The sequence below is a fragment of the Microcaecilia unicolor genome, chromosome 2 (assembly GCF_901765095.1).
Source record: "Microcaecilia unicolor chromosome 2, aMicUni1.1, whole genome shotgun sequence".
In the NCBI taxonomy this organism is placed as follows: Eukaryota; Metazoa; Chordata; class Amphibia; order Gymnophiona; family Siphonopidae; genus Microcaecilia; species Microcaecilia unicolor.
In genome coordinates, this window is record NC_044032.1 from 633,597,340 (window position 1) to 633,669,428 (window position 72,089).

A 72,089-nucleotide genomic window follows, 5' to 3' on the forward strand; every position below is an offset into this window, starting at 1 on the left:
TTAGGCCCAGGGGGAGGGCCTGCCTACACAGCTGGGGGGGGGTCTTCCAGGGGGTGTCTTGACACGGACAGGGATGGGGGAGGGGAAAGAGGGGACATTGGTAAGGGGGCATGAGGGGGCTCAGGGGCTTTAAAAAGGAAAAAAAAAACGTTATGTGGTCCAGCCGGCCCAGTATTCAGAGCCAGCACCCGCATAGCTAAGAGGCCATATTTAGGACAGCTCTTGAACTGTCCTAAATGAAGCCACTTAGCTATGCGGGTGCTGGCACTGAATATTGCTGGCACCCATATAACCTGGAGCCAGGAAGTAGGTGAAAGCAGTGGTGTAGCTACGGGGGAGGGCCACGGGGGCCTGGGTTCTCACAAATTTCATCCGGGCCTCTGGTTTGGCTGGCGGGGGACCCCAACCCCCACCAGCCGAAGCCTTCTTCAGCGTCGGTTTCCGGCGCAGCAGCGTTCGCTGCCCTGGTCTTCCTTCTTCTTGCTCCTCCTGTGCACGCTGACGCTCCTTTACGTGAAACTACTGAGCGGGGGGGGGGGGGGGGGGCGACGAGGCGGTGAGGGGAAGTGGCAAGGAGGTGAGGGGGAGCGATGAGGAGGCGAGGTGGTGGGGGGGGGGGCGAGGCGAGGCATGATGGTGGTGGGGGGGCCCCAACCACAGGCTCTGGCCCCCTTCTACCGTGAGGTCTGGCTACACCCCTGGGTGAAAGCCTGGATCTTCTCTCAAGCCTTTAATACCTATGGGACTAGATTCTATAAAAGGTGCCAAAAAATTGGCACTGAAAACTTTAAGCACCCCCCCAAAAAAATTCCCCTGTCCACACCCCCTTGAAATGGCATGCTATAGGAGTTCCGCGCACAGCGTTATAGAATATGATGTGTGCGCAACTCCCAATTAAGGCCAATTATGCCAATAATTGGTTTGTCAGCTGCCAATTACTGGTGCTGATTTGCTCATTAATTAATTAAGTTGCGCGCACAAATTTGCAATACATGCTGATTTTCATGCGCAACTTTAGTTGCCATATATAGTATCTGGGGGATGGTGACTGACTATACACTCATTCTGTACCTGGACTAGCTTAGTAACATAATAGATGACAGCAGATAAAGACCTGTACGGTCCATCCATTCTGCCCAACAAGATAAACTCATACCCAACCTTGATTTGTCCTTGCCATTTTCAGCTTCTTTCCACCTTGGCAGCAGGCATGCACTAAAAACTGAGCATGCGCAGGTGCCGGTGTCGTGGAGAGTAGCGTTTTTGTTACCATCAGGGGGAAATCTTCAGCTGGCGGAGCTTGGGATTCCCACCAGTTACCACTAAACATGTGCTACTGTTGGGTGGGCCTGAGGCATAAATGAGTGGGCCCTGGCCCACCCAAGCCCACCTTTGGCTATGCCACTGATTTGATTATACAGTTGTTCTGCCACCTTAAACTTTGTGTAGAAGGCAATCCTTCATTCATGGAAATGTTTGCTGAAGGCTAACGTTTACACACCGATGACATGCATAAATAGTAACATAGTAACATAGTAGATGATGGCAGAAAAAGACCTGCACGGTCCATCCAGTCTGCCCAACAAGGCAAACTCATATGTGTATACCTTACCTTGATTTGTACCTGCCTTTTTCAGGGCACAGACCGTACAAGTCTGCCCAGCAGTACTTCCCGCCTCCCATCACCGGCTCTGGCACAGACCGTATAAGTCTGCCCTCCGGTATCCTCGGCTCCCAACCACCAACCCCTCTTCCCCCCACCTGCTCCACCACCCAATTTCGGCTAGGCTTCTGAGGATCCATTCCTTCTGCACAGGATTCCTTTATGCATATCCCACGCTTGTACGAATTCCGTTACCGTTTTCATCTCCACCACCACCTCCCGCGGTAGGGCATTCTAAGCATCCACCACCCTCTCCGTGAAAAAATACTTCCTGACATCTTTTCTGAGGCTGCCCCCCTTCAACCTCATTTCGTGTCCTCTCGTTCTACCGCCTTCCCATCTCCGGAAAAGATTTGTTTGCTGAAATGCTAGAATATACCTGCCTATTTATGCACATAAGACTAGATTTTATATCTTGCATAGTTTTTTTGGTGCTTTTAACCTGCTGCATTGGTATTTCCATATGGTTTGTCTGTTTTGCCATATTTGATAGATATTACACACTCCTTTTCTTAAGCACATTTCTCGTAGGCAGAGTTGTCTACTGATTCGCTTATTTAAAAGCAAAGATGTGCTGACATGATTTGATACGGGCAGCAGTTCCTGGCAGACACATTCCCCCCCCCCCCCCCCCCATTGATGTAGCAATAAAAAAGAGACACAATTTATTTTTACCTCTAGCCTGACACTTTGCATCAGGTTGTTTTGCGATGGGTGATATAGGATAGTCCAGCACAGCCTGACACCTGCTTCACATCATCGATGGGAAAGGACATTTCAATTTCTCATTCTTTCACTTCTCCTCGCCTTTTCTTTCTGCTCTGAAGAAGTGGGTCAGGTACTTATTTGTTTCAAACCAAATAAGGACCTTCTTAGTCTGATATGTCAAATTATTTAATGCAGCAGGTGTCAACGTGTGATCCTCCTTCCCCCTCCGCCGAGTCAGGGTAGGCTCAAGAGAAGAGATAGACTCAGAAAAATCATTCTAAAAACTGTTTGAGACAATGCAAAAACAGGTCCTTTCAAATCACAATTGTCAGTACCTTGACCTCCATCTTAATTCTGAGGCAAAGCAATTTTCAAATGAATTTACCTAAGTAAATCTGTGTTTTAACTGCCTTTTACACGGTGGAAATGTTAGCAGGACTGCTGAGGGGGTGGGGGAAGTGGGCTGAGAGGGTAAGAATTCCTGGGCCTGGCCTCCAAGGGGGGCCTGGCACCGCCATGTTGGCAAGATTTCTGGCGGCACTGGCAGGCAGGCAGAAGAAGGCTCAGGCAGGCTGCCGCCGCATTGACCTCTTGCGAGTTGCCAGGTGGGCTGGTTTCCCACCCAATTGGGCTGGTTTTTAAGCCAGGATGCGGGAAATTATCGAAGGTTGCGGGCTGCGGGAAATTGGGCTTCTTTTTCACTGCAGCTGTGCAGGGTGTGGGCTCTTTTTTCGGGGCTTCTATTGGTCCAATTTGGTCCAATAGAAGCTTTTCCGGGGCTTCTATTGGTCCAATTTGGTCCAATAGAAGCTTTTCCGGGGCGGGGTTGACATCGGGGGCGGGGTTTATGACACCAGAGGTGTCATTGGGGGCGGGGAAATGACATCAGAGGTGACGTCAGGGGGCGGGGTCGGTGACGTTGGAGGCGGGGTCGATGACGTTGGAGGCGGGGTTTGACATTGGGCGGGTTTTGGGCTGGTTTAAGGCTGATTTTGGGTGGGGAAAATTTTTCCCATCTGGCAACCAGTGTGTGATGGCTGGGACCCGGGTTAGGCGCATTAATGCATTAAGTCTTCTCTGCCATCCCAGGTCCTTCTTTCCTGCCTCCTCCTGATTTCATGTACTTCCTGTTTCCGCCACAGGAGGGGACATGGCAGGAAAGGAAGGATCTGCGGAAGCAGAGGAGTTAAGGCGTTAACATTCTAACCCTTACACGGTCCTGACTGGAGGAGGAGAGAAGACAGACGAGACGATCGTTGACCGAAGGAGCTATGCAGACAATGAGGATTAAGCAGCATTGCACCAAAGCAGCCAGGATTAGAATTGAGGTGTCAGTGGGGGCTGAGTTGAGCGCACACAGTATTAGGAGCCAAGCCAACGCCAAAGCTCCTCACAGTAGACAGCACATTTCCTTTCCCTCTTGGGCAACAACAAAGCAGAGGGGCGCAGCTGCCAGTGCCATCATCGAATTTGCCCCCCAGAGCAAGACAAGACTACAAGTTACTGTCTTCATTCATTGAACAGAGGCTAGTAAGTAGCAGATCTAGTCTCTGAATTTAAAGGCAACTGCAAGCAACTACTTTTGACTGATGCTGTAGGGAGGGGGGGGGGGGGTGCAGGGGTGGAGATGTTCTCTACTAGGAATGTGCATTGTTTTAAATGACATGCAGAGGCGACCGGTATAAAAGGTTTGAGGAGGCTAATGGGCTTATTTTTGAAAGAAAAGGGCGCCAATCTTTCGACACAAATCGGGAGATGGGTGTCCTTCTCCCAGGGTCGCCCAAATCGGCGATTTTGGGCACCCTCAACTGCTTTCCGTCGCGGGGATGACCAAAGTTCCTGGGGGCATGTCAGAAGCATAGCAAAGGCGAGACTGGGGCGTGCTTAAAACATGAGCGTTCTCGGCCGATAATGGAAAAAAAGAACGGCGTCCCTGACGAACACTTGGCCGACTTTACTTGGTCCTTTTTTTTTTTACGACCAAACCACAAAAATGTGCCCTAAATGACCAGATGACCACCGGAGGGAATCAGGAATGACCTCCCCCTACTCCCCCAGTGGTCACTAAGCCCCTCCCACCCTAAAAAAACCTTTAAAAATATTTTTCCAGCCTCTATGCCAGCCTCAAATGTCATACCCAGCTCCATGACAGCAGTATGCAGGTCCCTGGAGCAGTTTTAGTGGGTACTGCAGTGCACTTCAGGCAGGAGGACCCAGGCCCATCCCCCCCACCTGTTAAACTTATGGTGGTAAATGTGAGCCCTCCAAAACCTACCACAAGCCCACTGTACCCACATCTAGGTGCCCCCCTTCATCCCTAAGGGCTATAAAAGTGGTGTACAGTTGTGGATAGTGGATTTGAGGGGGGGGGGATTGGGGCTCAGCACACAAGGTAATGGAGCTATTCTCCTGGGAGCTTTTTCTGAAGTCCACTGCAGTGCCGCCTAGGGTGCCCGGTTAGTGTCCTGGCATGTGAGGGGGACCAGTGCACTACGAATGCTGACTCCTCCCATGACCAAAGGGCTTGCATTTGGTCGTTTCTGAGATGGACAGCCTCGGTTTCAATTATCGCCGAAAATCGGGGACGAACATCTCTAGGGACGACCATCTCTAAGGTTGACCTAAATGTGGAGATTTGGGCATCCCCGACCATATTATCGAAATGAAAGATGGCCACCCATCTTGTTTCGATAATACGCCCTCAGGAAAACTCAGGTCACCCCATTCGATTATGCCCCTCCACGTCTCCCCAGCCCAAATCATAGCCTTCCTCAATAGAATGTACATAAGTATTGCTGTACTGGGACAGACCGAAGGTCCATCAAGCCCAGCATCCTGTTTCCAACAGTATCCGCTCCTTATATGTTTGCTACTATTGACTCTGCTGGTCACCCCTTCTGCCATAGACTTCCTATTTTGAGGGAGTGAGATTGGCAGAGGCCATAGCAATGTGCTGAGGAAGCAGCTCCACACCTCTTTTCTTTACTTTCTTACTGCTGCTGTAATAGAAATCAGTCAGCAGCAGTGGAGTTGCGGAAGGACGTGACTTGGGCTGGAGAGGCTTAGTGGTGGAGGTAGGGGGCAAGCTGACGGAAGGGAGTATTAGGGGTACATGTGAACAGGTTATGGTGGCTTGAGATGGGTTGGACACAGAGGGCAGTGTGACAGAGGGGGATACTGGACACGGGAGAAAGAGGGTGGAGCTGCTGGATGGAAGAAGGAGGGAAAAATGATTGAGCTGCTGGATGAAAATAGGGGAGAGGATACAGTTAGTAAAAGATTGGGGAATACGGGGAAAGGGACTCCAGGCTCCAACTCCAGGCTCCGCTCATTCTGCCTCGCCTCACCCTATGCTTGGAACAACCTTCCTGAGCCCTTACTCCAAGCCCCCTCCCTGCCCGTCTTCAAGTCTTTGCTTAAAGCCCACCTCTTCAATGCTGCGTTCGGCACCTAACTCTTACCGTTCAGTGAATCCAGACTGCCCCAATTTGACTGCCCCTATCGGACTGACCGTTCACTTGTCTATTAGATTGTAAGCTCTTTGAGCAGGGACTGTTTTTCTTTGTTAAATTGTACAGTGCTGCGTAACCCTAGTAGTGCTCTAGAAATGTTAAGTAGTAGTAGTAGTAATGGGAGAGCCGGCGTGAGGGAAAGAGATGAAACGCTGTAAGATTTACTAAACAGAGGAAAATTAAAGTCTAATAAGAATGAATGAATCTGGACAAAGAAGCAGAAAAATAGATGGAAGAAAGCTGAAAACCAGTGTTCGAGATGGATGTAGCACAGAAAGTGAACAAGACAGGAGGAGAGAGAAAAATGACAAATGAACAGTGTTTGGGACAAACCTCATGTGGATACCTTTATAAAAAGTGGCAATATTGAGGACTTAAGTACCGTGAAATTTGTGACAGTGATAATATGAACCGAGAGCTTGCCTTATTGCTGACTTTGCCTGTGACTCTGAATGCAGTTTTCACTCTGTTTGGTTGCTGATTTTGCACTTTGTGTAGACGTGGAGTTTTTTTCTGACGTGATGGTTCTCTTGTGCATTTAGCGTTTTGCTATTCTGTGTGAGCTTGAGCCTTGATTCTGAGGTCTTTTTCTCTACTTCTTTTGAGTGCTGGTGTCAGAGTCCCTGCGTGAGTAGGTTGATTTGTACTTTTGATCAAATGAACAGGAAACCCAGGCAAGAGAGTTAAGAGAAAACAGAAGAAAACAGAAACTAAAGACTGGGATCAACAAATATAGAAAGCAGAATTTTATTTTTAATTTAGGATAAGGTAGAGGGGTAGTGTGTTAATCCAGTCTAAAGGTTAATAATTAAAAATAAAAATAAGGAGATATTTTTTTATTGGCGGGTCTACCATTAGGCCACCTAAGGCAGGGGCCACAGGTGACACTCTTCTGAGGTGGTATCAGCCCCCGCCCTTCCTTCCCCAACCCCCTTCCTCAAACTTACTGTTTCTTTTCTTCTTTTTTAAAATGAGGCAGCGGCAGCAGCGAATCCCATAGGCTGCCCTGCTGCCTGTCCCCGCCCCTTCTCTGTACTGCGGCCCGCCTCTCTGAAGTAGCTTTCTGTTTCCTCAGAGGTGGGCTGCAGTAGAGAAGGGGCCTGGACTGGCGGCAGGGCAGCCCATGGGATTCCTACTGCTACCTCCGCTTTTTGAAAAACAAGAAAAGAAAAGGTAAATTTGGGGAAGGGGGTTGGGGAAGGAAGAGGGGAGATGTCAGATCATGGCGGGGGCAGCGGAAGAAGCACAGGGGCGGTGGAGGAGGAGCCAGGGCATCAGCCCATTTCTCGCCTCACTCTCTCATTACCTCTCGCCTTGACTACTGCAACCTACTCCTCACTGGTCTCCTACTTTGCCATCTAGCCCCCCTTCAGTCTGTTCAGAACTCTGCTACACGTCTTATCTTGTTTGTGCAGCGCTGCGTACGCCTTGTAGCGCTATAGAAATGCTAAATAGTAGTAGTAGTAGTAATCTTCCGCCTGGACCGAGATACTCATATCACCCCTCTTCTCAAATCACTTCACTGGCTTCCGATCAGGTACCGCATACAGTTCAAGCTTCTCCTACTAACCTACAAATGCACTCGATCTGCAGCCCCTCCTTACCTCTCTACCCTCATCTCCCCTTACGTCCCTACCCGTAACCTCCGCTCTCAAGACAAATCCCTCCTCTCAGTACCCTTCTCCACCGCCACCAACCCCAGGCTCCGCCCTTTCTGCCTCGCCTCACCCCATGCGTGGAACAAACTCCCTGAGCCCATACGCCAGGCCCCCTCTCTGCCCATCTTCAAATCATTGCTCAAAGCCCACCTCTTCAATGTCGCCTTCGGCACCTAACCACTACACCTCTACTCAGGAAATCTAGACTGCCCCAACTTGACATTTCGTCCTTTAGATTGTAAGCTCCTTTGAGTAGGGACTGTCCTTTTTGTTAAACTGTACAGCGCTGCATAACCCTAGTAGCACTCTAGAAATGTTAAGTAGTAGTAGTAGGCAGCAGATTGTCTTGGGCCCTTGGAGTAACATAAGACAATTTTGACCCCTGAGGAAAAGGGTTTTGGACCGGTAAAAAATGTCTTACGCTAGTCCAATGAAACAGTATCTCATTATGTTCTTTTTTTCTTTTTATTTATTAACAAAGCTACCTTATTACTATGTAAACCCCCTGGTGGCGGAGCAAAGTATTACAATGATGGTACCAAATATGTCACAGTGTTTCCCCCAAATGACTCAACGCCAACCAGGGAGTTTAACAATAAAAAGAAAATATTTTTTTATTATTTGAATTATATTTAAATGTTAATGAAATTATACCAACTTGCAAATTTAACATATGCATTTCAATTACAGGTTTGCAACACAAATCAGTTTAGTCTCTGGCAACACTGAGAACATTTTCAGATGAGTATATAAATATTAGTTGCATAAATCATTTAAGCACATTTAATTTTACAAAACACTAGATTCTTTAAAGTTTCTTTTCTCCTATCTTTCAGATTTCCGGAGACTTTCAAGGATCTCAACAGGTAAGTTTTCCTCTACTCTTTTTTTTCCTTCTTTTAGTTATCTCTCACTTATTGTTCAGGTTTCCTTTACTATTTTCTCTTATGTGCACTTTTTTAAATAGTTTCAGTCACGTAAGCTGCTCTCTTTGTTTTCTCTCTCTGGCTCTCTTGAACGGTGGGTGCCTTTTCTTCCAGGTGATGATCTCCAGCATCAACTTTCTTCCCGTCTTTTCCCAGTAACATGTTCTCCCAGTGGCTTAGCTATGTGAGTCCAGGGGGGGCCTGGGCCCCCATAGATTTGGCCCTGGACCCCCCTGCCAATGACCCTCTCGACCCCCCTCCCGCCGTCTCGCCGTCGCCTGCCTTTGCTGGCGGGGGACCCCAACCCCCACCAGCCGAGGTCCTCTTCTTCCCGCAATGTGCAGGACGTCAGAAACAGAAGGAAGCCTTGCGCGGGAAGAAGAGGACCTTGGCTGGCGGGGGTTGAGCTCCCCCACCAGCAAAGGTAGGCGACGGCAGATTGGCGGCAGGAGGGGGAGTCGAGAGGGTCGGCGGCGGGGGGGGGGGGCAAAGTTGGTGGTGGCGGCGGCGGGGTTGGCAATGGCAGGGGGGGGGGGTCGGTGGTGCCGGGGGGCTAAAATGTGCCCCCTCACCTTGGGCTCTGGACCCCCTCCCGCCAAAGTCTGGCTACGCCCCTGGTTCTCACCAATCCAGCTCCCTCTCAACTGCCAGCCTGAGCTATTTGTCATTCTCCTGAGAGTTCCATCAGCATGCCGAATACTCAGCGCATGCACACAGACTACTCAGTTTCACTGCACTGCTCACTGCATCTACACCAGATCTAGAAGGAGCCAGGTAACCTTTTAAAATTTAACCCATAGGGTTACAACTATATGGTATACAGGTACTTTATCCGTTATCAGGAAAGAATGTGCACTCTTTCCCGATAGTACATGTATGTAAACACCATCATTCCCATAACCAGCAATATTCCCATAATAAAAAAATAAAAGAAAAAAATCTGAAAAAGGAAGATCCCATAAATGACCCAGGAAACGCCACACAATGACCTTTTTTGGGGGCTGCACATCCCTAATAGTTACAGGCCCATGCAAGCAGGAATGGATCAACTTGTTATGAAAATCTGAATCCAGCTGGCAGCCCTAAGGAAGAAGAGTCAACAGAGAATGACTTATTTGAGGGGCAGGCTTCATTTCCAGAACTCCATGTTACAAGAAACAGTCCTGGGCTTATATGCTTGGCTCGTAGCTTGCTACAGATCTGCCAAGTTACCCATCCCAGGAGGGAGACCTTTTGACCAGGCCTAGAATTTTCCCAACCTCATCCTGGTGCATCATGGGACCTTTAGCACTGATTGCAAGGGATAGAATCATGGACTACAAATACTACACTACTTTGGGATGTAAGTTTAAAACCAGAACTGGCCAAAAAGGTCTCCCTCCTGGACAGGGCCGTGCCTAGGGTCTCTGGCGCCCCACTGCAGACCATCGCGCGCGCCCCCCCAGACTTTTAAATTTACCTCCCTCCGACGTCTGCGCAGCATCACTGAAAGCGCTGCCTGTCTGACGCCTCTCCAGCAGCCCAGCCTTCCCTTCGCTCGTTGGTTCCCTCTGTGTCCCGCTTTCTTCTGATGTCATTTCCTTGAGGGCGGGACACAGAGGGAACGAACGAGCAAAGGGAAGGCTGGGCTGGTGGAGAGATGTCAGACAGGCAGCGCTTTCACTGACGCTACGCAGATGTCAGAGGAGGCGGAGTGAAGTAAATTTAAAGCGACGGCGAATCGGGGATGGAGGGGAGCGTAGGAGTAAGGTTTGTTTTTAAATACAACGCGACGGCGCGACGCCCTTGAAGGCAGGCGCCCCCCTGCAGCGCTTACCTCGCTTACCGTGTTGGCACGGCCCTGCTCCTGGAATAGGTAACTTGGGCACGTTGCTACATTTAAGATTTGTATCCTTGCAGTAGGGTAAATCCAGGACTGGATTAGCCTGTTCTGAATGACAAGGAAAAAATCAGCAAACATAACAACAGAGGCTATTAGAGGTAGAGTAGATGGACTTATTTTATGTTTCCACAGTCCGTGGCACTGCTGTTGTTTTGCTGACTGTTGAGTCCAGTTCGGATGAGCAGCTGTAGAACTGGAGAGCTGCAGAGTGGTCTGGAGAGCAGGCACAGCTGGGCTCTTTTGACAGAGGAAGAGAAGGAGAAACATATACAGAGCTGCCAAGTTATCCAGTGCCAAGAGAGAGATTTTAGGTCTGTCCTATGTTTCTTTCAACTCTGTCTGATGCTTTACAGGACCTACAGCACTGACTTCAGGGACAACAATACCACACTGCTTGCAGGGCCGCCAAGGTACCCAATTCCAGGAGGTAGATGTTAGGCCAGACCTGGATTTTTTTTGACAAATCTATTCTGGTGCATTTTGGGAGCAACAACTCTGATTTCAATAGGTAGAATCAAGGACTACATATACCACATGTAAGCTCAAAACCAAGACTGACCATAACATTTCCCTTCCGGAACTGGATGACTTTGCAGCTGTGCTTTGGGATGCAATTGGTAAGGTTTCTGCAGTGGTTCCCAAACCTGGTCCTGGAGGCACACCAGTCAGTCAGGTTTTCAGTCTACCCACAATGAATATTCATGAGATGTACATGCAGTGGAGTAGAGAATGACACGGGGACAAAGAACCACAGTAACCACGGGGATGGGGACAGATCCCACGGGGACGGGGCGGGGATGGGGACAGAGCCTACAGGGATGGGGACAAACTTTCTCCCCGTGTCATTTTCTACTTTGAAGCCTGTTAATGAACTGGACTGTTATTTATGTTTGAGTGATGCCTACAAAGATATTTGGATTTTTTGGAAAAACAAGCAAACATGCTGGCCACAACTAGCAAAATTTGCATGGGGGATCCTGTACATTCCTGCTACCAGCACATCTTCTAAGAAGACATCTTCTATTGCAGGAAGGACTGTGGAAGACAGGAGAGCTAGACTGAATCCTGAGATTGTTGATGACTTTTTATTCATCCACAAATTAAAAAATCATAACAGTGCTTCACAGGGCTTATTTCTCCCCTCTAGGGCATACACAACAAGTTGTATTTTGTACCCCTGGACAATTTAACAGGGTGGATTAGGGTTCCTTGGGGTAGTAGAAATCAGCTATTGTTGTGGTTGGAAGGGTAGAGGGTGGTGGTGGTGGTGGTGGTGGGAGGGTTTATTATAGTTGCTCATTGTTATTATTATTTTCTATTTGTAATTTATACACTGGTAGGTGTGGTAGCCGTGTTAGTCCACTCTTAAAGGTTATCAATAGAAATAAAACAAAATAAAACATGGAAAAGAAAATAAGATGATACCTTTTTTATTGGACATAACTTAATACATTTCTTGATTAGCTTTCGAAGCTAACACTTTACAAGACCAGAACACTGCACCAGTGATTTCACAGTAAGAATACTGAAAGGTAATTTTAAAACAATACAGGAACGTAAGACCTTTGAAGTAAGAATGATTGAATATTTTGACACCCAACAGACAGGACTTAATAAGGATCTAGGGTTTTCTAGCCCATTATAAACCATAAAGTTGTATTTCTCTGTTTATTTCTCTGTTTAATAACCTCCTCTCACCTACCAACACCCATCCTGTTAGAATATCAATGAAATGCTTTGATGTCCCCATGCATACCCCCACCCTCCTACTCTGTCAGACAGTCAAAGTAATGCTTTGATGTTTCTCTCATATATACTATCTGCTACCATATTTGCTTATTTCCGATCTGAGGGAAGAAGGGCAACCTTCGAAAGCTAATCAAGAAATGTATTAAGTTATGTCCAATAAAAAAGGTATCATCTTATTTTCTTTTCCATGTTTTATTTTGTTTGATTTCTATTGATAATTTATACACAACAGTTCCACAGCATATTGTTCCTTTTTATACTTTAATAAAAAGATTTAAATATAAAATCATAAGTGTTCAAGGCTTCTGAGGATGAGGACAGAGCCCAAGGGGACGGAGACAGGGTCTGTGGGGACGGGGGCGGGGACGGAGACAAACTTTGTCCCCATGTCATTCTCTACATTGGAGGCAGTGCATGCAAATCTCTTTCATGAATATTTATGGTGGGTATCCTGAAAACCTGACTGGCTTGGGTCAGGACCAGGTTTGGGTACCATTGGGTTACTGGATGGGTCTATGCCAGGAGTTCTAAACCCAGTCCTGGGGCCAGCGGTTTTCAAGATATCTGCAATGAATATGTATGAGATAAATGTGCATACACTGCCACTATTGTATGGAACTCCATCTCATACATTTTCATCGTGGGCATCCTGAAAACCTGACTAGCTAGGAGTGTCCCAGGGACTGGTTTGAGAATCTCTGCTTCAGGTCATAGAAGACAGGTTGTGCCCAGTGGTGTAGCCACAGGTGGACCAGGTTGGGCCGGGGCCCACCCACTTAGGGCTCAGGCCCACCCAACAGTAGCACATGTTTAGCAGTAGCTGATGGGGATTCCAAGCTCTACCAGCTGAAGACTTCCCCCTGATGGTCATGAAAATGGTCTGCTCCACGATACCGGCACCTGCGAATGCTCAGTTTTCAGCGCATGCCTGCTGCAGACTGCCAAGGTGGAGAGAAGCATTTTCCCACCAGTTTCGATATTTTTTGGGGGGGAGGGGGAGAACACTTGGTGCCCACCCATTTCTTGCCTAGGCCCACCCAAAAATCTGCTGTCTGGCTACGCCCCTGGTTTTGCCAGTCCTGGTTTTACGTCCATTATATTCACTAGAAGCAAAACAAGAACTAGCTTAGTCTATCCTCCGTGGCCTGGACCCATCTGACATCTGTACATATAAGTCAAAACAGTAGATCAGGAAATCTAGACTGCCTCAATCTTGATTGCCTGCACTTTTTGTCCTTTAGATTGTGAGCTCCTTTGAGCAGGGACTGTCCTTCTTTGTTAATTGTACAGCGCTGCGCAACCCTGGTAGCGCTTTAGAAATGTTAAATAGTAGTAGTAGTAGTAAATCAGTTAGCAATTTTTATTGACTCTACCAATGTGCTACATTCGAGTCACTGGAACAGCAGGTCTTCCTCCGTGAAGACCTTGGTGTATTTGTAACTAACGCACTTAAGACAATTTCTTGCATTTCTTGTAAAGACTTAAATTTAACTTTATCTTTCCTGGTTCCTCAGTGGTAAATGGTGATGACTTGTCTCGAAATAATCATTTTGAATGTGGGGTGCATTCATGTTCTGTGCAGTGCATTTTTTCTAGCAAAAAAGGTTGCCGGTACTCAAATGCTAGGCCACCCTTCAGGGGTGGGGTGATCACTGAGGGACCCATCCCAGTGGTGTGCTGGAGCAGGCTCTCACAGGCTCGCAAGAGCCGGTTGTTAAATTTTTAAGAATTTTGGGAGCCGGTTGTTAAAGTAGGGCCCTCCATGGCTACTTCAACAACTGGCTCCCAAAATGTGGGCTTGGGCCCCCAGCTGAATTCTCTTTTACTTTGCTGGTGGGGATGCTGAGCCCCGCCAGCCAAGTAAATAGACTACTGCTGCTCCCCGCTCCTTGTTTCCAGCTCTGGGCAGCAGGCTGGGACTTCTCGAGCATGTGAGACGTTGGGAGTGGTGGCAGTCCATTTACTGGTTGCCAGCAAAGGTATGCCTAGCGTGCCCGCACGAAGGGAGGGAGGAGAGAGAGGCAGGTGTTGCTCCCCCCTCCCCGGCCACCCATGGCCCTTCCAACTGCAGAGCTGGCTACGTCCGGAGAAAGAGCCTGTTGTTAAAAATTTACCAGCACACCCCTGGACCCACCCCACAATAGCCAAGCCCTCTGCAACTTTGTCACAGAATCTATGATAAAGGAGAACTGGCAGGTAGAGCCTGAGCTCTTTCATTAACTCTTGGGGTCCAATGGAAAAGGTGCCGCTACTCAGGACCCCCTCAAAAAAAAAAAAGCCCTGGTTCTGTGTTCTCAGCAATATTATTTAATGTTTGTTTTTGGCCCATTAGCCACATTAATCCAGGATTTGGGGATTAGAGTTTACCTCTATATGAATGATATCTTGCTAGTAGCTAAGGGGGTCTTTTACTAAAGTTTAGCTCGAGTTATGTGCAGCAGGTCCCATTTTATTCCAATGAAAGTGAGGTCTTTGTAAAAAAACCCATAAGACCTCTCTTTCCAAATATAAGCCTAGCTGCCATGTTCTGAGCAGTCTGAAGCTTCTTTAAGGTCTGTTCCTTGCATCCCGCATAAATTCCATTGCAGTAGTCTAAGTGGCTTAGTACCATTGATTGTACCAGGTTGCGAAATGTTTCCCACGGGAAGAATTGTTTCAAGTGTTTGAGTGGAACATTTTCTTTGTTGAGGATGCCACTTGGCTCTCTAGTGTTAAGTTACGGTCTATTATGGACTGCTCTTATCTTTATAATATTGTACCAATTCTATTTGGTTGCCCAGTGGTAATGGTTGATTCTTTTAAGTATTAGGGGTATTAATAGATTTCCAGCTAACGTTTTCATGTCAGATTTTTAGTATATTGTCGCATCAACTTCAGGTTATTAGGCGTTTTTTAGATGATGTGGCATTACGCACTTCTTCAGTCTTTATTAATTTTTATGATAGTCTATAACAATGTTGTGTGTATGGGGTGTAGTACAGTTGCGGGATAGGACTCGCCATAAAGAACATGCTTGGGTAGTGGAGATTTAGGTATGTTTGTGCTGAGCTGATTGTGTTTCTTATAGGTAGGTCAATGAGTTTTGTGATGTAGATAATTTTATGGACCAGGGTACAGATTTTGAAAGCAATACGTTCTTTGATAGGTAGCCAGTGTAGTTTTTCTTGAAGGGGTTTGGCGCTTTTGAAATGTGTTTTCCCAAATATCAGCCTGGCTGCTGAGTTTTGAGCGGTTCAGTCATTTGTAAGCGATAAGGACTAAGATGGATATAGAAACGTTTAAGGAAATGAGAAGGTATAAGGTCGTTTGGTGCTGTGGTGAGGTTCAGACTTGAGGTTACAAGTACTTAAGTAGGAAGCTGTTAGAATATTGAATGCCGAGATAGTGTTTGAGGATGACAAAGAGTGCATGTGCGGCTGAGATTGTAATATATTAGTCCCGGATGAAAGGTTAGCCAATAGGGAAGAGACTTTATGAAGGAAGTGATCCACAAGATCTTGACTAGAGGGTAGATCAGTAGCATCATTGTCATCATGGAGGAGTGGCCTAGTGGTTAGGGTGGTGGGCTTTGGTCCTGAAGAACTGAGTTGATTCCCACTTCAGGCACAGGCAGCTCCTTGTGACTCTGGGCAAGTCACTTAACCCTCCATTGCCCCATGTAAGCCGCATTGAGCCTGCCGTGAGTGGAAAAGCGCGGGGTACAAATGTAACAAAAATAAAATAGATACTATTGGAGATTCTACATGGAATGTTGCTACTATTGGAGATTCTACATGGAATGTTGCTATTCCACTAGCAACATTCCATGTAGTAGGCTGCGCAGGCTTCTGCTTCTGTGAGTCTGACGTCCTGCACGTACGTGCAGGACGTCAGACTCACAGAAGCAGAAGCCTGCGCGGCCACATTGGTGATCTGCAAGGGCCGACTTCTACATGGAATGTTGCTAGTGGGACTCTGAGCAAGTCACTTAACCCTCCATTGCCCTATGGAAGCCGCATTGAGCCTGCCATGAGTAGGAAAGCGCGGGGTACAAATGTAACAAAAATAAAATAGATACTATTGGAGATTCTACATGGAATGTTACTACTATTGGAGATTCTACATGGAATGTTGCTATTCCACTAGCAACATTCCATGTAGTAGGCTGCGCAGGCTTCTGCTTCTGTGAGTCTGAAGTCCTGCACGTACGTGCAGGACGTCAGACTCACAGAAGCAGAAGCCTGCGCGGCCACATTGGTGATCTGCAAGGGCCGACTTCTACATGGAATGTTGCTAGTGGGACTCTGAGCAAGTCACTTAACCCTCCATTGCCCTATGGAAGCCGCATTGAGCCTGCCATGAGTAGGAAAGCGCGGGGTACAAATGTAACAAAAATAAAATAGATACTATTGGAGATTCTACATGGAATGTTGCTACTATTGGAGATTCTACATGGAATGTTGCTATTCCACTAGCAACATTCCATGTAGAAGGCTGCGCAGGCTTCTGTTTCTGTGAGTCTGACGTCCTGCACGTACGTCAGACTCACAGAAGCAGAAGCCTGCGCGGCCACATTGGTGATCTGCAAGGGCCAACTTCTACATGGAATGTTGGAATAGCAACATTCCATGTAGAATCTCAAACAGTAGCAACAGTGGAGGAGTGGCCTAGTGGTTAGGGTGGTGAACTTTGGTCCTGAGGAACTGAGTTCAATTCCCACTTCAGGCACAGACAGCTCCTTGTGACTCTGGGCAAGTCACTTAACCCTCCATTGCCCCAGGTACAAATAAGTACCTGTATACAATATGTAAGCCACATTCAGCCTGCCATGAGTGGGAAAGCGCGGGGTACAAATGTAACAAAAAATAAAATCCGAGCAGTTGCTGGTCAGAGTCTTGACAGTGTGATAGAGCACTGCCGTATTAGGTGCCTTGGCAATTTGGGTAGAATAATATGTTTTTTTTAGCAGTTTGTAAAGCAGCCTTATAAGAATGTGCAGTGTGTTTGTAATTTGCTAGTGTGGTAGGAGATGGTCTGCATCTTCAATGATGTACAGCTTGTCAGAGCTGACGTTTTATGTTGTGGTGTCCCTTTGTGAACCACAATTCATTTTCCAGCTTATTTTCGAAGGAGATCGCCGGCCGTCTTCCGACACAAATCAGGAGATGGCCGGCGATCTCCTAAACCCGGCCAAATCGGTATAATGGAAAGCTGATTTTGACCGGTGCCAACTGCTTTCCGTTGCGGAGCCGGCCAAACTTCGAGGGGGCATTTCGGTAGGGTAGCGAAGGCGGGACAGGGGCGGGATGGGGCGTGGTTACGAAATGGCTGGCTTTACACGATAATGGAAAAAAGAAAGCCGGCCCTGACGAGCATTTCGCCGGCTTCACTTGGTCCATTTATTTTTAGGACCAAGTCTCAAAAAAGTGCCCCAACTGACCAGATGACCAACGGAGGGAATCGGGGATCACCTCCCCTTATGTCACCAACCCCCCCCCCAGTGGTCACCAACCCCCTCCCACCCAAAAAACAACAACAACATTTTTTGCCAGCCTATATGCCAGCCTCAAATGTCATACCCAGCTCCCTGACAGCAGTATGGTCATCTCTGCGACAGAAAGCAGTTGGGAACGCCCAAAATCGGCTTTCGATTATACCGATTTGGGCGACCCTGTGAGAAAGACGCCCATCTTCCGATTTGTGTTGAAAGATGGGCGTCCTTCTCTTTTGAAAATGAGCCTATCTCTTCTGGGACAAAAAGAATCTCAGTAAGAGACCGTTAAAATACTTCCTGCACCGATATACCAGGTATACGGGGAAAGTTAATTAACTGAAGATTCATGAACATAATTTTCCAAATTTTCACATGTATGGCCCTTAACCAAGCTAGTAACTACATTGTCTATATGCTGTACATAAGTAGAAAGAGGGTTATAAGAGTTCTGAAGCACAGTCAAGCGTGATTCATGAGTGTCCACTTTCTGTTCCAAACTTGTTATAGTCTGGCCCATTGTTTTCCATATTTCTTCAAGGGTAAAACGCACTGGTCTTATTGGTTCAAACACGGAGGTCTGGGAATCTCCAGGTGGGACATTCATGGTTGTGGAGTCGGTAGATCCCACTTGTTCACCTTTAGAGGTGGTAACTATGCCTTCCATTCCACTCCTTGCAAGTGCCACACCCTGTTCCGTAAAAGACGCCGATACGCTCAATTGCATCAGACCCAGAGAGTTTACTGCAGAGCGCTTGTCAGTTGACTCCACGCTCGCTTCCAGTTGACTCTCCCTCTGCAATGCAGGGTTAGTTAGGGGCTTTCTCTCTTCGGGGAATAGCAAAGTGCGATGAGGAAGACCCAGCTGCACCTTGCCTCATTTCAAGTGGGGCTACCTCAGTAGATGGTAAGTGTTCAGTAAAATCTTCAGTCTTACATAGTAGATGACAGCAGAAAAAGACCTGCACGGTCCATCCAGTTTGCCCAACAAGATAAACTCACATGTGCTACTTTTTGTGTATACCTTACCTTGATTTGTATCTGTCCTTTTCCGGGCACAGACCGTATAAGTCTGCCCAGCACTATCCTCGCCTCCCAACCACCAGTCCCGCCTCCCACCACCGGTTCTGGCACAGACCGTATAAGTCTGCCCAGCACTATCCCCGCCTCCCAACCACCAGCCCCGCCTCCCACCACCGGTTCTGGCACAGACCGTATAAGTCTGCCCAGCACTATCCCCACCTCCCAACCACCAGCCCCGCCTCCCACCACCGGCTCTGGCACAGACCGTATAAGTCTGCCCAGCACCATCTCCGCCTCCCGCCACCGGCTCTGCCACCCAATCTCGGCTAAGCTCCTTAGGATCCATTCCTTCTGAACAGGATTCCTTTATGTTTATCCCACGCATGTTTGAATTCTGTTTCCGTTTTCGTTTCCACCACCTCCCGCGGGAGGGCATTCCAAGCATCCACTACTCTCTCTGTTGAATGTATCACGGAGAACTAGTTACCTTCTCCGAAACCATGGAGAGAGGTTTCCTCGGTCTTTTCTTAGGCATTTAGGCACTCAGCGTGTAGTTAGACTCTGGAACTCGCTGCCGGAGAATGTAGTGACAGCAGGTGGCCTTACAGAATTTAAAGGCGGTTTGGACAGATTTCCGAGGGAAAAGTCCATTGAACATTATTATTATTATATATTTTTTTTTTGGGGGGGGGGGGGGTTGCCGAGTTCTTGAAGCCTGGATTGGCTGCTGTCGGAGACAGGATGCTGGGCTTGATGGACCCTTGGTCTTTTCCCAGTATGGCGGTGCTTATGTAGTTACTAGTAAAAAAGCCCCGTTTCTGATGCAAATGAAACGGGGGCTAGCAATGTTTTCTTCTGTGTGCATGTGGGAGTGTGTGTGTCCGTGACCTCTGGCCTCTCTCCCCTCCCCCCTCCCCCCTCTGAGTCCTTCACTTTTACAGAGCCAGCGATTTGATTTCGTGCTCTGCTGTTTTCCTTCACTGACTGTGTTACAGAGAGGGCGGGGCAGACACTCATAGGGAAACCGGATATCTCGCCCCCTTCACACTTCCGGCTGGAGGCTTCATAGAACGTTGGTGTTGCCTTTTATATAGAGAGATATACATTATGCTTGAGGAAAAAAGAATGCTGTTAACATGTCTGTTCTTTAGGATGCCATATTGCCCCTCCCCTCTTGAACGTTCCATCTTATTTAGCATCAATGGCTGTTTCAGATGTGCCATGAAGACTTCTTAGATTATCATATGATAGTAGAATGGTTATTCCTCATGTATCTGGGCCTTATTTGGCCTCTACACTAGACAACTTTTTAATTTTGGTTGGTGCCGACATTATGGAATAGGCTACTAATTTTAATATGTAATGACGCTTCAGTGAAGACTCTTAAGATATTGTTATGAAGGCTTTTGGTCTCTGATCAGCAAGAAATGTTTGATTTCACCGAGGGTATGTCTGTTCATGTCTCCTTGCTGTTAGTATGGTTATCTTTCCTATAAGAATAATAGTGTTCTTTTCTTTTTCCTATGATTTTAATTATGTAAACTGCTATAATCTATTTTTAAGTCTAGCGGTATAGCATTTTTTTTTCAAACATAAACATAATCCTGATGTGCTCATTACAGTACAAGTCTGCCAAGCTACCCAGTTCCAGGAGGGAAATGTTAGGCCAACCCTGGGTCCCTGGTAACCTTATCCTTATGTGTTAGGGGACCTACAGCATCAGAACTGCTAAATTACCTTGACCCAGGAACTCAGCAGTTCCGCGTCATTGATGTCAATGGATAGAATCAAGGACTACAAATATCCCTCAGCTTTGGGAGGTACCTTCAAACTCCAAAAGTCTCCTTCCTGAACTAGGAAACTTGGCGGTTCTGCCATTACCTTTCCTCTTCCACTGAAGTCGGATATACAGTGTTTTACTAGCATGTTGAAATTAAACATTAACAAATGTGCTTAGACACGAGGGCAGAACTTTTGATAAACAGCTTAGCAATATGTAAACTTCATTTGCTTTGTTTTTGGATTTGAGTTGCTTAATAAGGGTTTATATTATAAATCAAATCCAATTTAATTAGCTCAGGTACCTCAAAGGCATTTTTAGGATGCCGTAGGTCTTCTGACTGGCAAACTACGTCCTGTGGTCTGCATACAAATTGCTACAGTGTATTCCTTGCAGGTTTGCTAATTGAAAAATTCATCATCTGTCATTCTGTTTCTTTATAGAAATGATTATGTGGGCTTAAAAATAAAAAGGAATCATAATTACCTATTAATTCTTAAACATAACAGATTTTCAGCAAGTTGTCTTCCTTTAAATGTCTCTGATTTGAATGCACAAACCTGCAGGGCTAATTCAACTGATAAGTCATGACCATCTGTCGTGGGTGTTGCCCAAGGTTCTTTTCCAGACCTCCATCATTTCTCCCATTTCATACGCAGCCAGTTGGCATGACTCTCTACCACCCTGAGTTTTGAGTGCTCAAATGACGTTCAGATCTATTTTTGATTTCCTTGTCATTCCGCATTAGATTCCAACACTAAGTAACTGAATAACATTGTACGTCTTGTGGGACCGTGCAATAAAGTATTTCTGAAACAGAGATTTGGCCTTTTAGGCGTCACTCTTGCCTATCAAATGTTAGAAACCTTCACCAGATTTCAATTAGGGCCTGGGTGCTTTACTCTGATGAGCAAGATTTTGCCTTACTTCTCCATTTTGCTCTTGCCAAGTTTGCTTTTTTTTGACTTATAAAGATGGTTGATACCCAAAACCCAATGAGGAGACAAATAATTTAACCAACACTGATGGGTAATGTGTCAAACAGCAAATACGCTTACAATATGGTCGAGGGGGGACCCCTTTATTTCTTTTTGCTATTATTATTCTTTGGCCCCCATATAACGCAGATTCACTTATAATATGGTCAAATACCTTGGACCCCAACATCAGTGTTATATGGGGTCTGCAGTGTAATAGAAAAAAGAACCCAGGGTCAAACCAAAAGATTTTTGTCCACATCGAAACTTAAGTTCAAAAAATATATTATATGTGTGCTCAGAAGTTGCTGAAGAGACCATCATTGGTTAACAACCCTAAGGGGTCCTTTTACTAAGGTGCGCCGAAAAGTGGCCTGCGTTGGTGTAGACATATGTATTGGACGCGCATAAGTCCATTTTTCAGTGCACCTCCAAAAAAAGGCCTTTATTTGGCCAAGAATGGATGTGCGGTGTGAGTCCATTTTGGGCCTAAGACCTTACCGTCAACCATTGACTTAGCAGTAAGGTCTCGCTCGTTAATCGGGCCATAATCGTCAGTGTGCGTAAATGCTGATTACTGCCTGGTTAGCACCGCGTGTCGGAATCGGCGCACATAGTGGATGGGCATAAAAAGTGAAATTACCACCCGGGCCACATGGTAGCCGGACGGTAGTTCCAAATTGGCGCACGTTGGGCACGTCTAGGCACCTACGTGGCTTAGTAAAAGGGCTCCTAAGTAATAGCTGTCTAATTTCGCAATCATTGCACACTGTAAACCCCATAAATACACGTTGTGCTTTCAAAAATATATCAAACTAAACGTGCCTCCCAGGTGAAAAAATAGCAAAATGCAAAACAAACATTTGTAGGCATGGTCTCCATTTTCTCCCAGTTAATTTTATATCCACAAAAGGCGGAGAATCAAGAGATAAGGGCAATAAGCTCCACGAATGACCTTAAGGATCAGAGAGGTAAAGAAAAACATTGTCCACATATTTTTATTACATTTGTACCCCGCACTTTCCCACTCATGGCAGGCTCAATGTGGCTTACATGGGGCAATGGAGGGTTAAGTGAAGTGACTTGCCCAGAGTCACAAGGAGCTGCCTGTGCCTGAAGTGGGAATCAAACTCAGTTCCTCAGGACCAAAGTCCACCACCCTAACCACTAGGCCACTCCTCCACTGTTGCTACTATTTGAGATTCTACATGGAATGTTGCTATTCCACTAGCAACATTCCATGTAGAAGTCGCCCCTTGCAGATCACCAATGTGGACGCGCAGGACGTCAGACTCACAGAAACAGAAGCTTGCGCAGCCTTCTACATGGAATGTTGCTAGTGGAATAGCAACATTCCATGTAGAATCTCCAATAGTATCTATTTTATTTTTGTTACATTTGTACACCACGCTTTCCCACTCATGGCAGGCTCAATGTGGCTTACATGGGGCAATGGAGGGTTAAGTGACTTGCCCAGAGTCACAGGGAGCTGCCTGTGCCGGGAATCAAACTCAGTTCCTCAGGACCAAAGTCCACCACCCTAACCACTAGGCCACTCCTCCACTCAGAAGGTTTGAATTCTTGGTCTTCAATCGTTATGCCTTTTATCTGATTGCTTTATCAAATCACTGCTAGGAGAGGCTCTAATGCTACATTAAATGAAAGAAATGACGGAGGCAGCCCTCTCATGTACCTCTGTGCGACAAAAAGAAGTAAGAGAGAATACCATTGGCAGCAGTGGGAGTAGTGGGAGCAGCATACAATACCTGTACCATAAGGATAAACTCAAGAGGAAAACCTAGATGGTACATAACGCAATCCGATCTAATGCTTTCTCAGCATCAAAGGATTCAGAGATAACTGGACAAGCAAGTGATTGGGTCAAGTGAAGCAGACAGCAGAAAAGTCTCATGTTGTCGGCCCCTTAGTGACCGTTCAGAAAACTCACTTGGTCCCTGTGGATAAGAGAGGGCATCACTGCTTCCATACGAATTATGAGAACTTTTGCATACAATTTTATAATCCATTTTCAAAAGTAATTAGGATGGTAATTTTGAACATATTGGGGATACCTGTTGAGTTTAAACAGAACTACCACAGAGGCTTTAAAAAAAATGGCCTTGGAAGGTAGGATTTGACATGAAAGCCTGAAGCAAGCAGTGTTATTTGGTAGTGAGCTCTGTGGAGAAAATTTTGAAATATTCAGACGGTACCCCATCTGGACCAGAAGCTTTCCCTAAGTCCAGAAATTTAATTGTGGCCACAATTTCAACAGTAATGGGCTGCTTTAATTTTGAGACCTGCTGTGTTGACATGGAGGGCAAATGTAGGGTTGAGAGGAAAGCAGTGATGTTTCTCTCTGGCACACTACATTCAGAGGCATAGAGGTAGGTATAGAAGGAATGAAACTCATTCAGAATAGATTCAGATGATGTGTTCAGATCACCATTAACAGACTGAATATCAGCAGTGCATTGCTTGATCCAGAGTCCCTTCAGTTTGCCAAAAGACTATCAGCTTTATTATCCTCACTGTAATATCTAGCTGTTTGCTTCAACCAAACAGCAGAAGCTGCGTGCTCAAAAGAGAGTCGTAATGGAAAGCTGTTGAAGTTGAGTTAGTTTTTGTCGATCAAATCAAGTTTGCAGGTCAGTTTCCAACCCATGGATTTCCTGTTCAAGTGAGTGTGTTGCTTGTTGCTGTTGTTTACGCTTAAAAGAGGCATAACTGATGGTTTCACTTCTTATCCATGTTGTGTAAGTCTCTCATGTGGTAATATATGGAAGGTCGGGACTTTCATTCCTCATGAAGAAGTCTGCAGTTCCAGCAATCACACAATGGTATCATTGTCCTGTAACAGAAATGAGTTAAGTCTCCAGAACTAAAAGCTTTGTTGATAAGTAGCCCAATGAAAAGTACAAGATATAGTGCGGGATCAGAAACTAGAATATTGTGAATATTGACCTTGTAGCGCTATACAAATGCTAATAATAATAATAGTATAGTACTCCCCAGAATCTTGAAAAGTTGGCTCCTTGGATGGCAAACCAGGTCCTAGGCATGTGAGTACCCCTCCTTAAATGAAATCCTGGGGATGGTCCTTTTCTTCAGTGTAACTGCCAACACACCCCAAGTACTGTAGTTCCAAATATATGTGTCCAGTGTTTTCCAAGGATGTGTTTTGCCACCTGCTTCCTTTTCCCTTTGGAGGCCAGACTATTCATGCCTTATTTTCTCTGCCAATATCTTTGATTGTCCAAAGTCTGATCATGCTAATGTGTCCTTTGCTCCTTCCTTGCAGAGGAAGAGGTTGCAGATGTGCCAGGTAATAGTGAGGAGGCTGCCCCAAATGTGGTGGATGCTGCAGCTGGACCTGCTGAACAGTAGGGCCCGAAAGATCAGTTAGCAGCAACAGCAGCAGAATATGACAGCATGCCACCTCTGGAGGGATAATAGAACCTCAAGGATACAAGTGTCCAGGCAGCGGAGGAGGAGGAGGAAGAGAGGGAGTCAGCAGAGATGCCACAACATCCAGATACCTTCAAATATCAGCAGGAACACCTGGCCCACCCTGAACAGGAGCCGGCCAATGAACCACTACAGGGAGTGAGGAGGCGAGTAATCGATCAACAGGCTCTGCCCAGGGAAAAGGTCCCTGATGTGTGGGAGGAGCTTCCTGCTGTGTTCCCAGGGGCTCGCAGGCATCCCACAGGTGCTGGCTGGTGTGCGGACAGGACTGGTGGCAGCTGAAAGGGAGGACTGGTTGGTCAGGAGGCAATTTGAGCAACAGTTGTTGCAGCTTCTGGCCTCTACCTTCCTCCAGCTGCTACCAAGCCACCAATCAGCACCCAGCTCCCACGGATAACTTGGCCCTGTGTCCCAAGTAAGTCTGGGCCCAGTGCCCCACCCCCTGCTCCTCCAACCACACCCCATGGCAGAGGCTGCGGGGAAACCCCCCATGGCTGAGGCTAGGGAAGGGGGAAGCGGTGAGACATGCTGTTGGAACTCTTGCCTTTGTGTCCTAATGTCTCGGTTTTACCTCACCCATCCCTTACTTTGTCTTCATTGTGATCCTTCACACGACGGTTGGATGTGGGCAGTTCAGGCACTGGCTGATGTTTTGCCAGAGGCCAGGTTGTGCATTGGCCTTGACCTTAGATGCTGCAGTCCCATACAGGTTGGGACCTACTGAAACCCTTCTCCACCACTGTCAACTCCAGGCTCCGCCCTTTCTGCCTCGCCTCACCCCATGCTTGGAACAAACTCCCTGAGCCCATACGCCAGGCCCCCTCCCTGCCCATCTTCAAGTCCTTGCTCAAAGCCGCCTCTTCTACACCTCTTCTCAGGAAATTTAGACTGCCCAAACTTGACATTTCGTCCTTTAAATTGTAAGCTCGTTTGAGCAGGGACCGTCCTTCTTTGTTAATTTGTACAGCGCTGCGTAACCCTAGTAGCGCTCTAGAAATGTTAAGTAGTAGTAGTATTAGGCCATAGGCAAGGTACGGTCTAAGTCCAACTGCTATGAATAGAATATGCTTAAAGGCTGGATGTGTGCCGTTCCAAGAGATACGGCCATTTAAGCTAAGGAGAACTTGATATAAAAGCCTGCATCCAAATTTTATCACAGAGCAGCTAATTCTATAACCATGTCACGCCCATATCAAATTGTTCAGAATGCTCCCTTTCAGATGTGCGCAGTCCAATTAACGTGGGTTACATTATAGAATATGGGTACAGCTCACAAATTCAAATTAGTGGCACTTATTACAGCTCTTTGCTTGTTAACCTCCAATTAGCAGCACTGATTGGCTTGTTAATCAGTTAGGTTACACACATTATATGGAATACCCCTTGATTTCCGCATGGAATGTTTGGTACACTATTATTTATCTATTTAGATTTTGCTCACACCTTTTTCAAGTAGTAACTCAATGTGAGTTACATTCAGGTATGGTGGGTATTTCTCTGTCCCAGGAGGGCTCACAATCTAAGTTTGTACCTGAGGCAATGGAGGGTTAAGTGACTTGCCCAAGATCACAAGGAGCAGCAGCGGGATTTGAACCAGCCACCTCTGGATTGCAAGACCGGTGCTCTAACCACTAGGCCACTCCTCCACTCAGCAACATACCATGTAGAATCTCAAATAGTAGCAATGTTCAATATTCCACTGCACTACTACTACTACTACTACTACTACTTAACATTTCTAGAGCGCTACTAGGGTTACGCAGCGCTGTACAAAATAAAGAAAAGGATGGTCCCTGCTCAAAGGAGTTTACAATCTAAAGAACGAAATGTCAAGTTGGGCACTAACCACTAGGCTACTCCTCCACTTTGGGGACTAGGGCTTGTTTTGAATCCATGTATTTTAACTTGTAGTACAGACGCTAATAATAATAAACCCACCCTCATGATTCCTGCCCCAATGATTATTATACCTTTGACCATGTCTCACAATCTCCTTATGCTCATTCCTCAATCTCTTCCTCTCCATCCTTCCTACTCCTTACCCCTCCCAATCTCTTCTCCTTTTGCTCATCCTATCTTTGTTTACCTCTCCATGCTCAATTTACATATCCTCAAAACCCCACTACTACTATGTTTACTACAACTTGTAACATTCTCCTTCAAGACTTTGTAATTCTATTTGTAAGCCGCATTGAACCTGCTATGTGTGGGAAAGTGCGAGGTACAAATGTAATTAATAATAATAATAACAGTGGCGTAGCCAGACAGCCAATTTTGGGTGGGCCTGAGCACAATGTGGGTGGGCACAAAATTTTCTCTCTCTCCCCCCCCCCCCCCCCCAGCCAAGCATCAGTTCCCTCTTTCTACCCTCCTCACCCTCATAGCCTATTTCCCTATACCTTTTACCTCCCACCACCAGCATCTTCCTGTCTCATCTCTCTCCCCTCCCCCATTGTCCAGCATTTTCCTTTTCTCTTCCCTACCATCCATTGTCTTTCTTCTCTCCCTGGATCCATCTTCTCTCTTTCTCCCCTCCCCCGCTTGTGCATCTCTCCTTTCCTCTCCTCTTCTCCACTTTCTTCATGTCCAACTTTTCTCCCTCTCCCTGCCTTGAGCCCCTGGTTTAACATCTCTCCCCCCCCCCACCATCTCTCCATCCTTCCTTTCCCTCACCTCAATGCCATGTTCAACATTTCCCCTCTCATCTCTCCCTCCCTTCCACTTTCATGTCCAACACGTTTTTTTCTCTCATGCCCTTTCCCTCCCTCATCCAACCATTCTCCCTCTTTTTTCCCTTGCAGCATCTCTCCGTCCCTCCCCCTACCTGTCTCACTCCCTCATCCCAACAGTGCTCCTGTCTCTCCCTGACCCTCCCCCACCAGCACACACACACACAAAACAAACCTACCACCCGCCAGCATGCTGCAGGTTTTTTTCCCTCCCTTTCCCCAGCCACCACTCACTGACATGCTGGCTGCAGGCCTTCTTTCCCTCGGGCCCTCCCTCCCCTTCGGGCAGCGCCGCAGTCTACCTGTACAGGAAAGCTGCACGGCACCGGGTCCGTCCTGCCGCTACGCTGCTTCCCTCCGCTCCGTTGTCATTATCTTTCTGGCACAGAGTTGTTACTCGTTCTTCTGCTGCTTATCTGCAGCGGATCTGCGTGCTGCTAGGGCTGTATGCTGCTGCGACTGCTTCCTCTGCGCTGGCCCCGCCTTCTCTATCAAGCAGCAAAATGGTGGAACGTGCTGGCAAAGAACATACGAGCTGAGTCTAATTATGTGATTTTTTTTTTAAAATTGTTAAAAACTTAGTTATTCAATAAGTTTGTTGAAGTCTGACAACTATGGTTTGATCTTACGTAACTTTTAGGGCTGTTTCATTTCTAAGTCAAAAACCATACGTGACGAGTTTAATGGTTTTTGGCCCTATTTACTAAGGTGCGTTAGCATTTTTAACGTGCCTACAATTAGCACACGCGCTGTGTAGGTGCCTATAGGGATATTGTAGGCGCGTACACAGTTAACGTGCGTACATGGTTAGCGCGTTAAAAAATGTTAATGCACCTATAACGCAGCTTAGTAAACAGGGCCCTTGATCTGCTAATAGCTGTTAATAACGTGGCTATTTTCGAAGTTTGCAACATATATTACGTATGCTCTAGGATTTGCCCTGTTTCTTTGTTTCTAAGCCACACTGAGCTAAATTTAGGTACATGTGGCCTATAAGAGCTAATAGTAATGCAGAGCTGCCAAGGGGTCCCGATTTTTGAGAGGGAGATTTTAGTACACGCCCCAGCCACGCCTACTCTGCATTGGCTCCACCCACTCTGGCTTGACTCTGCCCACTCTACCTTATATTATCTTGAATTTATTTTGATGTAGGCATAGGAAGAAAAAAAGATTTTAAATGCTCCCAGGTTTCAACCCAATTCATGCATAATATGGGATAGAAATTATATAAATAAGTAAATAAATACATAGAAACTCTGAATGTTGAACACCTGATTCTCATAACATGATGTCTATTTTAGAGGCTGTTTACCTTGAGCAAAAAAAAATCTCTGCACAAATATAACAGTGCTAGGGTGTCCCTATAACCAGCCCCTCCAGATGATACACTGATTACACTTTCTAACAAATTATTACTCTACCTATGAAAAGTTATTCCCTTATTGTACTTCCTCTGTACATCTGTATACTGCACAAACCAGTAATGTACAGTGGTGGAAATAAGTATTTGATCCCTTGCTGATTTTGTAAGTTTGCCCACTGACAAAGACATGAGCAGCCCATACTGTAATTGAAGGGTAGGTTATTGGTAACAGTGAGAGATAGCACATCACAAATTAAATCCGGAAAATCACATTGTGGAAAGTATATGAATTTATTTGCATTCTGCAGAGGGAAATAAGTATTTAATCCCTCTGGCAAACAAGACCTAATACTTGGTGGCAAAACCCTTGTTGGCAAGCACAGCGGTCAGACGTCTTCTGTAGTTGATGATGAGGTTTGCACACATGTCAGGAGGAATTTTGGTCCACTCCTCTTTGCAGATCATCTCTAAATCATTAAGAGTTCTGGGCTGTCGCTTGGCAACTCGCAGCTTCAGCTCCCTCCATAAGTTTTCAATGGGATTAAGGTCTGGTGACTGGCTAGGCCACTCCATGACCCTAATGTGCTTCTTCCTGAGCCACTCCTTTGTTGCCTTGGCTGTATGTTTTGGGTCATTGTCGTGCTGGAAGACCCAGCCACGACCCATTTTTAAGGCCCTGGCGGAGGGAAGGAGGTTGTCACTCAGAATTGTACGGTACATGGCCCCATCCATTCTCCCATTGATGCGGTGATGTAGTCCTGTGCCCTTAGCAGAGAAACACCCCCAAAACATAACATTTCCACCTCCATGCTTGACAGTGGGGACGGTGTTCTTTGGGTCATAGGCAGCATTTCTCTTCCTCCAAACACGGCGAGTTGAGTTCATGCCAAAGAGCTCAATTTTTGTCTCATCTGACCACAGCACCTTCTCCCAATCACTCATTAAAAAAAAATGCTACCAACAATATAAGGATGACAACGTGGATGCAGCAGCTCAGAGGTTACCATTTGCTTACTTTGTTGAAGGAGAAACGGAGACCAACCATTGGCTTCAACTTTACATCCCACCGGTCTCCCTCCATGATGCAGCCTCTGCTCTGTACAGCAACTGCGAAAAAAAAAAAAGCAAACGCGGGGCCGCAGCAGCCTTCAGGCATTCACTTTCGGCTCTGTTGGCCCTCTGCCCCCGCTGACGTCAACTTCGAGTTCCGGGGGCAGAGGACCGGCAGAACTGACAGCGTATGCCTGAAGGCAGTGCTGCAGCTCGGCTTTTTTTTTTTTTTCCCGCCGCTGCTGCATTGGAAGAAGCAGCGGCAGCAACGGTAAGAAAAAAATAACTACATCTCAGCGGGAGACTTTCCTGCTTTGGCGGGAGGGCGGGAGATGACCCGCTAAAGCGGGAGTCTCCCGCTGAATGCGGGAGACTTGGCAGGTCTGGTAATGTAATGAAACAGTAAGAGAAAAAGAAGGAAACTTCGGTACTCCAATTAGTAGCTGAAAAAGTAAGGATAAAGAGGATAGAGCATGCATGCACTTTCTGAAAATTTTGAAAATATTTATTTATTTTCAAAAATCTATATCCCACTTTAAACTCAAAGCGGGTTACAATAAAAACATACACAATATCAGGGAAAAAAACGTCAAACAATAACAAAAATAAATAGCATTGGCACACAGAAAATACGTTTTTTTTTCTGCTCATTTTCATTTGCTATTGACATACAACAACGTGATATAATTTCCCATGTCATTGCAAATGAGAGCTCATCCCTACACCATAATCAGCATTTTTCGTGCCATCTTTTTTGGAGACAAATAAGGGGTCCTTTTACTAAGCTGCAGAAAAAAAGTGGCCCGCGGTAATGTGGGTATGTGTTTTTTGGGGCACTCTGAGCCAGTTTTTACCGTATCTGGGGAAAAAAAACCCATTTTGTTTCAATGGGCCAGGAAAAGGTAAAATTGAAACCAGCGTATGCCTAATTATAGCCTGAGCCGTTAACGCCACCCATTGATCTAGCGGTAAGGGCTCACGTGCCACACGCGCAATGACTGGATCAGCGCGTGCCGACTGCTGATTAACACCGGAAATGCCATGCTCGATAGGAAATAAAAAAATTAATTTGTCCTGGCAGGGAGGGAGGGAGGGAGGCCTTGGAGCTAGAAAGGAGGGAGGAGCTCAGAGCTGGAGCTCGGAGGGGGGCCGGGCCCTGGAGCACAGAGGGAAGGAGGGAGGGGGGATGGCCCTGGAGCTCGGAGGGGATGGCCGGCCCTGGAGCTAGGGTGGGGTGGAGCTAGGGTGAGGGCGGAGCTTGGGTGGAGCTAGGGTGGGGTGGAGCTGGGGTGGGGCCCCATCAAATTGGTCTGTACAGGGCCCCGCACTTGCTAAGACCGGCCCTGAGAATGTGTGTACGTTTGGGAAGCTTGCCATGTGCCCTTGGCCTGGATTGGACGCTGTCATGGACAGGATGCTGGGCTCGATGGACCCTTGGTCTTTTCCCAGTGTGGCATTACTTATGTACTTATGGCCTTATGGGTACACACCAAATCTGAAATTTCCGCCAGGGGGCGTGCTAACCTGGCGGCAATCTTGTTTTGGCGCGTGCTGCGTGCACATAGAGCCTACCACACTTTGTGAAAGGGCCCCATAGTGTTCACAGAAGCATGTCTCTTCATCCTCATAGTGGAGAGAGTGGCTGTGGCCTGCATGTAATAAGGCCCTGAGGTTCTCAGTGGGAATTGCAACTACCATCAGGTGTGTGTCTGGACCCAGCCACACAAAAGCAGGAAAATCCATGATTTGCTCACCTCTGCTTTGTCATATCTCCTTTCACTCCCTGCTTTCCTCTAGGGCATTTCCATCTTATTTCATAGGACTTTTGGAGCAAGCTCTGCAAACAAACATTCGGGTCCTTTTAATAAGATGTGCTGAAAAATGGCCTGTGGTAGTGTAGACGCATGTTTTGGGCGCACGCAGAATTATTTTTTAGCGCACCTACAAAAAAATGCCTTTTTTTGGGGCCAAAAACGGACGTGTGTCAAAATCAAAATTGCCAAGCCTCCGTTTTGGGTCTGAGATCTTACCACCAGCCACTGACCTAGCGGTAAAGAATCCAAGCGGTAATGCCCTATGCGCACCAAATGCCACTTGGCGCGCGTCTGTTGCGCGCCCGGAAAAAATATATTTTTCAGACACACGTATCGGATGCGCAGCAAAAATGAAATTACCGAAAGAGCCACACGGTAGTCGGGCTGTAACTCCATTTTGGCGCGCATTGGGCGTGCATAGACGCTTACGTGGTTTAGTAAAAGGGCCCCATTGTGTGGTAGATAATGTAAGATATTATTTTTATTTATTTGTGTATTTGTATCCCACATTTTCCCACCAATTTGCAGGCTCAATGTGGCTTACATGGGGCAATGGAGAGTTAAGTGACTTGCCCAAAGTCACAAGGAGCTGCCTGTGCCTGAAGTGGGAATCAAACTCAGTTCCTCAGGACAGGGCCGTGCCTAGGGTCTCTGGTGCCCCCCTGCAGCCTATCAGTTGGCGCCCCCCCTGCAGACTATCAGTTGGAGGAGGCGGCGGCGGCGGCGTCCCCACCCCCCCCCCCCCCCGTGAAAATGATCGCTCACCACTTGCCACACTGACAGGAATTGTCAGCAATATTCTTAGAAACAAATTGCTATACATTGCAAAATAAGACAGCAGATGTAAATTCTCAAAGTGGACATATTCCAAACACTAAAATGAAAATAAAATGATTTTTTTTTCTACCTTTGTTGTCTGGTGACTTTCTTTTTCTGATCATGCTGGCCCAGTATCTGATTCTGCTGCTATCTGTCCTCTTAACTCCGTTTCCAGGGCTTCCTTTCCATTTATTTCTTTCCTTTCCTCCTTTCTTCTTCATTTCTGGTCCTCAGCTTCTGCCTATTTTCTTCATCCATGTGCAGTTTTTCTCCTCTCTTCCTTTTCCCTCATTTCATCTCCTTCATCTCTCTTCCCTCCCCTCTATGTCCAGCAATTTCTCCTCTCTCCCTGAGCCCTGCCCTCCCAATCCATGCCCATCCATGCTCCTCTGTCACCTGCCCCCTCCATTCATCCCTATCCAGCAATTCCTCTCTCTCCCTGAGCCCTGCCCTGCAATCCATATCCATCCATGCCCATCTGTCCCCTCCATTCATCCCTATCCAGCAATTCCCCTCTCTCCCTGAGCCCTGCCCTCCCAATCCATGCCCATCCATGCTCCTCTGTCCCCTGCCCCCTCCATTCATCCCTTTCCAGCAATTCCCCTCTCTCCCTGAGTCCTTCCCTCCCAATCAATGCCCATCCATGCTCCTCTGTCCCCTGCCCCCTCCATTCATCCTTTTCCAGCAATTCCCCTCTCTCCCTGAGCCCTGCCCTCCCAATCCATGCCCATCCATGCTCCTCTGTCCCCTGCCCCCTCCATTCATCCTTTTCCAGCAAGTCCCCTCTCTCCCTTCCATGACCCCCCCCATGCTCCTCTCTCTCCCATGTCCCAGCCTGGCCCGCCCTCTTCTCCCCACCCCCCTTCGCATCCATGCTATCGTTTCTCCCCTGCCCTCCCGCTCCCATTGTTCAACTGCCCACCCTCTTCTCTCCCCCCAACATTCCTTTTCTTTTTTTTTTCTTTTTAAATTTACCTCTGTAGCGGTTCCGGCAGCGCAGCGTCAGGGAAGGAGGCGGTGCTCCCGACGTCTAGCCTTCCCTTCGCTGTGTTCCGCCTTCTTCTGACATCATCCTTGACGTCAGAAGAAGGCGGAACACAGCGAAGGGAAGGCTAGAGAAGTCGGTAGCGCCGCCTCCTTCCCTGACGCTGCGCTGCCGGAACCGCCACCACGGAGGTAAATTTAAAAAGAAAAAAAAAGAAAAGGAATGTTGCGGGAGGGCGAGCGAGGTGAGCATGGTGCGGCGGCGCCCCCCTGCCATGCTTACCTCGCTTACCGGGTCAGCACGGCCCTGCCTCAGGACCAAAGTCCACCACCCCAACCACTAGGCCACTCCTCATGGTATTACACAAAAAAAGCAACACTGGGCCTTCAAGACTGAGACAACAGGAGTATTTTATTGACAAGTGACCCGACACGGGCCGTGTTTCGGCGTCAAACAACGCCTGCCTCAGGGGTCAGGGTCTGGATGTAATTTGTTTACTTTTGGAGACATTGGACACACACACACACACACACACACACATATATATATATATATATATATATATATATATATATATATATATATATATATATTTCTAAACAAATTACATCCAGACCCTGACCCCTGAGGCAGGCGTTGTTTGACGCCGAAACACGGCCCGTGACGGGTCACTTGTCAATAAAATACTCCTGTTGTCTCAGTCTTGAAGGCCCAGTGTTGCTTTTTTTGTGTAATACCATGAGGAGTGGCCTAGTGGTTGGGGTGGTGGACTTTGGTCCTGAGGCAGGGCCGTGCTGACCCGGTAAGCGAGGTAAGCATGGCAGGTGTTGCTTTTTTTTTGTTTGTGCACTTTCTACGTATGCTGTTTACCCTCTCTGCTTGGTTTGTAGATATTATAAGTAGACGCTCCAGTCAGTTAAACGTTTGGAAACTCTTCTGCTCCACAGACTTTGAGGTACAAAATTCAAATCAAACTAACACAGCAGTGCCATTCAGTCCTGGGAACACGCTGCTTTTGATTTCCACTTCTGGTTTGCTTTCTTTCTGTAGCTGGGTATTTGCATTCATGCTGTGACACTGTTGTGTCTTAAGTAGGAATTAATTGTCTGAGCTGGTGTGTGTTTGTGAAGAGTACTTGTACCTTGAAAGTCCACCGGTGAATTGGTTTTAGGTTGATTTATCTACAACAACCCTCTGTCCTGTAAAGTTATCTGATCTTTATTACATTAATGAAGAAACATCAGAAGCCCAGATTATTGAAGTGTAGTGATCTCTAGCTTTCATTTGTAGCTGACTTAGTGCAGCAGGCTTATGCAGAAATAAAAGCCAAGGTATCAGTTGTAATTAATTCCTTTTAAACTAGACTAACAGCACATTTGTGGCTAACTTTGCAAAGCTTTTCTCCATTGTTCAGGTCAATGCAGACTAAGCTTGGAGCGAAGTTGCAGGAATAATGAAGTAAATTATAGGGGTATAATATAATGACGGCTTAATGGTGTTTGATTTCAAAGCTTAAAGAGCTGGAAAGCAAAAAAAAGGATGGCTGGAGGGGGTGGGGGGTGGGGTTGAGAAAATAGACAGAGACAGTAGGCTAAACAAAACCGTTCAGCTCATCAAACATTTGACCATTAAATTAGAAAACTTTAGTACTGTATACTAAAAGACCCGAGGCTTAAAACTTCTGAGGGATCCCTTTCCCTCTCCTTTCACATTATTCCCTTTGAAAATTAAGAACATAAGAACTTAAATATGTAAGAACTCCTATACTGGGGTCAGACCAAAAGTCCATCTAACCCAGCATCCTGTTTCCAACATTGGCCAATCCAGGTCAAAAGTATCTGGGATGATTAAAAAAAAAAGAACAAGATTCCATGCTATCTACCCCAGGTATAAGTAGTGGTTTTCCCCAGCTTTATATTAATGATGGTGTATGGACTTTTCTTCCAGAAGTTGTCCAAAATCTTTTAACATCCACAAATACTATATAAGATCAGAGGAAAACACATACTGGGTCAGACTGATGATCTATCTATCTCAGTATCCTGCTTCCAACAGTAACAAATCCAGGTCACAAGTACATGGCAGAATCCCAAACAGTAGCAAGATTCCATGCTACTGACCCCAGGGACCTATGGACTTTTCCTCCAGGAACTTGTCCAAACCTTTTTACTTATTTAGATTTTGGTCACACTTTTTTCAGTAGTAGCTCAAGGTGAGTTACACTCAGGTATTCTGGATATTCCTCTGTCCCAGGAGGGCTCACAATCTAAGTTTGCACCTGAAGCAATGGAGGGTTAAGTGACTTGCCCAAGGTCACAAGGACAAGGAGCAGCAGTGGGGTTTGAACCAGCCACCTCTGGATTACAAGAGCAGTGCATTAACCACTAGGCCACTCCACTCCAGATATCTTAACTGCTGTTACCATATTCTCTGGCAGCAGGTTCCAGAGCTTGAACTATTCACTGTGTGAAAAAATATTTTCTCCTATTCATTTTAAAAGTACTATTATTCCGACAAGTCATGTTTCGCATGATGCTTTATCAAGGAAAGCATCTTGACAGACAAGAATAGTGAATGTCAGCAGGATGGATCTGGCTGTAATAATGATATACATGTTTGATCTGGCATAGTTTAGACTACTCATGATTTTAAACACACCTACTATGTAATTATTTATGTTTTTTTTCCCCTAGGGGACTTTTCTTGGAGGAGTGGCCTAGTGGTTAGGGTGGTGGACTTTGGTCCTGGGGAACTGAGGAACTGACTTCGATTCCCTGCACAGGCAGCTCCTTGTGACTCTGGGCAAGTCACTTAACCCTCCATTGCCCCATGTAAGCCGCATTGAGCCTGCCATGAGTGGGAAAGCGCAGGGTACAAATGTAACAAAAATAAAATAGATACTATTGGAGATTCTACATGGAATGTTGCTACTGTTGAGATTCTGTTGCTACTATTTGAGATTCTACATGGAATGTTGCTATTCCACTAGCAACATTCCATGTAGAAGGCTGCACAGGCTTCTGTTTCTGTGAGTCTGACGTCCTGCACGTACGTGCAGGACGTCAGACTCACAGAAGCAGAAGCCTGCGCGGCCACATTGGTGATCTGCAAGGGCCGACTTCTACATGGAATGTTGGAATAGCAACATTCCATGTAGAATCTCAAATAGTAGCAACAGTGGAGGAGTGGCCTAGTGGTTAGGGTGGTGGACTTTGGTCCTGGGGAACTGAGGAACTGAGTTTGATTCCCGGCACAGGCAGCTCCTTGTGACTCTGGGCAAGTCACTTAACCCTCCATTGCCTGTCGCATTGAGCCTGCCATGAGTGGGAACGCGCGCGGGGTACAAATGTAATAAAAATAAATAAAACATAATGCAAAACATGATTCATGTCAGAATAATATTTTCCCTAAGCTGAAAAGATTTCAGATAGGTGGGAAAATTATAATGTATTATTTACAAAAGTAGAAATAATTTAAAAAGATGTATAAATTGATGTTTTAAGGACCAATAAGGAGGTTTGTGGGCAAGTCTTAATGATATGAGTTGTGTGCATTAAGCTCCACCACTGAGGTCCTGTATATGATTAATAGTCATTAAAATTTGATTCTAGTGGTCCAGCAAGAGTATTTGTTCTGGTGGTTAGTTTAATGCTGGTAACCATTGAATAGTGCCTGGACTGGAAAGTTAATTGAGACGAGATGTCCCTTGGCTGAATCCGTGTTGACTCTCTCCCATGAAACTATGTTTGTCTATGTGTTCAGTTATTTTATGCATTCTTATATCCCACTATTATCCAAAAACAAGCTTTGGTCCAAGTGGCTTACAATTTACAGTTTGGTGGGGTTACAATAATGTTGTGCAATTTGGAGAGGGCATCTATAGTTCATGTGGTTATTCACAGAGTTTTTGTAAGCCACATTGAACCTGCAAACCTGTGGGAAAATGTGGGGTATAAATGTAATAATCAAACATATAAACGGCGAGTGACCGTACTCACCGCAAATGCGCAGTAGAGACCTTCTCTGCCCCGCCCCCACGTCAATACGTGATGACGGGGGGAGGGGGGCGGGACAGAGAGGGAAACTGCGAGGGAGGGAGGGAACCGCTGACATCGCTACCGCTCCCCCCCCCAAGGTAGCCGCTACCGCCCCCCCCCCCCCCCCGGAGTCACCACCGCCCCCCCTTCACCCGGCCCGGGCCCTCTCTTCGTTATTCAACTTACAGCAGCGCCGAAACAGCAGCAAGCAGCTCAGCTTCAGCTCCCGTCGGCCTTCCTTCCCTGCCTGTGCCCCGCCCTCGCCGACGTGACGTCACACGAGGGCGAGGCACAGGCAGTGAAGGAAGGCCAACGGGAGCTGCTGCTTGCTGCTGTTTTGGCGCTGCTGTAAGTTGAATAACGAAGAGAGGGCCCGGGCCGGGTGAAGGGGGGGGAGGGAGGGGGAAGGAAAACCCCAATACCAGCCCGTTTTTACGGGCTCAACTGCTAGTAAATAAATAATGGAGACTTGGCCTCCAGATGGGGCTAGATTCTATATATGGTGCCCAAAAAATTGGTGATGAAAAAAAAGCTTTATTCTATAAGCTGCGCTTAAAGTTAGGCGCAGTTTATAGAATGAAATGAGATTGAAGGGGGGCAGACTCAAGAAAAATGTCAGGAAGTATTTTTTCACAGAGAGAGTAGTGGATGCTTGGAAAGCCCTCCAGCGGGAGGTGGTGGAAATGAAAACGGTAACGGAATTCAAACATGCGTGGGATAAGCATAAAGGAATCCTGTGCCGAAGGAATGGATCCTCAGGAGCTTAGTCAGGATCGGGAGGCGGGGCTGGTGGTTGGGAGGCGGGGATAGTGCTGGGCAGACTTATACGGTCTGTGCCCTGAAGAGCATAGGTACAAATCAAAGTAGGGTATACACAAAAAGCAGCAAATATGAGTTATCTTGTTGGGCAGACTGGATGGACCGTGCAGGTCTTTTTCTGCCGTCATCTACTATGTTACTATGTTACTATGAATAGTGCTTACACCTAAGTATTGTGCCTAACTATAGGCATGGACATTTCCACCAACTGAAATGTGTTATTCTATAACAATGCACATTAATTTTAGGAATGCCCCTATTATGCCCTCACCTCTCTCATTTCCACGCCCTTTTTCCGATCACGTGTAAAGTTTAGGCGTGGATCCCAGTGACAAAGCTAACAGGTGGGCCTGGGTGGGCACAGGCCCGCCCATTCTTGCCTCAGGCCCATCTAGTCTAGTGGCCCATACGGCCCCCAAAGCACCTCAGTGGTAGCATCTCATGCTCCTCTCCCCCTCTTATCCACTCATGGCACAGTATCTGCCCGTCTCTCTCTGAAAACACCCCATCCCTCCCAGGTCTACTTCAGATCTGTCACTAGTGGCGATTCCTATAGGCAGCCTGTATCGGCCCTGCAGGCTTCTCTCTACCATGTCCTGCCCTCATTGATGTCACTTTCGTTTCTTCACTGGCGAGAACACAGTAGAGGGAAGGCTGCAAGGCTAGCACAGGTTGCCTATAGGAATCACTGCCAGCGATAGCTCTAAGATAGGGGTGTTCAGAGAGATAGGCAAAAGCCGGGCTGTGGGCGACAAGGGAGAGGAGGAACAGTTGCTGGGTCTGGGGCAGAGAAGAGGGAGAAAGATGAAGACATGTGAGTAGAGGCAGAGAGGATGAAAGGAAAGAGAGAGGGAGAGACGGATGCAAGGGCAGAGGGGAAAGTTATAAAAAAAACCTGTATTGTATGTATGTATGTATGTATGAGGGTGTGGGTGGAAAGGGCCCACCCAGGTTAACTCTGGGCCCAACCAAAATGACAGGTTTGGCTATGCCCCCGGTGGATCCCACACTTAAATTTACATGTGTAAATGCCAATTAAATCTAATTAGTGCCAATAATTGCTTGTTGAAAAGAATTACTGGTGGTAAGTAATTATTTATTTATTTATTTGCATTTGTATCCCACATTTTTCCCACCTATTTGCGGGCTCAGTGTGGCTTAGTGCTCATTGGCTAGTTATTCAATTAAATTGTGCACGCAAATTAGGCGTGCACTAAATTTGCGTGTGCGATTTTTGGAAACTTTTATATAATTAGGGGGATGCTGTATAGAATTGCTGCTAAGTACATGGAATTGGGAGACGTTAGGTAGCAGGTGGTATGCACATCATAGTAACATAGTAACATAGTAACATAGTAGATGACGGCAGAAAAAGACCTGCACGGTCCATCCAGTCTGCCCACGAAAAACTCATATGTGTATACCTTACCTTGATTTGTACCTGTCTTTTTCAGGGCACAGACCGTATAAGTCTGCCCAGCACTATCCCCACCTCCCAACCACCAGTCTCGCCTCCCACCACCGGTTCTGGCACAGACCGTATAAGTCTGCCCTCCACTATCCTCGCCTCCCAACCATCAACCCCTCTTCCCCCCACCTGCTCCGCCACCCAATTTCGGCTAAGCTTCTGAGGATCCATTCCTTCTGCACAGGATTCCTTTATGTATATCCCACGCATGTTTGAATTCCGTTACCGTTTTCATCTCCACCACCTCCCGCGGGAGGGCATTCAAAGCATCCACCACCCTCTCTGTGAAAAAATACTTCCTGACATCTTTCCTGAGTCTGCCCCCCTTCAGTCTCATTTCATGTCCTCTCGTTCTACCGCCTTCCCATCTCCGGAAAAGATTCGTTTGCGGATTAATACCTTTCAAGTATTTGAACGTCTGTATCATATCACCCCTGTTCCTCCTTTCCTCCAGGGTATACATGTTCAGGTCAGCAAGTCTCTCTTCATACGTCTTGGAACGCAACTCCCGTACCATCCTCGTAGCTTTTCTTTGCACATCAGTCATTTTAGTTTTCTTTTGGAGGTGTTCAATAGGTTTTATTTCATTTGGGGGTCCTTTTACTAAGCTGTGGTAAAAAGGGGACCTGCGCTAGCGACGGGGGCCATTTTCGCCATGCGCCAGGGCCCCTTTTACTGCAGCGGGTAAAATGCCCCCCCCCCAAATGGTCATGCATAAGTTTGCACTTATGGTGCAGCCATTTTGAAGGGAGCCCTTATCACGACCTCAATGCACTAACCTGGCAGTATTAACTTTTCAAAAGTTCCAGCAGTGCCGAAAATGCTGCGTGCAGGGAACGGGACCACCGCGGCTGCTTTCCAACTCTTTAGTAAGGGGCCCTTGATTTGTTTTCATGTTTTCTTCTCTTTTTACTAGGTTTTACTTTAAGTGTGTGTTATTTGCATACAGGGACACTAACACGCTTATTTTCGAAAGAGAAGGGCGCCCATCTTTCGACACAAATCAGGAGATGGGCGCCCTTCTCGCAAGGCCGCCCAAATCGGCATAATCAAAGCCGATTTTTTGAAACCCTCGACAGCTTTCCATCGCGGGGATGACCAAAGTTCACAGGGCGCATGTCGGCAGGGTAGCAAAGGCGGGACTGGGGCGTGATTAGGAGATGGGCGTCCTCGGCCGATAATGGAAAAAAGAAGGGCGTCCCTGACGAGCACTTGACCGACTTTACTTGGTCCATTTTTTTTCATGACCAAGCCGTGAAAAGATGCCCGAACAGAGCAGATGACCACCGGAGGGAATCGGGGATGACCTCCCCTTACTCCCCCAGTGGTCACTAACCCCCTCCCACCATAAAAAACAGGTTAAAAATACTTTTTTGCCAGCCTCAAATGCCATACTCAGGTCCATCGCACCAGTATACAGGTCCCTGGAGCAGTTGTGGTGGGTGCAGTGTACTTCAGGCAGGCAGACCTGGGGGGGGGGGGGGGGGGGGGGGGGGGGGTTGGCGGGCTCAGCACCCAAGGTAAAGGAGCTATGCACCTGGGAGCAATTTGTGAAGTCCACTGCAGTGCCCCCTAGGGTGCCCAGTTGGTGTCCTGGCATGTGAGGGGGACCAGTGCACTACAAATGCTAGCTCCTCCCATGACCAAATACAATCTTCATTCCATATGACCTTCACGGTGCCTGACACACACCTACCTCATTTGACCACAATACAACCTTGTATTTATTATCAATCGACTGGCGAACGCCTTTACGGTACTATGTAAGCCACATTGAGCCTGCAAATAGGTGGGAAAATGTGGGGTACAAATGTAACAAATAAATAAATAAATAAAATGAAGTACATAAGTAATGCCACACTGGGAAAAGATCAAGGGTCCATCGAGCCCAGCATCCTGTTCACGACAGCGGCCAATCCAGGCCAAGGGCGCCCGGCAAGCTTCCCAAACGTACAAACATTCTATACATGCTATTCCTGGAATTGTGGGTTTTTCTCAAGTCCATTTAGTAGCGGCTTATGGACTTGTCCTTTAGGAAACCGTCTAACCCCTTTTTAGACTCTGCTAAGCTAACCGCCTTCACCACGTTCTCCGTTGAGACATACAATAGTTATGTGGCAAGGGAAAGAAGGATCTAGAATCTAAAGAAACATTTTAGTTTGTTTCATTAGCGGAAGAGGAATTGGTTGAGGGACTCATTCCAATTAACAAGGGGAAGGCCCTCTAATACTTAGATCTAGACCATAGATAAAATGACTCCCTTTTCCATTCCCGAGCTAAAGATGAGCTGTATATTCTGATACAGTCGGCAAATGAGAAGCTCTCGGTTTATATACCTTTTCACTTGTTTACTCCCCCGTAAGGGAAAGACTTTCTGCTTCATAGTATGGAGTTTCAGTATGTAAACTGCCAGCCTAGCAGGTCATGACTCAGTACACAACTTGACAGATCCTAAAAATAAATCATCCCTTTTTCAAAACATATAATTATGGACGGGTGGCAATCACAGAGGGGATCATTTTCCTGAAAAACAGGATCAGCATCCCTCAGCTCAACAGTTAGTCTGCCAGTATATATTTTAGCAGAAACTCTTTTAAAGATCCCTTTAACTCGCACTGATATTCATTTTCTCATTTATTTATATACTAGGAAAAAATGCCCGTTTCTGAGTGCAATGAAACGGGCGCTAGCAAGGGACCCCCCTCCCTCCGTCCCTCGGAGCTACTTGCGTTACTTGTTCGGGGTTCGCGTTCGCCTGGCGTTTCGGCCCTCAAATGTTATAGCTCCGCCCTCGACGTCATGACGTTTTGACGCGAGGGCGGTGCAGACACTCCAGGGCACACCGGATATCTCGGGCGCCTCAACTTCCGTGGAGGCTTCAGAACGTTGGGGTTGCCTTTTATATAGAGAGAAGATATGCTTTGTCTATTTAGCAGCATTTGATAACCCTACTGTTCCAGGCACGGTTGTTGTTGTGATAGTCACAATAAGACCATCCAGCCCCCCTCCCCCAGTTAATAAGCAAAACACAATACACCCTGCTAGCCAACCACATCCAAATGCGGCAGTTGTAAAACCTCTCCATCAAAAACGACAATAATGTTGATTATTGCGCTTTAATTCCCTGTGCACTGTGGGGCCTTTTTACTAAAGGGTTGTTGAAGGGTAATACTATTACTCCATTAATGGTGATCACCATTGCAGCATAATGTAAGCCACATTGAGCCTGCAAATAGGTGGGGAAATGTGGGATACAAATGCAGCAAATGAATAAATAATAGGCTTGTGCGTCCATCTGGAACCACCGCCGGGCTACTGCGGCAGCCTGGCGGTAATTCTGCCCCCAGCGCACGTATTTCTATATTTTTACCGCCGGGTTGGGCAATGCCAGGTTAATGCTGGGTTTGTGCAGGAGCTCTTATCGCCACCTCAATGTGTGACGGTAAGATCTCCCCCCTGATGTGGCTCTTCAACAAGTGCGAACGTACCACACGGCCATTTCTTTTTTTCAGCCTTTTTAACATCTGCAGTAAAAGGGATCTCGGCACGTGGCAAAAAAAACACGCACTACAGCTTTGTAAAAGGGCCCCTATATTCGTGATTTACACAGCCTGACAAATCTGGTGTCCCTCTTTTTCACTTCTTCTTTCCCTCCCTCCCCGCACTCCTCCACGAATCCGGTATCTCTCCCTTTCTCTTCTTCATTGACTGATCTTTACTGAGACTAGGCAGGCGGCAGTGGCGTAGCAAGGGTGGGATGGTGGGGGCGGTCCGCCCCGGGTGTCAACGGGTGGGGGGGTGCTCCGTCCCCCCCCCCCGGCGTAGCGCCTCTCACTCCCCCCGACAGTCCCCACCTGCCTACCAGCTGAGCTCCGGCCGGCACCTCCAATCTGCAGCGCTGCTGACTTTAAATGAAGAAAACCGTCTCGTCGTTGGCCCTTCACTACTGAGTCCCGCCCTCTGATATAACTTCCTATTTCCTCGAGGGCAGGACTCAGTGAGTGAAGGGTCAACGACGAGAGACGGTTTTCTTCATTTAAAGTCAGCAGCGCTGCAGATTGGAGGTGCCGGCCGGAGCTCAGCTGGTAGGCAGGTGGGGACTGTCGGGAGGAGTGAGAGGCGCTGCGCCGGGGGGACGGGGGTTAGGGTCCACGCCAGGGGGCGCCGTGTTGCACTGCACCTGGGGGGGGGGAGTGCGCGCAGAGGCGATCCGCCCCGGGTGTCAGCCAAGCACGGAACGCCACTGGGTTGCAGTACGGCAAGCTTTTCCAGACCTCTATCATATCCCCCCTCAGCCCTCTCTTTTCCAAGCTGAAGATTGCTAACCTTAAACCCTTCCTCATATGACCCCTTCTCTCTCTATCTTATTCTCTCATACGAACAAAAAATCTACATGGGGAAATTCCTCTTACCTATAACTGATCGTGACTCACTCTAACATCTGATGCACTTGACCTTGCTCTTTGCAAACCAAAACTAAATGTAATGGCACAAAAGGGAAGCACTCCGGCACATGCTAAAACCAACTTGAAAGGCCACACAGTCAATAGGGATCTTTTGCTATTAATTATCTAAAGGACAATTCTATAGCTTGGTGCCTGTGGTTAGCCTCTCTTTGGCACACATGCATGCACCAAAAGTACTACTTACACACTTAAGCACCCTAATCGCATAGGACTGGATTCAGTGGTGGAAAAAATTGACAGGGAGGCAGAGGAGCCAACTTTTCAAAATTATTGGGGGTGGGAAATAACCCCTCCCTGGACACATACAAGAAATTTTCTCAATATTGGGGGTGCTCAAGCACCCACAGAGTCGGCTCCAATGAGGGAGTGCTATTCTAAAAGGGGCAATCTGTGCTGAGCGCTCTTTATAGAATCATGCTCAGAGCCATTCCCCTGTCCTAATTTGGGTGGTGGTATTTACGCCAGCTCAAACCTGCATTTGGGTGTGGCAATGGCGCTATTCTGTAGCTCAAGAAAAAGTAGAGGGAGATACGAATCTTAGACAGGGAGAATTCAAGCTGAAACGCGTTATTAGGCGCCACAGCTGAAGACCCGGCACGGACCAGCGTTTTGGCGGAAATCCACCTGCATCAGGGATCACAGGACTTGAGAGGAGAACTTTTGTCACTGTATGGCGGTGGCGATCCTAGGTCGGCTGCCACCCGGGGTGGATCGCCGCTGCGCCCCCCACCCACCCCCGGGTGCAGCGGCGTCTGTCCCTCCAGGGTGCAGCATGACACCCCCCCCTGACACAATGATACCTACACCCTGGCGAATCAAGCCCCCCCCCCCCCCGGGTGCATTCTTGGTTGCTGGAGGGTGCCTGTCGGCTCCACTGGCTCCCTGCTCCCTCTGCCCCAGAACAGGAAGTAACATGTTCCGGGGCAGAGGGTGTAGGGAACCAGCTCTCTGCACCCTCCAGCAGCGTGCATCCGGGGCGGACCGCCCCACCGCCCCGCCCTTGCTACGCCACTGCTGTATGGTACCTATCAGGTGTATTCCTCTAACAAAGTCACACAGTCAAAACCGTGTGAACTGCCAAAATCAACTGTGATTGAAAACCCTCCCTAGGAACGCCCTCAATGGGTGGTGGTAAGTGCCCCCCGCCCCTCTGAAATAGCCGTGCGACAAGTGCTTCACTTGCCGTATGGCCATTTCCCGAAAAGAATTTGACCTGCCTGTTACCCGCTGCTGTAAGAGGGGGGCTTAGTGTGCATCAAAAACATGCACCAACGCCAGCGCAGGCCCCCTTTTGCCGCAGTTTCATAAAAGGACCCCTTAGTGGCCTTATGGGGGTCTTTTACTAAAGATTAGCTCGAGTTATCTGCAGCAGGGTCCATAGGAATAAAATGGAACCCGCTGCAAATAACTCGAGCTAACCTTTAGTAAAAGACCCCCTTAGGCTTGCTCTTCATGTTATGCCTACCTGTAGAGAACAACCCTGACTACCTATTGCTCATAGAACATCCTTTGAAATTTCTTGTAAATATATTTATTTATTGCATTTGTACCCCACATTTTCCCACCTATTTGCAGGTTCAATGTGGCTTACATAGTACCGTCAAAGGCGCTTGCCCAGTCGGTTAATAACAGATACAAGGTTGTAAAGTGATCATATAAGTTATAATTGGAGGGTCGGAATGGATGAAGATTGCGTGTTTGTCCAGTACGATTATAGTCTCGTTGTGTTGCTGGATGTTATTAGACTCTAAATTGTCTTTAGTGGAGTGATGTGATGTGATTTCTTTTCTCTGTTTTATTTTATTTCTATTTATTCACAGACATTGAAGGAACTGCACTGGCTGCCAGTGTTTTGGCAGGTTAGATTCAAGGCATCGACTTTGATTTTCAAAACCTTGAGTAATGATGCTCCTCTTGATTTGGCCTCGTCTTTGAGACTGTATCGACTGACTCGTAGTCTACGTTCTGCTGATAAACTACTATTAGATGTGCCATCATTTAAGCACATTAGACTAGAAGTTAATCGTTCAGCAATGTTTCAGCTCGCAGAACACGTCCTTCAGGTTGGGAAAAATTTGAAAGCATTATTTTTTTTTTCACGGAGGCTTTTTTGGATTAGTGGCAGGTGATCATTTACTGTACGAATACCCACTGTGATGATTTTTCTTTTTTTTTTCTTTGAATGATAAATTATGTTGTTTTGATAATCTTGTTATTTATTGTTTTTGTGTTTTGATTATGTATGTTTTAAGATGTATGCCACCTAATACAATCGGACAGAGTGGTTTAGAAATGTTTGAAATAATTTAATGTTGGCAGCATTTAGAATTCGTCATCAAAGACATCTTAACTCTTTTCTGACTAGAATACAGCAATCTATTCCTGAAAGGACTTTAAAATCCAGTATCTTTTGCTAGCTCTCTCAACAGCAGCCAATATAAAATATATGGATACGTAGAACTGTTTTCTTTCATTGGTGGTAGCCAAAATATGGAACATTCTTTGAAAAGATGCAAGATTAATGCAGAATTACCCAGGGTGTAATATTCAACCCACAGCAATCTTTAAGCTGCTGACAGCCAGGGGCAGAATTAAGCTCAGATATTTAATGCCGAAAGCCATGTTTGGCTCTGAACAGCTAGGTAAATGTGGAGACCTGGAAGTTAACCAAGTAACCAGCTGATATTCTGACTGGGGCCTAGTTAGTCCAGTGACAAAGTTAGGCCAGCCTTTTTGGTGTCCTAACTTTATCTGCTTACTTAACTAATAAGAAAACTGGATATCATTACTAAGGAGTGGCCTAGTGGTTAGGGTGGTGGACTTTGGTCCTGAGGAACTGAGTTTGATTCCCACTTCAGGCACAGGCAGCTCCTTGTGATTCTGGGCAAGTCACTTAACCCTCCATGGCCCCATGTAAGCTGCATTGAGCCTGCCATGAGTGGGAAAGCACGGGGTACAAATGTAACAAAACAAACTGGTAAAGGGCTCTGTTTACTAGCATTTTTAGACTACAGTAATGCTAGAGACACCTGTATATTCCTATAGGAATATGCAGGTGTCTCTAGCATTTAGCACATGCTAAAAACACTACTACACCTTAGTAAACAGGGCCCAAAGTACTGGCGTTGCCCAAGCTCTGCCCATGGACCACCCTGGTACTAACCAGTGTCATGGCAGCCACAGACATTATTCATGGGCACTGCCTGATTTAGTGGTTCTATGTATTGGTGGACGGCCAGCTTAGTTGGCAGGAACATATGTAAAGCGTGTCTGTCTGAATGTTTTAAAAAATAATAAGTAACATCTGGTTGTGGAGTTATCCACTCTTAATGGTCAAATATTTGCCTACATTTGAGCTAGAAGACGTTGAGGAGGAGTAGCCTAGTGGTTAGTGCAGTGGACTTTGATGCTGGGGAGATGAGTTCAAATCCCACTGCAGCTCCTTGTGACACTGGGCAAGTCACTTAACCCTCCATTGCCCCTGGTACAAAATAAGTACCTGAATATATGTGAACCGCTTTGAATGTAGTTGCAAAAACCACAGAAATATCAAGTCCCATTTCCCTTTCCCTATTTGAGATTCTACATGGAATGTTGCTATTCCACTAGCAACATTCCATGTAGAATCCTGCCCTTGCAGATCAGCAACGCGGCCACGCAGGCTTCTATTTCTGTGAGTCTGACTTCCTGCATGTATGTGCAGGACGTGAGACTCACAGAAACAGAAGCCTGCGCAGCCGCATTGCAGAACATGGAATGTTGCTAGTGGAGGAGTAGCCCAGTGGTTAGTGCAGTGAACTTTGATCGTGGGGAACAGAGTTCAATTCCCACTGCAGCTCCTTGTGACTCTGGGCAAGTCACGTAACCCCCCATTGCCCCTGGTACAAAATAAGTACCTGAATATATGTAAACCGCTTTGAATGTAGTTGCAAAAACCTCAGAAAGGCTGTATATCAAGTCCCATTTCCCTTTCCCTATTTGAGATTCTAGATGGAATGTTGCTACTATTTGAGATTCTATTGCTACTATTTGAGATTTTACATGGAATGTTGCTATTCCACTAGCAACATTCCATGTAAAAGCATCAGCAACGCGGCCGTGCAGGCTTCTGTTTCTGTGAGTCTGACGTACGTGCAGGACGTCAGACTCTCAGACTCACAGAAACAGAAGACCTGCGTGGCCGCATTGCTGATCTGCAAGGGCAGGCCTCTACATGGAATGTTGCTAGTAGAGGAGTCGCCTAGTGGTTAGTGCAGTGGACTTTGATCCTGGGGAGATGAGATCAAGTCCCACCACAGCTCCTTGTGATTCTGGGCAAGTCACTTAACCCTCCATTGCCCCTGGTACAAAATAAGTACCTGAACATATGTAAACCGCTTTGAATGTAGTTGCAAAAACCTCAGAAAGGCGGTTTATCAAGTCCCATTTCCCTTTACCCCCCTTGAGGGTCCCTTTAACCAAAAAGTGGCCTTAGCATGCTCTTACATGGGCCTTTCCCGTGTGCTAAGGCCATTTTTTCCCACTGGGGTAAAATGGCTGAATTTTCTATTTTTTTTTTTTTGTATTAATGGCCGTGTTCTAATTTTGCCATTAGTGTGTGGCCATTAAAAGAGATTAGCACATGAGCTCCTACTGCCACCCAGTATGTAGGCGGTAAGGGCTCACGTGCTAAGCATTTGCTAATCGGGTTAGGGGTCCTTTTACTAAGCTGCGACAAAAAGTGGCCTGCGCTAGTATGGGCACGTGAAATTGGTGCACGCTGGGCCATATTTTTTACCACCACGGGTAAAAAGACTTTTTTTTTTTAACGGGATGGTAAACGGTTCTGCGCTAGTATTAAAAGCAGTGTGAGCTGTTTTCTGCCTGAGCCCTTACTCCACCTATTTACTTGGCGGTAAGGGCTAACATGCTGGTCATGCATTAATCAGGCAGCGCGTGGCAATGTGACTGCGCTGCTTATTACCGGCTGAGGGTTTTCTCACCCACAGTCAGAGCCCAATATATAAACGGATTCAGAACTCCAACCGTGAACCCTCAACCCGAACTAAATCTGACTGAATTCTTGGAGAGCTCTCTGGAAGTCGTTACTGAACGAACAAGTCTTCTAATGTAACTTTTGCCTCAGAACCAGACAGAAGCAACATATTTCGTCTATATTTCAGACATATGGATGCATCTTTCTTTGGGTCTAAGGTAGAGAATGGCACGGGGACGGGGAACCGCAGTAACCACGGGGTTGGGGACGGGGACAGAGCTTGTGGGGACGGGGCGGGGACAGATCCCACGGGGATGGGGCGGGGATGGGGACAGAGCCCACAGGGACGGGGACAGGGGACAAACTTTGTCCCCCGTGTCATTTTCTACTTTGAAGCCTGTTAATGAACTAGACTGTTATTTATGGAGTGGAGGAGTGGCCTAGTGGTTAGGGTGGTGGACTTTGGTTCTGGGGGACTGAGGAACTGAGTTCAATTCCCAGCACAGGCAGCTTTGGTCCTGAGGAACTGAGTTCAATTCCCAGCACAGGCAGCTCCTTGTGACTCTGGGCAAGTCACTTAACCCTCCATTGCCCACCACATTGAGCCTGCCATGAGTGGGAAAGCACAGGGTACAAATATAACAAATAAAAATTTATGTTTAAGTGATGCCTACAAAGATATTTTGATTTTTTGAAAAAACAAGCAAACATACAGGCCACAACTAGCAAAATTTGCACGGGAGATCCTGTACATCCTGCTACCAGCACATCTTCTAAGAAGACATCTTCTATTCCAGGAAGGACTGTGGAAGACAGGAGAGCTAGATTGAATCCTGAGATTGTTGATTTCTTATTTATCCACAGATTAAAAAACATAACAGTGCTGACATTATGTTCACCACCTGGGAGGGGGGCGTTTCAAAATGGCGGCACACCAAGTTCACGGATGAAACCTCTCGACGACGACGACAGCGAATAAACAAGTTATACCTTTAACATTATGCCGCATACAAAGCGTAAAGGAGCGGTAAAGACTGGGACCTCATCGGTCAGGACCTCTTCTTCGCAGCCATCAATCGAGAGGTTCACCATGCGAATGCCAGAATTATTAGCGGGGAGCTGTCCTGCTGTCTCTTTGTCGGGAGAACTACGAGAATTGGGACTCAATGCTACTCTTTCGGCCCGGCAACCCCATGTACCGTCTCACCCCGAAGGTCTTCTCTCTCCTGTTGGGATGCCCAAACCGGAAGTGGTCGAGGTAGTATCCCAAGTTAGAGGTCAGGAAGGGAGTCGAATCGACGGAGGTCTGAAACCACTGGGTCTTCAAACCCATAGAGTTTCCTTGGTAAAACCTGAGACTGTTACCCTTGAGAGCATATGGGAAGCTCTCCAACAACTAGATACGAAGATTTCTAACGCAACTGATGGTATGGCAACACTCGTGAGTACTGTGGACAATCTTTCTAAATCTATAAATACCATAAAAATTGACTCTAAAAACCAAATGGATCAATTTAAAAAAGAAGTGGAAAGATTCCAAGGAACTTCTAATGCGATTATAAAAGATAATACAGCAATTCATAGGAAGCTTGAACAATTGGAAAATTATAACCGCAGATTGAATTTGCGTTTTTAAAATTTTCCACAAACTGTTGGAATTTCACCTTTAGACGCATTTAAAAGATACTTAATAGAGGTTTTGAAATATTCCCCAGAACATATTCCTCCGATAAATAAAATCTACTATCTTCCACAAAAAAAGAAAAGTGAACCAGGAATGGATATGGAGTCACAAAAAGAAAAGAAAGGACAAAATTTGAATTTAACTGAAATCTTAGAGTCCTCTTTAAATGAGGACTCTGAAAGAACTACCTTAATTGTTTCTTTTATTTTTGAACAGGATTTGGAAGCAGTTAAACGATTATTCTTTAGAAATGCACAGTCCCTGTTTTGTGGGGCGAAAATATGGATGTACTCAGATGTTGCCAGACAGACCCAGGAACGAAGAAGGGCATTTTTAGCCATAAGAAAGGAGGTCTTAGAAATAGGTGCCTCCTTTTACCTGAACTACCCCTGTAAATGTGTGATAAAGTATTTGGGGCTTAAATATATCTTCTTCAATCCTGAGCATTTAAAAACATTTGTGAATTCTAAGAAATTGTTGGCAACCTAGTATCTAAATGGGGTTAATTGAATTTGGATTTCTGGATTGGTGTGTAAAGCTATATGCTGGTTTAATTTCTACTTTAAAGTTTTCTTTCTCCTGGAATAATATGCAACTCCCCCCTACAATAATTGTGGTCTAAAGAAGATTGTTAAAATATGCCTAGAAAAATTTATCTGTTAAATTATATGTATCTGTATTTCTTGACAAGTGATTTCACTTGAATTGTAAATTTAAAAATTACAATAAAAAAAACAAAACATAACAGTGCTTTATTGGGCATATTTTTCCCCTCTAGGGCTTATAGAATGGGTTGTATTTTATACCCCTGGACATTTTAACAGTGTGAATTAGGATTCCTTGGTGTACTAGAAATCACCTATTGTTGGGGTCGGAAGGGTAGAGGGTGGTGGTGGGAAGGAGGGTTATTATAGCTGCTCATTGTTATTATTGTTCTCTATTTGTAATTTATACACAACAGTTGCACAGCACATTGTTCCTTTTTATCTCTCTATATAAAACGCACCTCCAACATTCTAATGAAGCCACAAGTCTCCAAACGTTCTAAATTTGTAGTTGTGTAGATCGCTGTTCCTCCATGAGTGTCTGCCCCGCCCTCGCGTCACAACGTGATGACGTTGAGTGAGGAGCACTGACACTCAACGAATCGCATCGCCCACCCGTTGCTTAGCGACGAAACGTGACATCAGACGCATCGCGAACCTATGCGAACAACCTGCAAGAAAGAAAGGAGGACTACCATCGCCCCGAGCCAGCCTGAACATCGGAGGATGGTAGGGAGGGAGCCAGCCAGCCAGCCAGAATGTGGGAGGGAGCCAGCCTGAACGTGGCAGTGGGAGGGAGGGACCCTGAACATGGGAGGGAGGGAGGGAGGCCAGAACCTTGAAAGGCGGAGGGAGGGGGAACACGACCCTGAAGCTGGGAGGGGGGAGGGGAGGAAAAAGGGGAGGGGGAGGAAGGGGGGAGGGAAGACGGGGGGAGGGGGAAGGAGGGCGGGAGACGGAGGGGGGGCCCCTGCCGCACATTCTCATTCTTTCTCACACACACACTCTCAGTCTCACACACACACTCTCACACAGACAGCCTCACTCTATGTCACACACACACTCGCACATTCACTATGTCTCTCTCTCTCTCACACAGTCTCTCTCATACACACTCTCTCAAACATACACACTCCGAGGAAAACCTTGCTAGCACCCGTTTCATTTGTTACGGAAACGGGCCTTTTTTACTAGTATTTTAATAAAAGATTTAAGTGTTCGAGGCTTCTGCAGATGAGGACAGAGCCCACGGGGATGGGGCGGGGCTGGGGACAGAACCTGCGGGGATGGAGCGGGGATGGAGACAGGGCCTGCGGGGACGGGGTGAGGACGGAGACAGAACCCATGGGGACGGGGCGGGGACGGAGACAAACTTTGTCCCCATGTCATTCTCTAAGGTTCAGCTTTTCCCTGATTTAGCTAAAGACACGCAAAAAAGAAGGCGAGAATTCCTGGGTTTAAAACCAAGAGCATTCGCTTTAGGTGGAACATTTGTAATAAAATTTGCTTGTAGATGTTCGGTGTCATTAAATTTGACTAATTATGTGTTTTTTTGACCCAAAGAAATTGCAGGAATTTATTCCAAGGAAGGTGTAAGAGGTGCTTCCCTGAATGCTCCCACTTGTTAATTATATGCTGGTTAAATTGGCTGCGAGTGTCGGCATTTCCCTGCTCTATTTGATCTATAAGTTCCTTTTTTTCAAGTTTTCCTTGTATCTTGTCTAAGTATTGTGGACTACGTTTGAGGCTAATTCCCTTTTTACCTTAATTTAAGGGTTAAAATATTATTTCCTATTTTTGCTTTGCTGCTGATATTTCTAATGCATTTATGTTATATGAATGTAATATAAAAATTATAAACAAAAAAATTTAAAAATTAAAAAAAAAAACAGTGTGCAGCTATTTACTGTCTGAGCCCTTACTCCATCTATTTACTTGGCGGTACACTACAAAAATAAACTTTTGTAGTGCTTGAAATGATGGTGCGCTAAGGGTGGGAAGTACTTTCTGCATAGCGAGTAGTAAGCCCACATTGGGCTTCAGGGCTGCCGAGAGACTGGGCCGGGCTCGGGGCAAGGCCGCCCCCGGGGCCTCACCCCTGCCGTCCTCACTTCCCAGCCCCCCTATACCCCCCTCGAGGTCACCACCGCTCCCCCCCCCCGAGATCACCACAGCCACTGCTCCCCCTCCACCCCCCCCGAGGTCGCCACCACCGCACCCCCCTCCACCCTCCCCTGAGGTTGCCGCCACTCCCCCTCCGCCCCCCCAAGGTCGTCGTCGCCGCTCCCCCCTCCGTCTAACCTTCGTGAAAACAGTGCTGCAGGCAGCAGAACACCTCCCTTCGGCCCTCCTTCCCTCCTTGTGTCCCGCCCTCGCGGAAGTTACGTTAAAGACGAGGGCGGGACACAGGGAGGGAAGGAGGGCCGAAGGGAGGCGTTCTGCTGTTTGCAGTGCTGCTTTCACGGAGGTGAGACTGCAATTTCAATGCTGGGGGCAGACGGTCGATGACGGAGGGCGGGTGGGACTGCGGCGCCGGGCCCCCCTTGGAGGCCCGGGGAATTTTGTCCCCCCTGCCCCCCTTCTTGGCGGCTATGTTGGGCTTCCCGCCACTTAGAAAAACTGGGGAAAAGCAACATTTCCAGAAGCATGTCCTGAAATGTATTTTGGCCTAACGATAAAGCATGCCACAAGTTGTGATGGCAGGTAATTCCAGTCCTTGAAAGCTACAACCATGTCAGGTTTTCAGGATGCCACCAATGAGCAGTGATCAGGCATATTTGCATATGTATGCTTGAGAACTCCATTTATCAGCATATTTGGGCTGTCCTTTAAATCAGACCTGCTTATAGCTCTCAGTAGCTTTTAGGAGCATTAAGAAGATAACAATCGTGCATTTCCTGTATTATTGAGAAAAGAATAATACATTCCATTATGCAGTGATCAGCAATTTCATTTTCTTTAATCCCCATTCCTAAGATATCTTAAGAAATTGTTCGAGCCATTGCTTAGAATTTCATCGCACATCCATAGAAAACCGTTCTACCGTAAGAAAGGCATAAACTAGGCCCTCTCTCTCCCTTACTCTTGCAATTTGAATATTTTTTTTCTGACTTGTAAAGCTGATTTCCACTGACCCTGCAGCTCTTTACTGTGCTGCCTTAGGGCTAAACTTAATAGAATAGCTTTTTTTTTTTTTACAGTCCAGGGCAAGACTTGCTGAATTAATTTCTCTCGCATAAAAGAAATACCAGAAAGAGTTAAAAGGGGAAAGAATGAAAGTAAAAAAAAGAACAACAACAAATCATGGATCTCTGGCCATTCCCAGCTGGTCTCTGGCTGTCAGACAAGCCATTACTGCCGGACAGAGTTTGAGTCATGGCTCTCCAGCCAGCTCCTTGAAACGAGAAGGGCCTGCAAAGCTGTGTATACAGCAGGCCTCACGCCTGGCAGCCTGACTCCCAATTGTAACAGTGTCGCCCGCCTGCCATGCTGGATCAGGTCCAGGAAGGGAACAGTACAACAGCTGGTCCTAATTATCCTAACTACAGTCTCCCCATATACACCAATGGCCCGCTTTTACTTTGGCTCCACGGCTAATGAATTAGTTATTTAATAATTTGACAGGGGTGCTTGTGCTGTGCTTCAGCCATTGGCCTTTTTTTTTTTTTTTTGTTAAGTCTTTGGAGCTGTGTTGGCTGGAGGCTGGAGCTGGTGTTTATTTACATAATTAGGCCTCAGCCTTTCCCTGGGTGTATTGGAACTGGACCTTTTTCTGTGGCAGGTCTTTATCCTTCCAGGACCCTGCTGAGGTGTTTTTTCAGATTACAGAAATATTTAAACTGGGAGGGAGGGAAGGAGAAGGGGGTGCTATTTTGTTTCTTCTTCTTTCAATCAAAGAATTAAAATGACCTAGATCTGTTGGTAGCAGAGTTTGTTTTTATTGTGGGGTAGAAGCTGTAATATACTCAACTGTTTATTTAAAATCTTTTATATAACCCAGGGGCGTAGCCAGACTTCGGTGGGAGGGGGGTCCAGAGCCCGAGGTGAGGGGGCACATTTTAGCCCCCCCCCCAGCGCCACCCTCCCCCCCCGGCGCCCCCGCCATTGCTGAACCCCCCCGCCACTAATTCACCCCCTGCCATTGCTGAACCCCCCTGCCACCAACTTTGACCCCCCCCGCCACCACCCTGCCCGACCCCCCCTCCCGCTGCCAACCTGCCGTCGCCCACCTTTACTGGCCAGCCGAGCCGAGGTCCTCTTCTTCCCAATCCCGCGCAAGGCTTCATTCTAGTTGTACATGCAGGACGTCAGACTCACAGAAACAGAACGAAGCCTTGCGCGGGATTGGGAAGAAGAGGACCTCGGCTCGGCTGGCGGGGGTTGGGGTCCCCCGCCAACAAAGGTAGGCAACGGCAGGTTGGCGGCAGGAGGGGGGTCGGGCAGGGCAGCAGCAGGGGTCCAGGGGGTCCGGGGCAAATCTACGGGGGCCCAGGCCCCCGTGGCCCCATACTGCCTACGCCACTGACATAACCAGCCAGGAATGGGATGTGGCTAGTTAAATGGCGCTTGTGATAATCAGTGGCAGATAGCCAGCTGTCCCTCAGTGAGGGTTCCTTTTACTAAGCTGCATAGGCACCTATGTGCACCCAACATGTGTCAATTTTGAGTTACGACCTGGCTACTGTGTGGCCCTTGCGGTAATTTCATTTTTGACGCGCGTCCGCTACGTGCACCAGAAAATATTTTTATTTTCTGGCACGCGGGCGGTAATCGGCATTTTACTCGTGTAGACCATTACTGCCCGGTTACTGTGTGAGACCTTACTGCTAGGTCAATGGCTGGTGGTAAGGTCTCAGAACCAAAATGGATGCATGGAGGGGCATAATCGCATTCAATGATCGTACAGGACAATATACAATCCTCATTCCCTTCAACCCTCATGGTGCCTGATACACACCTATCTCATTCGACCACAATATAACCTTGTATTTGTTATTAACCGACTTGGCGAACGCCTTTACGGTACTATGTAAGCCACATTGAGCCTGCAAATAGGTGGGAAAATGTGGGGTACAAATGTAACAAATAAGTAATCGAACGGGGATGACCATCTCTAAGGGCGCCCATCTCTAAGGACGTCCCGGCGATGGGGCGGGAAAACCCGTATTATCAAGAAAAGGTAGGCGTCCATCTTTCGTTTCAATAATAGAGGTCGAGGTCGCCCAAATCTCAACATTTAGGTCGACCTAAGAGATGGTTGACCTAAATGTTGAGATGGTCGACCTTAGAGATGGTCGTTCCCAGTTTTCGGTGATAATGAAAATCGAAGATGCCCATCTCAAAAATGACCAAATCCAAGGCATTTGGTTGTGGGAGGAGCTAGCATTCGTAGTGCACTGGTCCTCCTGACATGCAAAGATACCACCCGGGCACCCTAGGGAGCACTACAGTGGACTTCACAAATTGCTCCCAGGTGCATAGCTCCTTTACCTTCAATGCTGAGCCCCCCCCCCCCCGCAAAAACCCACTCCCCACAACTGTACACCACTACCTTAGCCCTAAGGGGTGAAGGGAGGCACCTACATGTGAGTACAGTGGGTTTCTGGTGGGTTTTGAAGGGCTCACATTTACCAGCACAAGTGTAACAGGTAGGGGGGGATGGGCCTGGGTCCACCTGCCTGAAGTGCACTGCACCCACTAAAACTGCTCCAGTGACCTGCATACTGCTTTCATGGAGCTAGGTATGACATTTGAGGCTGGAATAGAGGCTGGCAATTTTTTTTTCTTAGGGTGGGAGGGGGATGGTGGCCACTGGGAGAGTAAGGGGAGGTCATCCCCGATTGCCTCCAGTCATCATCGGGTCAGTTTGGGCACCTCTTTGGGGCTTGGTTGTGAAAACAAATGGACCAAGCAAAGTCGACCAAATGCTCATCAGGGACGCCCTTCTTTTTTCCATTATCAGCCGAGGATGCCCATCTCTTATGCACGCCCCAGTCCCGCCTTTGCTACGCCTCTGACATGGTCCCGTGAACTTTGGTCGTCCCCGTGATGGACTGCAGTTGAGGGCGCCCAAAATCAGCTTTCAATTTTGCCAATTTGGGCAACCCTGAGAGAAGGACACCCATCTCCCGATTTGTGTTGGAAGATGGGCGCCCTTCTCTTTCGAAAATAAGCCTGATGGCAATTTTCATTTTGCCACACGTCCATTTTTGGCAAAAATTTTAAAAAGGCATTTTTTACAGGTGCGCTGAAAAATGACTCTGCGCGCATCCAAAACACGCATCTACACTACCATAGGCCATTTTCAGCCCACTTTAGTAAAAGGGCCCCTCGATTTCTCACCCTATGCCATGGGCTGGGCAAACGAGGTCTGCAGAGTTTTAGTCATTTTATTTTTTCTTTCATTTATGTGTGTAAATATTTTAGGGGTGTTCACTTATTTTCCCTACTTGCTACTTGATTTTAAGTGTGTAAAATTTGTATGCATTTAAAATTGAATTTACGTGCATAACAAAACCAAAGAAAATACACTTTAAAATGACCAAAATGGAAAAACAAAGGCAAAATGAAATTAAAAGAAAACAATGAGGCCTGTACACCCTAAATGGCTCCCTATCCGTTTTCGCATCCTGTTCAAACTTCTTCTACTAACCTATAAATGTATTCACTCTGCTGCTCCCCAGTATCTCTCCACACTCGTCCTTCCCTACACCCCTTCCCGTGCACTCCGCTCCATGGATAAATCCTTCTTATCTGTTCCCTTCTCCACTACTGCCAACTCCAGACTTCGCGCCTTCTGTCTCGCTGCACCCTACGCCTGGAATAAACTTCCTGAGCCCCTACGTCTTGCCTCATCCTTGGCCACCTTTAAATCTAGACTGAAAGCCCACCTCTTTAACATTGCTTTTGACTCGTAACCACTTGTAACCACTCACCTCCACCTACCCTCCTCTCTTCCTTCCCGTTCACATTAATTGATTTGATTTGCTTACTTTATTTCTTGTCTATTAGATTGTAAGCTCTTTGAGCAGGGACTGTCTTTCTTCTATGTTTCTGCAGCGCTGCGTATGCCTTGTAGCGCTATAGAAATGCTAAATAGTAGTAGTAGTAGTAGTAGTAGTAGTAAATGTACCCTGGTTTATGGATTATCAGTTGAAAAACACTGTGCTACAGTGGGGCATTTTGACATAGCTGGTGAGTGAAAGTAGAATGGCAGAGAAATTCAAGTGTATACAAGAACTTTGCATGGGGGGCCTAACAGCTTCACTTCCCATCCAGAAGAATTTGTATCAATCGGACGCAGGTAAGCTCTATATAAATTATCATAGGACCTATTAAAACAATTTTTGGAAATGGACCTTGAGGTATGTTTACTAAGGCGTGTTCGTGTTTTTAACGCGCCTTTAAAGTTAAGGTGTGTTAAACGCTAATGCGCCAATACATTCCTGTAGGCATGTTAGCGTTTGAAGCGCGTTACCATTTAACAAGTGTTAAAAACGCTAACATGCCTATCGTGCACCTTTGTAATCACAGGTCCTAATTTGGTTTTGCCATGAAAAAAAGAGCAAAAGACTTATGCAATGACAAACTGTTTTGATTTCTTATTCTGAATTATTTTAAAATATTTCTATATTTTTTCTTTCATGTTGAAGGTTGAAAGTGTGTTGTGTAGATCAGTGAACCAGACTCCTCATTTGGGGCCCCTTACATAACTACATAAGTAATGCCACAACAGCGGCCAATCCAGGCCAAGGGCACCTGGCGAGCTTCCCAAACATACAAACATTCTATACATGTTATTCCTGGAATTGTGGATTTTTCCCAAGTCCATTTTGTAGTGGTTTATGGACTTGTCCTTTAGGAAACCGTCTAACCCCTTTTTAAACTCTGCCAAGCTAACCGCCTTCACCACGTTCTCCGGCAACAAATTCCAGAGTTTAATTATGCGTTGGGTGAAGAAAACGTTTCTCCGATTTGTTTTAAATTTATTACACTGTAGTTTCATCGGGTTGCCCCCTAGTCCTAGTATTTTTGGAAAGCGTGAACAGATGCTTCACGTCCACTTGTTCCACCACCTCTATCATGTTTCCCCTCAGCTGTCTCTTCTCCATGCTGAAAAGCCCTAACCTCCTTAGTCTTTCTTCATAGGGAAGTCGTCCCATCCCCTTCTACCAAGGTGCGGTAGCATCGGAGTCTGCACTTGATGCATGCCGAGGACCCCTTTTACTGTAGTGGGTAAAAGACCTGGGGCCCTGTTTACTAAGGTGTGCTAGTGTTTTTAGCGCATGCTAAAAATTAGTATGCGCTAATGCTAGAGCCACCCATATATTCCTATGGGTGTCTTTAACATTAGCACGCACTAATTTTTAAGCACGCACTAAAAATGCTAGCATGCCTATAGTGTGGCTTACGGGCCTTTTTACTAAGCCGCGTAGGAGTGTACGCACGTCCTACACATGTCAATTTTGATCTACCGCCTGGCTACCACGTGGCCCGGGCACTAATTTCATTTTTTACTTGCATCCGCTGTGCGCGGCGCTAACCGGGCAGTAATCGGCATTGTACACACGCTGACAATTACCGCCCGGTTAATGTGTGAGATCTTACCACTAAGTCAATCGGTGGTGGTAAGGTCTCAGGCCCAAAACGGACGCGCGCCAATTTTCATTTTGCAGCATGCCCATTTTCAGCTCCTCCCCCCCAAAAGGCTGATTTTGCAGATGTGCTGAAAATGGACCTGCGCATCCAATACACGCATCTACACCAGTGCAGGCCATTTTTCGGCGCAGCTTAGTAAAAGGACCCCTTAGTAACAGGGCCCTGTGATTGGCTGAGAGAGACCTGGAGGGAGGGACGTCCAAAAAGTTTTGATTTCTGTCCTTGCACGTCCCGATCCTGGGGGTGGAGGGGGGGGACGCAAGCTGAAAACAACCTTAAGCTCGGCCAAAGTGATTCCCGGGAAGTTAGTGACGTCCTTGGCTGCTCGTTAGAAACATCTTTTTTTTTTTATAGAGAAGGACGTCCATAAAGGACGTCCCTGGCATGTGCAGAGCAGCCAGCATAACGTTTGGCTGCTCTGCACATGCTCGACCAGCTGACTGGCCGACTGGTTTCCGATGGAATAGAGAATGCAAGTGAGCTACAACGAGCAGCTCATTTGCATTCCTTTTCCTTGATGCATGCCCGTTCCTTACCGATTCGCTAAGGGAATCGGTAAGGGAAGGGCTTTAACAATTTTTTAGTGCATCTTCCCCTAAGTGACAGTAAGAGCTCCTTTGCTAACCCAATGGCACTGCCTGATTATACAAAATATTTCTATAGCACTGGAAATGCTGCACACTAGGGGTGGGATCTACCACCGGGCTCCTGTGGTACCCCGACAATAGTTCCAAATTGGCAAGCAGCAATCCCTTTGTAAAAAGGCCTCCTGATGCATTTAAATTCTACTTTTTAGATAGCAGAATGTGAAAAATGAACAAGGGTGTGAAGACTTTAAAAAGGCACTGTAAGCACACTAATACATTGATACTCTGGATGTTACCCCATTGGTATATTCACTATACGCAGGCTGCAAAGAACAAATACTGAGGAAACTTCAAACAGCCCAGAATACAGCAGCCAGACTCATCTTCGGAAAACCAAAATACGAAAGTGTAAAACCCTTACGTGAGAAACTACACTGGCTCCCACTCAAGGAACGTATCACTTTTAAAATATGCACCTTAGTCCACAAAATCATCCACGGTGAAGCCCCTGCTTACATGTCTGATTTAATAGACCTGCCACCCGGAAACGCAAAAAGATCATCCCGAACTTTCCTCAATCTCCACTTCCCTAAGTGCAACGGCATAAAATACAAAGTACTGCACGCATCAACCTTCTCCTATATGAGCAAGCAATTCTGGAATACACTACCACGCAACCTGAGAACGATCTACGAACTAACCGACTCCTGCAAACTACTGAAAACTCATCTCTTTGAGAAAATTTATTGCAAGGATCAAAACACATGAAGTCTATACACACTAATAGAAATGCATCAATACACTCTCTTCTGAGTTCTCTTCCCCCGTATTTTCACCACACTTAAAACTCTACCCACAGATAAAATTGTTATACCCTAATGTTCTTTTGCTATTGTTTTATCGCCCTATCAATTCCCCATTTTAACACTCCATTGTTCTATTCCCTAATGATATTTTGACTCTGAATTTGTCTTCACATAACTCTTCACAATGTAACCCATAATCGTACTGCTTCAAATTGTATTTCCATTATTCACAATGTATTGTAAGCCACACTGAGCCCGCAAATAGGTGGGAAAATGTGGGATACAAATGCAATAAATAAATAAAAAAATATCTTATCCTTTCGGGGACAATAATGAACAAACCAGTATTATTATTCAAGACTGGTTCATTCTAAATCCAAATTCCTTATGTACAAACTTAAAGCACTGCACTCAGACAGGGAGCATCGTATTCCACGTAGACACTGTGCTACAGCGGTCAGCAGTTCATCAATCAAAAAAATGATGCAGCTGTACAGCCTCCATTAATGTAGACAGCAGGCGTGTTGTTGTTTTTTTTTACAGTGTCCTGTTTAATAAGAGGACACACATTCTTACAATTCCCTTGGATCATATCACAATGAATTATTTACAAATAGGAAAGAAGGATGGGATATGATAGGTTTTATTTTAAATAAATTGTATGACTATTTGAACATATTTTATTTCTAAGTAATTCAAACTGAAACATATGAACTCAGAGTTCGTATTGTCCATCACAATCCATCCATGTGAAAAGCATTTAAATTTCATTGGGGATCATTTTTGGATATTTCTTCTAATATTGGTTAGGGTGGTGGACTTTGGTCCTGGGGAACTGAGGAACTGAGTCCGATTCCCACTTCAGGCACAGGCAGCTCCTTGTGACTCTGGGCAAGTCACTTAACCCTCCATTGCCCCATGTAAGCCGCATTGAGCCTGCCATGAGTGGGAAAGCGCAGGGTACAAATGTAACAAAAATAAAATAGATACTATTGGAGATTCTACATGGAATGTTGCTACTATTGGAGATTCTACATGGAATGTTGCTATTCCACTAGCAACTTTCCATGTAGAAGGCTGTGCAGGCTTCTGTTTCTGTGAGTCTGACGTCCTGCACGTACTTGCAGGACGTCAGACTCACAGAAGTAGAAGCCTGCACGGCCACATTGGTGATCTGCAAGGGCCGACTTCTACATGGAATGTTGCTAGTGGAATAGCAACATTCCATGTAGAATCTCAAATAGTAGCAACAGTGGAGGAGTGACCTAGTGGTTAGGGTGGTGGACTTTGGTCCTGAGGAACTGAGGAACTGAGTTTAATTCCCACTTCAGGCACAGGCAGCTCCTTGTGACTCTGGGCAAGCCACTTAACCCTCCATTGCCCCTTGTAAGCCGCATTGAGCCTGCCATGAGTAGGAAAGCGCGGGGTACAAATGTAACAAAAATCATGAGTCTTCTAAGGAGTCAGTAACTGGATTGGGCAAAGCTGAAGGGACAATCATCTCACTTAAGTTTCTTCCTCTAGAGTAGGCTATTACCAATTTTTTTTATTCTTCAAACACTCATGGCCTTCGAGAATATGCCAGTTTTTCCTTACAATTATTTGGACCTGTGTTGCTATATGTGAGTACCTGAGTATGCACACAGCATCTGGTGGCTTCTTGTCCTGTTGTGTGGTGAGGAGTTCACTTCTAGGTTTATTTTTGGACTTAATAAATCCATCTTGGATCCAGCTTTCTGGATTACCTCTTTGGGTAAACCTGTTTTTCATGATGGTGGATTGATATCGGAAGTCGTTAAAGTCAGAACAGCTCTGATTCAGACATAAAAAAACGACCAAAAGGTAAATTACGCTTCAGAGATGGGTTGTGAAAACTGGAATAAAATAGAAAGGCATTCTTATCTGTAGGCTTACGATATAGAGAGGTGCTAAAACTATACTCACCCTTGTAGATGAGTAAATCCAAAAAATTAATCGTGTTTGCATCATGTTGCATTTTGGATGTTGAATGTAGATCTTTCTGGTTTAGCCAGAGGAAAAACTCTCCCAAACTGACACTTTAATATTTTTTTGTAGATAATTCTTGTTGGATGCATGTGCTGAAGACATTAATCAGAGGGTCCATGGGGCCAGGTGGAATCCACTGTGAAGGTTTCTTCATGACAGAAATATCAGTTTGAGGTGTAGGATGATTAGAGAAGGCTTGAATGATCTTTATGTGTAAATCAAAGTAAATTTGAAAAGTGTCTTTAGAAGATTAGGCATTTCCTTAGGGTGGCAGCTTCCAATGCAAAATAATCTATATATATAAAACTCACCCTCAACGTTCTATTGGCTGCTGACGTCACTGAAGCCAAGGTTCGTATGTTCGAAGCTCTGAAGCTTCGAAAATCACAGTCTCTGGGCCCCGCCCTCGCATCAAACGTTATGACGTTGATGGCGGAGGCAGAGCAATTCACCAACATCGACGACGGGTGGGGGGGGGGGCACAGGAAAGCATTGCTAGCGCCCGTTTCATTGGCTCCAGAAACGGGCCTTTTTTTACTAGTATCTAATATAATATATATTTATTTATTATATTCTATTTCTATTCTATATTCTATTCTCCACCAATTAAATATATGGTGTTATGATAAGAATAAGAATATGTAAGAAAAGGGGGAATTAAATACTATATTTGTTGAATGACATTAACCTGCACTGTAAGGTTTAAGGACATGTGCTCAGAACTTAAAGATCATATATTTAACTTTAAAATGTTTATTTACAATACAGATAATGTAATAATGTTACAAGAGAAAGGCAGGTTTTAGGAATTTTTTACAAGGGAAACATGCTTTTCAAGATTAAAAAATCTGAATTATAAATTAGGCTGGATAATGGTAACTCACTTTGATGGAGGCTGCTGGTTGGAGTGATGAAGGAGATCCACACTGGAAAAGAAGTCTTTTTGTTGCAGAGTTGTTGCTGGAGCCTGGAGAAAGTCTTATCAGGGATGTGTGTGAAGTCTAGCAAGGATCATGAAGGTGCCGATCAGGAATTGAGACTAAGAGCTAAGGGTTGCCAGATGGGAAAAATTTTCCCCACCCAAAATCAGCCCTAAACCTGTCCAAAACCCGCCCAAAGTCAAACCCCGCCTCCATCATCATTGACCCCGCCTCCAACGTCATCGACTCCGCCTCCAACGTCATCAACCCTGCCCCTGGCGTCACCTCTGACATAGTTAACCCCGCCCCTGATGTCACCTCTGACGTCATTAACCCCGCCCCTGATGTCAACCCCACCCCGGAAAAGCTTCTATTGGACCAAATTGGACCAATAGAAGCCCCGGAAAAGCTTCTATTGGACCAAAAATTGGACCAATAGAAGCCCCGGAAAAGAGCCCAAACCCACACAGCTGCAGCGAAAAAGAAGCCCAATTTCCCGCAACCAGCAGCCTTTGAAAATTTCCCACATCCTCGCTTAAAAACCAGCCCAATTGGGTGGGAAACCAACCCATCTGGCAAGCTAAAATGTACCAGGCTTTTTATAATCTCTTGTTGGACTATAGGCTGAAGTCAGGTGGGGTGTACTCGATCCAATGAAAACTCAGGGATAGCTGAAAACTGGTTCCATCTAGTTTTGAGATGAAGCATGGTAACTGGTCACATGCTTAATGACATCATATGACTTTCTGTCCGGACATCTGCTGTGATAGGATTAAAAGAGTCTTTGTCTGAGAGTAAGTGGGCTTCTTTGGTCAGATTAGATAGCTAGATGGGCTTTTCAGTCTGAGTCATTGTTTGAGAATAGGTGGAGTTTCAATGTCTTTGTTAACTCCAGTCTCTGTGATTGCTGTCCATCTTCAGATTTTTGTTCTCTGGAGATATGTATCTACCCAGCTAGTTTTTTCTTATCAGTAGTTTCCAGGGGGCAGGGGGAAGGTGAAAGCCAAGCCAGTTTATCTGATTAAGGGCTAGATGCATCAACCAAACGTTAAAAAAATCTAAATCGTAAAAGTGCTTAACGAATTTGAAACAACGAAGAATGCACAAAAAAACAGCTCAGAAACGTTCGGTGCGGTATTGAAAAGTACAATGTATCAAGCGTACGTTATTCCCGTCGTTAATTTGCTCCTTAAGCATGCGCAGAGCGGCCACAAACGTATTAAACCTACGTAAGTTGCTTACGTCAGACTGGGGCATGCGAGGGGGGGATCCCGACCTGCAAGCCTTTTAGCTGTCTGATCTAGCAGAAGAGTGCAGTTGAAGATAACTCTAAAAAGAACTACCGACCCTTGTAAATCCCCTTTTGTAACAAAAGGCCTCTTTGCAGTTTGTTTACAGTACTGGGAAAATTGGCTTTAGGGGATATGTTAATTTTCAGAGCTGTTGGAGAAGGGGAGAGACAGGATTTTTAAGCTGCAGGGAGAAGCAGTATGTTTTGTTTTGTAATGATGCAGGGGAAAGCGGAGAGCCACGTGTTTGTGTTTGTATCTCACTTTTCTTTTTAAACATGCCGGCTTGGATTTTTATGGTCCAGGGGGCAGCGGGGAGATGACAGCTCAGGCCTTAATGACAGGTCTGAGCGCACGTAAAATTTCTGACGGTAAATGATTCGTTGCAATCGTTGGTATGGTTAGTGCATTCCGAATTGTCCACATTTCAATGGTAGTTTCTCCTTTGCATTCCGTTTTCGTTAGCTGCTTGCTTCGTAATAAAAAGGCCTTTAATGCATGCAACGGTTAGGAATTTCCTTTGTTAAAGGGTTGTTAGAGGGTTGTTAAGGTTTAGTGCATCTAGCCCTCTGTCCCCAAAAGTCTTTGCAGCTGTAGTTTTTATGTATACATTTGTATCTGATCCAGCAAAATCAATAACTCTGACAATTACACTCATATCATGCTACACTAAGAGCAGCTGTAATTAAAACAGACGACACAAAACTATTCAAAGTTGCCAAAATGCATGCGGATTGTGAAAAATTGCGGGAAGACATTAGGAAATTGGAAGACTGGGCATCCAAATGGCAAAGGAAATTTAATGTAGACAAATGCAAAGTGATTGTTAGAGTCCATCTTAGCAGTCAGCACTCAAGAAAAAGACCTAGGTGTCATCGTAGACAGCACTCTGAAATCTTCCGCCCAGTGTGTGGTGGCGGCCAAAAAAGCAAACAGGATGCTAGGAATAATTTAAAAAGGGATACAAAATAAGACCCAAATATGACAATGCCTCTGTATCGCTCCATGGTGCAACCTTACCTTGAGTATTGTGTTCAATTCTGGTCACCATATATAAAAAAAGATACAGCGGAATTAGAAAAGGTTCAAAGAAGCGCGACCAAAATGATAGAGAGGATGGAACTGCTCCCATATGAGAAAAGACTAAAGAGGTTAGGGCTCTTCAGCTTGGAAAAGAGAGGGTTGAGGGAGGGATATGATTGAGGTCTACAAAATCCCGAGCGGTGTGGAGCGAGTGGAGGTGAATCAATTGTTCACTCATTCAAAAAGTACAAAGACCAGGGGACACTCAATGGAATTGGATGGAAATACTTTTAAATAAATACGAGGAAATATTGTTTTCATGCACAGATCTTTACAGAACAGCGCCTAACAAGATGTGTGTGCAAATCCTAATTGGAGCCAATTAGCTGCAGTAAGGCGCACATTTTTTGAGTGCCGTATATAGAATCTAGGGGAATAAGGGGTATTTTAAAAAATCATTTACTCAGACAAAGGAGTTATTAAAAATTACTTCCTGCAGGTAAAAGTGCATATTGATGGTTCATGGAGTTTCTCTCACTGTCAGGATCTATAGTTTTGCTTTAGAACATAAGAATAGCCATACTAGGCCAGACCCATCCCAGGACCAGGGTGAGCCAACGCACAGGTCACCTTGGAGTGAGGTCAGGCCAGGAGGGTTTGGACCTGTAAAAGTGAGGAGCACAGCCTTTGGGGATAATATTCTCTGGGATAGGAATGGGCAGGAATATTTTTGTCTCTGTTTTAGTCTTGACCAGGGGCTTATCTGCGTGGGGCCACAGGGGCCTGGGCCCCTGCAGATTTCGCCCTGGCCCCCTTCCCCGCCGTCAACCCTCCCCCACTGCTTACTTTTGCTGGTGGGGGGGCCCCAACCCCCGCCAGCCGAGGTCCGACCCGCAGTCTTCATATTTCGTCTTCCTCCGACTCCTCCGTGGCCATACTGTAAGTAACGCTGCTGATTCGTTGAATCCAGTTCGGAGTCTGACGTCGCAGCACGTTGTACGCGCGTACAACAAAGGTAAGCAGCGGGGGAGGGTTGATGGCGGGGGGGTGGAGAGAGGCAGAGGCGGTGGCGGCGGGGGGGGGGGGGAGGGAGGCAAAAATGTGCCCCCTCTCTCTGGCTCTAGCCCCCCCTACCGCGGGATTCCAGATACGCCCCTGGTCTTGACATATCCCAGTAAATATACCCGTGAAGCAAGAGGTAGAGGTGTTCTCCATGGAACAGCAAAAGTTATTCTAGAGTACTTCAATCAATTGTGTTGCCAGTATACTAGGACTAGAGGGCATGAGTTGAAGCTACAGTGTGGTAAATTTAAAACGAATTGGAGAAAATTTTTCTTCACCCAACGTGTAATTAGACTCTGGAATTCGTTGCCGGAGAACGTGGTACGGGCGGTTAGCTTGACGGAGTTTAAAAAGGGGTTAGATAGATTCCTAAAGGACAAGTCCATAGACCGCTATTAAATGGACTTGGAAAAATTCCGCATTTTTAGGTATAACTTGTCTGGAATGTTTTTACGTTTGGGGAGCGTGCCAGGTGCCCTTGACCTGGATTGGCCACTGTCGGTGACAGGATGCTGGGCTAGATGGACCTTTGGTCTTTCCCAGTATGGCACTACTTATGTACTTATGTACTTATATTGATTTACCAGCTGCATGTTGCAGAAGTTCAATAGAAGTTGAGTTGTTGTTAAGCTCTGGAGTGCAGCGTGGTCCGTGGACTGAAGAGCTGAGTGGAACTCTGAATGGTGTCTCCCGAGCCCCTGAATCGCTATTCCGAACCATTGACCCACCCCAGCTTGACTGTAAGAGCTAGTGAATATCTTTCTTGCAGCCCTGGTCCGGCGCTAGAGCAGGGTGAGACCCGGGTTAGAAAACCAACCCTGAACATTGTAGTGGGCATCTAATTACCGCTAGGCTAGTTTGGCTCCATGCTTTCTATACAGAATTCCTTTGTGTCTATCCCATGGATTTTTTTAATTCCGTTCCCATTTTCATCTCCATCACCTCCCGCATTTGTTGTGGCCCAAGATTAATCTAGTTAAAGTTTATCCCTCATCCATAATTTCTAGGTAATACATGCATGAGCTGACGAGATTGGGGCGGCAAAAAAGTAAAGAGCAGGAAGGAGTGGGAGAGGCTAAATTAATTGTGGGGTATGCATTGTGTACTCTGTACACTGTGATTTTTTTAAATAGTGATTTACTTTGTTCTATGAGCGAACAGAATCTCTCATCTATCACATGAATGATCAAACATGCAGGCTACTCAAAATGGTAATTTGCCTGTTTGACTTAACTACTGTTTTTTTGTTATCATTCTTGGGTTTCCTCTGTTTACTTAGGTTTTATTTTCTCTGTTTGAACATGTTGGAAAACAGAACAGGAACATAAACATTGCTCCCCTCCCCGCTTTATCTCTGAGAAACAAGGTCAGATGAGACAGTTCATAAAACACATAAGAAACATTCTTATATCTCACCACACACATGTGTGGAAGTTTAAGAAGAAACATGGCACCCAATTTCAAGATACTAAGATACTCATTAACGGAAACTGCCTACGTTTTTTTTTCTGTGTATCCTTAGCCATATCAGGAAAGTTAAAATACTTAGACCGAGGAATAGACTCACAATTCACATATTGTACCTTCTCATAGCATTAACCAGATTCTCAGTTTTCCTCCACAGAAACATGTTGTGGACAAAATTCCTGAGCTCCCTTTACTTTCTCCTTCTTACCATACAAACAATTCACCCATCTAGATAATGTCTCTCTACTTGAGATTTACAAATTTTTCAGGGAACAGCGCTGAATGGCCAGAGACTGCCCAAGACTTACCATGACCCAGTGGCGTAGCAAGGGTGGGGCGGTGGGAGCGGTCCGCCCCGGGTGTCAACGGGTGGGGGGGGTGCATCCGTCCACCCCCCCCCCCCGGCGCAGCGCCTCCCCCCCCGACACGGTCCCCACCTGCCTACGAGCTCCATCCATCTGCAGCGCTGTGTCTCCTGCCCTCTGACGTAACTTCCTATTTCCTCAAGGGCGGGACACAGTGAGTGAGGGAAGGGCCGACGAAGCGATTTCTTCTTTACAGCTGCGCTGCACATGGATGGAGCTCGTAGGCAGGTGGGGACCGTGTCGGGGTGGCGCTATGCTGGTGGGGGGGGGGGCTGTCGTGTTGGTCTGCACCCGGGGGGGTGCAGCGGCGATCCGCCCCGGGTGGCAGCCGCCCCCGCTACGCCACTGCCATGACCTTCCACTTCTAGCAAAAAGGAATCTGGTTTTCCATACCTCTTGCATAGGGTTACCATATTTGTGGAGACAAAAAAAAGAGGACAGAAAAAATAAAAATGGTTGCTACCTTTGCTAAAGAAATATTTAATTGTAGTTAATGAACACACATCAAACAGTGACTTACTTACTTTACAGCAGTAGACATTCTACTTTCAAAAACCTATAGATTTGAGTTTGACTGAGTCAGAGCTTAAGTGTACTTATCATAAGAGTGTATATCCCTTTGGCTGTCTTGTGAGATACGTGTGAAAGTTTGCGTGACATATGCTTAAAATCATGCTGTAAGAACAAAATTCCTTTCACAGATTCAACCACTTGCCAGCTGGGAAAAATTTTCCCAGCCCCAAACCAGCTGTAAACCCGCCCAAAAACCGCCTGTAGCCAATCCCCGTCTCCCGCGTCACCAACCACGCCCCCGCGTCACCAACCACGCCTCCACGTCACTAACCCCGCCTCCCACATCACTAACCCCGCCTCCTATGTTATCCCTGATGTCAACCCCGCCCCTGAAAGGCTTCTATTGGTCCAATTTGGACCAATAGAAGCCCCGGAAAAGCTTCTATTGGACCAAATTGGACCAATAGAAGCCCCGGAAAAAAACGCCGAACTCGCACAGCGGCGACGGGAAAACCGCCCAAAAAAACGCATCCCGCGGCCGGTGAAATTTTCCCGCCGCCGCTGGCGAAAACCCGCCCAAACCACCCACCTGGCAACCCTGTCAACCAGCAGTGGAGTACAGAGGGGATCAGCAATGCCTTTTTCTCTCTTTAGGTACAAACACTGTTCAGTTGCAGCACTGCGTATACTTCCCTGACCTACTTTTTCTTATTTAAACCACCAACGCAGTGCAGTGTAAACACTGTGCATATTTTCCCGATTCACAACGTAAAGTCCCGTGGACACATCTTTAAAGGACAATATATTTCTGGTGTAACCTCAGTTGGAGTAATGACGCTTTCTCTTTCCTTTCTATTTTTCTTTATAGACTATTCGACCTCAAGTTCTTATTTGAGAATACAAGGATCACCAAGGTCGGTCATTCTATTTTCCTCATAGAAACACCTAATCTCATCATTTTTTTTATATTCACTGCATTCCATACTTCCTGCATTTACTTATCTTACACCCTCTCTGTAAATGTGCTGTGAACATGGCCATATATATATAAAAAAATTTTTTTGATAATTAAATATCCTCAGTATATTTTTTTATATATTTTTTTAACTTTTAATTTGAATTAAAGATACATATACATATAATATGTATATATATGTGTGTATGTGTGTATGCATGTATATATGTTGTCACGCTCAGCCGCCAGATCCGCACCACTCTTTCTCAGTCTCTTCCTTTCTTTACCAAGCACGCCCTTCACTCACGAGTCGACAGTCTGCAATCAGGGTCTCCAGACAACAGGCAAATCACCAGAAGTGCTTTATTATCTCCAGAGTACATTTACTCTGCTTTAAGGCTTCACAGGCCTTTCCCTCTCTTCAGTGTAGCTCCACTTTTAAACACAGTTCATTGAAACCCTGCTTGCAATATAGTTCAGCTTGGGCCTGCTTTCCACACAGTTCACTTTAGCCCTGCTTTCAATATGGTTTTCCCCAGCACTGCTTCTAATCCAGTACTTAGTAGCACTGCACTTTCCCACAGTTAATGAGCACTGCTCACAATTCAGTTCAGTTAGCAATGTTTTCCTCCTCAATTCAGTTTTAGCACTGCTTTCAAACACAGTTTAGTTTAGCATTGCCTTCAAACACAGTTCATCTTAGAAATGAAATTAAACAGTTCCATTCAATGGCAATATGGTCTAAGTCACTTTCTCACTCTTAGACCTAATGACCCACCTCCCTCATTTGTCAGCACAAAACCACCTGACATCCACCCACCGGGTCAATTCACCAAGGCTTCATTCACTCTCTCCAGTTCAGTTCAT